Source organism: Pseudophryne corroboree, chromosome 4 (genome assembly GCF_028390025.1).
Source record: "Pseudophryne corroboree isolate aPseCor3 chromosome 4, aPseCor3.hap2, whole genome shotgun sequence".
NCBI lineage: Eukaryota > Metazoa > Chordata > Amphibia > Anura > Myobatrachidae > Pseudophryne > Pseudophryne corroboree.
In genome coordinates this window covers 362836649-362908737 of record NC_086447.1, presented here as the reverse complement: position 1 = coordinate 362908737, position 72089 = coordinate 362836649, and the positions used below count along the sequence as shown (strand labels likewise).

Sequence of the window (72089 nt, the reverse complement as noted above, 5' to 3'; positions counted from 1 at the left end):
TCTGTGTACTAAGCCTTGGAGAGTGATAAATTGCACGGTGATAAAGTACCAACCATTCACCTCCTAACTGCCATGTTACAGGCTTTATTTGAACAATGACAGTTTCATGAGCTGGTTGATTGGTACTTTATCTCCATTAATTTATCTCTGCCCACTTTATTTCTCTCCAAATCTTAGTACATAGGAACAAATAGGGTTCAAGTTACCAAAAGGATAAAAGAAAAGAGGACAGACTAGATGGGCCAAGAGGTTCTTATCTGTTGTCAAATTCTGTTTCTATCACTAAAGGCCAGTACTCACTGGCCGATGGCAGAGAGATGTGTGCTGAGCGAACCGCTCAGCACACATCTCTCCCGGCGCTCAGCACAGCGCGATCTGTGCTGAGCGTGCGGGGGGGGAGACGGGGGGGCCGCTCACTTCACCCAGCGGGTGAAGTGAGCGACCCGCTAGATTGGCCTGCATGCAGGCCAATCTAGCAGCAGCGATAGCGATGCGCGGGGCTGCGCATCGCTATCGCTGAGGGGGCTACACACGGAGCGATCGTGCTTAAAATCTAAGCAATCTAGTCAGATTGCTTAGATTTTAAGCAGCGATCGCTCCGTGAGTACCCCCCTTAAGGGATGAGTGTGAGAGGACAGGAGGGAGTGTTAAAGAGGAAGGTGGAGCATAGGGAACATTGTAATGCAGAGGAGGAGTGCAAAGGCAGATAATGCCATAATAAATTAGAATAAGAAACAGGGTTGGTATAATTTAGACTTTATTGAAAGTATTTATTGGACACATGAATTACATATGCACATGTAATACTCATTTCAAATCATTATTGATGTGTGCTGAAGTGCATCCAGACTAGCTACACTTCACTGCAGACATGAAGTATGCGCCTGTAAGGGGTGGGCAATAAGTGGCCCACCAGCTGCTGTGGGACTGCACATCTTTGCATGCCCTGCCACAATTTTACAATCAGAGCATGTTAAAACTGTGCCAGGGTTGTGTAGTTCAACAGCAGCTGGAGAGCCCCTTATTGCGCACTCCTGCCCTAAATGCATCTGTGTACACAGAAATACCTAAATAACTTGTAATGTGGCAAATTATAATCATGAAACATACATGTCTTACATAATTTAGTAAGCAAATAAGACATATAGGTTATCTAATCTCATAGTCTCAATAAAACAAATAGTGAGATTATCAGTTTAATATATTGTCTTGAATGAGAAAGACCTAAATATACGCAAACTTGCATTGGTCAAGGAATAACAACATCTGATTACACACCAAGTTTATACATCAGTATAGATTAGCAGTCACATATAAACGAAGCTTGCGCCAAATTAAGCAGTGCTGTGTAGATTATTTCATGCTACAAAGATATTCACTGCTGCCACTGCATACAAAGATAAACCCCACTTAACTCTATTTGTATCCTTCCATGATCTACTAATTATTTAGAGTGGAAAAGATTACCTGTACATGGAATTAGTCCTCACATGCAGTCTGTCACATATCTAGGTCTGTGCATATGATACTGTACAGACACTGTCCTCCACATAGCCAGTCTTTATATAACGATTGCAGATACTTCACTCCTGTACTGTGGTCTCTTCTCCAGCAGACCCCCACCCTTCCTCCCTGTATTCCTTCCTCTGGATCTTTCATTTCATATTTTTATTTTCAGAAAACACCTATTGCTTCCTTCCCTTACTTCTCTGCCTTCCTCCTCTTCTTCTTGCTGGTGGCTCCTTTTCTATCTCTCCTGCCTCTACCCTTCCTGACCATAACCATTGCAGCACCTTCCCTTTCTCTGCTGTGATTTCTCTCTTCTGTTGGTAATGTAGGCACTGCTCCCCCCCACCCCTCTATTTTTGGAGGGAGGGTGCAGAACTGCAAAGGTCTGAGATATAAAAGAGAAAAATTGGGAGAAAATGTATACATTTGCCATCAGTGGCGTAAGTTCGTCCCAGTTGCCCAGAGGCAAGATAAATATTGGTGCCCCCCTATTTCCTATATTAAGATAAATATATGTATGTGTGTGTGCGTGTGTTCTAAAAAAAAATGTATATACTGTATTTATATTGTCTTTTATTTTAAATCACATTTAATTGTCTTTTATTTTAAATCACACATTTCTTAGCAGTCATACCCAGGATTAGAACCCATGACCTGTTACACTAACAGCAGACACTTTACTGATGGAGTTATGAGAATTCTAACTATATGAAGTTACATGTAAATGTCAGAGAAGTAGCTTCATATAGTTAGAATTCTCATATTTCCCATACAGGAGCAAACAGCTTCATCAGTAAAGTGACTGATTCCAGTGTAATAGGTTGTGGTTTCTAATCCTGGGTGTGACACTTGTAAAATGTGTATATTCAGTATAATAAAGTGGGTGTGATGTGTAAGGTGCAGGGACCAGTGAGGAAGTCGGACACTGAAAAGACAGCGGCAGATATCAATTAACTTAATTCAATGGTGTCACAGAATGGGAGGAGTGGGGCCCCCTTCAGAGCCGGAGCCCGGCGGCAGATGACTCCGTTGCCTCCCAGAGTTCTGCCTCTGTTTGCCATTAGAGAGGCAAGATACGTGTAATATGCACTGTTATGTCAAATCTGTGTTTCTATAGATTTAACAATCATTTAGAACTCAACTAGTTTGCTATGTATTCAACAACTATTCAGCCACCATATGTGAGAAAGTACACCCATGATTCCGTAGCTTTTAGAACCATCTTAAGCAGTAATAAGTGTTCAGTCTCTTACATCATATTTGAGGACTTGTGGCCCACTACCCCATACAATACTGATGGCCACCAGAACTTTGCTCAACCCATCTCTCCGTTTTTTTGCATGTGGACGCCCACCTGGTGCTGAGAGCACCCCATCTACATGCCCTTGTGAACTTCTGACTCCAGTGATGCTGCAGCCTACTAAACAGTGACCTGTTACCAGCTCTAGACTCATCCTGCTCCTTACCAGCAGGTGCTGGGTGACATCCACTGATGGCTGGGGAAGGTCAGCTGGTCGCCTCTGTAGAGCTTAAAATCACCTGTGACTGCCTGAGACTTACTTTGCTCCCAGCTCCAGACCCATGTTTCTGGCCTTCATAAGCTTGAGGCCCCAGGTCCTGTGGCCTGCTCCTGCTGTTTACATTCCAGAGTCTCAGACCCAGGTGTTTGATTTTGTATGCTGAATTGTGACTCGTGAGCAACTGAAAATGCTGAAATGCTTCAAGCTGTCCCATTGTCATCTGGTTACTCTGTAAATGTGTTTGTTCAAGAGGTACGGCACGTCCATATGCAATTTTCATCTTTACATCTTATTGGGAATTGCCCAGGCCATGCTCCGGAAACTGCCTACTCTACATCTCCATCACTACTTCAGTGTGACTCCATTTAGGCCTCAGCATCTTGTGGACCCTTGTAACTATCAGACTTATTGCTCCTACTGTCTCTCGTTACCACCTCCCTTTAGAATGTAAGCTCTCATGGGCAGGGTCCTTTGCTCTATGTCTAATGTATGTCCACTTTCAGTCCTCACATGTACCTGTCATGTCCTATGCTTAATTGTTTTTGGATGTAATCTCATCAAACTGCATCCAGTCATTCATAAATGTAATATTCATGATTTTATGTCTTATAATGAATTCTTCTTGTTTGCCATGCAATTTGGACAAAATTGTATCCAATCATCTTTATTCAGCTGAGCTGTAGTTTCCATGTATGATTTGCAGATCTTGTATGTATGGCCTACAATTCAATTATTAATAGAATCCGTGCTGTGATGCACTCTATATTCTGCTCAAACTGTTTCCCAGTATGTAATTTCTGTATTACTCCGTACAGTCTGTGAAATCTGTTGCGCATTACAAATATCTTTGATGATGCAACTTTGCAAAACTGAGCCGTGGTGCAATGTCGGTTTTGCAATCTATTTACTTTTAGAGTTGCGCTTTGATTAGCTTTACATGAATGCCATCATTGTTCAAACTAATTCTTAACACAATTGTTTTCTTTATTGATATTTTCAACTACAGAGAAATATAAAACCATAAAATCAGCAAAAAATGGTACAGCGGAAGGGGTACAATGGTACCACATGAACTTTGAACATTTCCTGTGTTGATTGAGTGCTGTAGATGTGTCTGGATGTACAGTAGCTGCCAGATACCGCTCCTGTGAATTTTGCAAACTGCCTTCCTGCTCCATATTTGTAATAAGCGATTCAGACCTGATCGCTGTTGTGCAAAATCGGACAGCGTGCAATTATCGAATGACTGCGTACACATATGCACCGCAATGCGCAGGCGCATCACCAAACAGCGACAGGATGGTGCGAAGATTTCTATCGCACGGGTATTCGCAAGGTGATTGACAGGAAGAGGAAGTTTGTGGGTGGTAATTGGCCGTTTTCAGGGAGTTTCAGGAAAAACCTAGGCGTTCCCAAGCGTTTTCAGGGCGGGTGTGTAAGGTCAGCTCCGGCCCCGATCAGCCTGTTTGTATCGCACTGTAGGAGTAAGTCCTGGGCTCACACAGACTGCACAGACTGGAAAACTCATTAGATGGTGAGTGAGTTGCGAACGGATTTGCAGCTGTCTGTTGTCTGGCGGAATTTTTGCACGGCATGCACATGCATTCGCATACCTCCCAACTTTGGTGGGTGTCAAGGAGGGACATCGGCGTGGCGTAGCCGCGCCCGCTGGAAAAAGGAGGCATGGCCTCCGGAAAGGGGCGTGGTTTGAGGGAGTGCCTGCGATCGCGAGCCACTCCCCCAGTTTTCACTGGGCAGGTTTTTACTCTCTATGGGCGGCTATCTGATCGCAGAATGCAAAAATGCACAGCAGCAATCAGGTCTGAATCGGCCCCTCAATACTTTTAGGAAACAGACATATAATTGTTTCCAGACTGATGAGCAAAAACAATTGCTTCCCTGACTGCAGATGTCTTTACTCCATTATGGCGTAAAATGCTCCAGGCCGAACAGCTAAAGCTTCCGCTTCTATATGGTGGCAACACTTCCTGATGAGCCAATAATGAAGTACATTTGATTAGTAGCACCTGGATCATATTAAGTTTATTGAAATGGAATCATGGAGTTCTTACTTTTTTCATGCATGGCTTCTGCACGTTAGATTATGTTTTGTTAAATAATGATACAGTCTATTGTGGGTTATTTGTCATGAGATAAAATGTATTGCATTTCAGGATTTAATGTGGATTAGATCGTTATTAATGTCTTTGGGGCAGATGTATTAACCTGGAGAAGGCATAAGGAAGTGATAAACCAGTGATAAATGCCAGGTGAAAAACGCACAAGCCAATCAGCTCCAATATGTAAATTAATAGATAACAGCTGATTGGCTGTTCCATTTATCGCCTTGTACTTATCACTGTTTTATCACTTCCTTATGCCTTCTCCAGGTTAATAGATCTGCCCCTTTGTTTATAAAGACACAGATTTGAAACAAGGTTGGTGTTCTTTTTACATTGTATATGTGCAGCCAGCAGACTTGCAGTGAATGAGATACACAGTGGTAGTACAGTATATCTGGAAAAGGTACTGGCAGGCCGAAAGAGGAGGAAACACAAAGGCAGGGAAAAGGCTGTGAGGTAAAGAGCAATACAGTAGGGGGTCAGTTTGAAAGCCCATTACTTCTTGAACACTGTAACCTTTTACAGTAATTGACCCACACTGGCTAGGAATAGTTTTCTAATGCCTCAGCCTACTGAGAAATCCTCTCGTGCTCTAAAACCTGCTTCTACAGAACCATCTCCAACAGGATGATGGGGCGGGACCTAGGAATACTCCCCCTCCCTGCAGCCATCTGCAGTAAATCTGCTGACATGCACTGCAAACACAGGGGGAGGGGAGATGCACACAGCATTATCATGGTGCTGTACATTACATCACTGTGTACAATATACTACAGCATATGCCCTGTTCTATCCCCTAAACATGCAAAAGTGTTCTCATACAGCATAACTACGTTATTCATTTTATATCACATGTAGGATTCCAATGCTGAAATCATTTTGTATTTGGGATTACTGGGATCCCATCTCAAAATCCCGGGATTAATCCCAGGATCGTGATTAAAGGGTAAAAAAAGCATTATATTTTTAAATGACAATACAAAATAGTTGTGTTTCAGGTTAGTTTGTTGTTATTTTTTTTTGTTAGATGCTCGTCCTAATGTTTTCCCAGTGCTACCTACAACTTCCCCTCTGATTCACGTACAAATCCGATGGCTGAGGATCTGCGCATGAGCAGGACCCATTCTACGTATGTGCAGAACGGGTCCTGCATGAACGCCACGGACGGGCGGTGAGGTAAATGGCTCAGGAGGCACTGACTAATACCAGAGCCAGAATTACACACAATATATGAGCCCAAGGGTTAATGTGGGCATTATACACAGGTGCAGCAGTATTTACATGGGGGCATTTTACACAGGTGAAGCAGTATATACATGTGGGCATTATACACAGGTGCAGCAGTATTTACATGGGGGCATTATACACTGGTGCAGCAGTATATACTAGAGATGAGCGGGTTCGGTTCTCCGAGATCCGAAACCCCCCGAACTTCACCTATTTTACACGGGTCCGAGGCAGCCTCGGATCTTCCCGCCTTGCTCGGTTAACCCGAACGCGCCTGAACGTCATCATCCTGCTGTCGGATTCTCGCGAGATTCGTATCCTATATAAAGAGCCGCGCATCGCCGCCATTTTCACTCGTGCATTGAAGATTGAACGGAGAGGACGTGGCTGCGTTCTCTCTCTGAAAAGCTCCGTATATCTGTGCTCAGTGTGCTGCAAATATCTGTGCTCAATGTGCTGAAAATATCTACGTTCTCTGCCTGAAAACGCTCCATATCTGTGCTCAGTGTGCTGCAAATATCTGTGCTCAGTGTGCTGCATTGTGGGGACCACCAGTATATAATTATATTAGTACAATACAGTAGGCCATTGCTGTATCTTGCAGCTCTGTGTCAAGTATACTATCTCTATACTGCATTATTGTGAGCAGTACATAGTAGGACAGTGCAGCATTTTGGTGACCAGCAGTATACATATAGGGGGTCATTCCGAGTTGTTCGCTCGTTGCCGATTTTCGCAACGGAGCGATTAAGGCGAAAATGCGCATGCGCATGGTACGCAGTGTGCATGCGCTAAGTATTTTAGCACAAAACTTAGTAGATTTACTCACGTCCGAATGAAGAATTTCCATCGTTGAAGTGATCGGAGTGTGATTGACAGAAAGTGGGTGTTTCTGGGTGGAAACTGACCGTTTTCTGGGAGTGTGCGGAAAAACGCAGGCGTGCCAGGATAAAACGCGGGAGTGTCTGGAGAAACGGAGGAGTGGCTGGCCGAATGCAGGGCGTGTTTGTGACGTCAAACCAGGAACGAAACGGGCTGAGCTGATCGCAGTGTAGGAGTAAGTCTCGAACTACTCAGAAACTGCTAAGAATTTTCTATTCGCAATTCTGCTAATCTTTCATTTGCAATTCTGCTAAGCTAAGATACACTCCCAGGGGGCGGCGGCCTAGCGTGTGCAAAACTGCTAAAATCTGCTAGCGAGCGAACAACTCGGAATGACCCCCATAGTACAGTACAGTAGGCCATTGCTGTATCTTGCAGCTCTGTGTCAAGTATACTATCTCTGTGTTGCATTATTGTGAGCAGTATATAGTAGGACAGTGCAGCATTTTGGTGACCAGCAGTATACATATAGTACAGTACAGTAGGCCATTGCTGTATCTTGCAGCTCTGTGTCAAGTATACTATCTCTGTGCTGCATTATTGTGAGCAGTATATAGTAGGACAGTGCAGCATTTTGGTGACCAGCAGTATACATATAGTACAGCACAGTAGGCCATTGCTATTGATATATTACTGGCATATAATTCCACACATTAAAAAATGGAGAACAAAAATGTGGAGGGTAAAATAGGGAAAGATCAAGATCCACTTCCACCTCGTGCTGAAGCTGCTGCCACTAGTCATGGCCGAGACGATGAAATGCCATCAACGTCGTCTGCCAAGGCCGATGCCCAATGTCATAGTAGAGAGCATGTAAAATCCAAAAAACAAAAGTTCAGTAAAATTATCCAAAAATCTAAATTAAAAGCATCTGAGGAGAAGCATAAACTTGCCAATATGCCATTTACGACACGGAGTGGCAAGGAACGGCTGAGGCCCTGGCTTATGTTCATGGCTAGTGGTTCAGCTTCACATGAGGATGGAAGCACTCATCCTCCCGCTAGAAAAATGAAAAGACTTAAGCTGGGAAAAGCACAGCAAAGAACTGTGCGTTCTTCTAAATCACAAATCCCCAAGGAGAGTCCAATTGTGTCGGTTGCGATGCCTGACCTTCCCAACACTGGACGGGAAGAGGTGGCGCCTTCCACCATTTGCACGCCCCCTGCAAGTGCTGGAAGGAGCACCCACAGTCCAGTTCCTGATAGTCAAATTGAAGATGTCACTGTTGAAGTACACCAGGATGAGGATATAGGTGTTGCTGGCGCTGAGGAGGAAATTGACAAGGAGGGTTCTGATGGTGAGGTGGTTTGATTACGTCAGGCACCCGGGGAGACACCTGTTGTCCGTGGGATGAATATGGCCATTGACATGCCTGGTCAAATTACAAAAAAAATCACCTCTTCAGTGTGGACTTATTTTAACAGAAATGCGGACAACAGGTGTCAAGCCGTGTATTGTCAGGGGCGTGCAAGAGATGCTGTTGGTGGCCCGAAGAATTGCGGGCCACTTTCGGCATTCAGCCACCGCGTGCCGAAGACTGGAGCACCAGCAAACACTCCTGAACCTGCCCCGCCATCATCTGAAGCAAGAGGTGGTAACGAGGTGGAATTCAACCCTCTATATGCTTCAGAGGATGGAGGAGTAGCAAAAGGGCATTCAAGCCTATACATCTGCCTACGATATAGGCAAAGGAGGGGGAATGCACCTGACTCAAGCGCAGTGGAGAATGATTTCAACGTTCTGCAAGGTTCTGCAACCCTTTGAACTTGCCACACGTGAAGTCAGTTCAGACACTGCCAGCCTGAGTCAGGTTATTCCCCTCATCAGGCTTTTGCAGAAGCAGCTGGAGAGATTGAAGGAGGAGCTAAAACGGAGCGATTCCGCTAGGCATGTGGGACTTGTGGATGGAGCCCTTAATTCGCTTAACCAGGATTCACGGGTGGTCAATCTGTTGAAATCAGAGCACTACATTTTGGCCACCGTGCTCGATCCTAGGTTTAAAGCCTACGTTGTATCTCTCTTTCCGGCAGACACAAGTCTGCACATGTTAGAAGACCTGCTGGTGAGACACTTGTCAAGTTAAGCGGAACGTGACCCATCAACAGCTCCTCCTTCACATTCTCCGACAACTGGGGCTGCGAGGTATTGCTTTATGGAATCTTATTTAAGAATATTAATATTTAATATATCATATATGGTATTTAATATATGGATATATTTCAATTAATATGCATTATCATATATATCTGCAAATATATTATGTCAGGCTTACAAATTAATGGGCTGATAAATATATGCAGTCCTTATATATACATATGACATGAAATTATGAAGTTAAGATTCCTTAAAGAGAGTTCAAGCTTGAATATTACCGCTCTTTTTATATGATTCTTTATTTACAGGCAGATCAAATCGTACAGAATAAGATATACACAGTAGTGATATATATACTAATTATAATTATATATGCTTCCTTCGTTACATAACATAAAACAACATGACATAAGTTTCACAAACAGTTTCAATTGCTAACATAAAATGTATACTTGCAAGTTAAAGATTGCCATCCCAAGAATCATTCCTTCTGCATGTTCTCCATGACTTCTCCTCCTGACTGACTTCCTTCCTTCTCCTTCTTCTTCTCCCTCTCCCTCTTCCTTCTAACTCCTAACTACAAGTCTGGTCCTTTTATCTCATATTTTACCAATTCAAACTATCATATTCTCATAGTTTCCAATGGAATAGGTAATTATAGGTTTGTCAGATTCCAAGGTGTAATAAAACAAACATTGAACTGGGCTGTCGTGTCCTGTTCACGGAGGCATGGTGTCATAAAAGTGTGGTGTCCACACTGCCTTAAGCAAGTATAGTATTGTAAAATCTGGAATGTCTTTTCATCCAAAGTTCTGTTGTATTGACAAGTTTTCCTGGGGTCGGTTACACAATGTTTTATCAATGGATGTGATCTCTTTTCATAGTAGTTAATTTATACTCCCTAGCTTTTAACCTTCACTGGACAATAGACAAACCAGTAGATTCTGATCTACTGTAAGCACACCTGTGAATTCCAATGACCAACAGAGCTCTGTCACATACCTATTATCATTTATGGCCTAATACCTTTTCTCTACAATGACTCTTGATCTTACTGTAACCTCTCTGGCCTTATTTATGACTAGAGCAGAATAAACCTGTTCCCTACACTATTTTTTACCATCTTGCTGTAAAACACAAATATACAGTATATCTATATAAACACATACACAAACCTAATCTCTTAAATCAGCTAAACATTACCTCATACATTCAAACTTATTTCATATCTATTCCTTACTATATATATCCAGTATACTGTCCACTATGGTAACATCGCCTATTTATAATGAATTATATTTTGATTCAGACAATATCCATTGCCCTAATATTATACTAAGTGCAGACAATTACCTATAAGGCAACAGTCGCCCCCTTGTGGCCATGAGAAATTCTTTTGATTGGCCACACATTAAACTAGCGTAATTGCTTCCAAATACATTTCAAAATATTCCTTCAAACATAACTTTCGTTGTAACCATAATATATACCATAAGTGTAATAATAATAACCATTATGATTTTAAAAATCTCTAAAAATTCTTAGCTTACCTAACCTTATTCTACTTTTAACTAAAGCAGACAAAACTGAGGTTTTTATTCAGTATTCATGAGGAAAACTAATTTCTACAGACATTTGGAATACCATAGCCCAATTGTAGACCTTTTTTTCTGTATCTGGATCAGTACGTTTGGACATTTTTGCTGTTCTTGTATGTAGCAATTTACTGGGATAAGACTGTCATCTGCGTGGTTTGCTTGCAATTGGAGATGCCTTGCGTTTGCATTATGGCCTTGCGTTTGCAACATTTGCACCATTACTAGACGTAGAATTCTTCGTAGCAGCTGCTCCTTTGCTTGCCATTTCGCTGTTTGAGGCAGAGGGCTGTGTACGTCGAGTGCTGTGTCTTGAACATTCAGTACTTGTGACGACCCTCAGTAATAGTAATAGTCTTTATACAGTCTTTAGCAGTTCTGTTTCCTTTGCGTTTATCCAATGCCGCAGTTGTGACCAGTGTCCATATTGCTTTTGCACAAACAGGTTGTGATTTTGAATAGAACAGGCATATATGAAACAGTCTTTTTTTTTTTTTTCTTTCTTTCTTTCTTTCCTTGCTTGTTAATAGTAGGTCTTAATTGTCTTCGGGCAATAGTACCACAAATGGCTGTGAGTAGTACACCTACTCTGTTCTGTATTTCCTCACTGAATAAATTACCATGCAGTCTTAAATCTCCTTATTCTACCTTGTACCTATTTATACATCTCAATCTTACATAAACTTATACCAGTTTAACCCATATAAAGGCGTTTTCTATCCTACCTATATTTTGACTAATAATTATTTAAAATGCTTTTGATGTGTATATAGTAACATCCTATCAATACAATAAATGAATATAATTTTGCTTCAAACAGATATTAAATATCATTTAGGAATGGCTTTAAATATATCTAATTCCATCCAATATTATTTTATATGCAGCCATGTGCATATACAGTGACCCTGTTATGCTACAAATAATTATCTTAGACTTGTGACAGTCTTTATTAAGAGAATTATTCATCCCACTTAATAATCTCGGCCCAATTTGTTATAACGTGGTATACCATCCTGTATTAGATATTTAATTACTTTTGAAGCTTTTACGAAGGAAGCATAGGTAGTATCTACTGTGTAATATTAAAAAAACATAAAATATTTACAAGGTATATAATACAATTACATAATATATATATATATATCAGACAAATGTTTACATATATGTGATTAAGGTATATGAAGGGATGAGACAGTTCTGTATAATCACAGTGATGAGATGTGCTGTACACTGTTTTGGGAGTGTACATGTAGTTTGAAAGACAAGTAATGATTACTTGTGATGAAAAGGTTAATGAAAACATTCCCCTTTCTTGTGAAACTAGAAAACTCCTTGAGGATTTGTCCATATATCAGTCTTTAGGGATGCTATGTAGATTTTGCTGGATAGCAGCGATGAAAGGGTTAATGAAGACCTTTTCCCTTGTAAATTGGAGTCTTTTTGGAGTCTTGCACCATTCTGTATACAGGTTGCCAGGATTACTATGAATCAAACAAAAATACATACAATGACTATCACAGATATTTATACAGTGATTTAACATAGCTTGCTATGCATTCTGTCCTATCTGCTGCATGTTATCAGGTACAGAATTTACAAATGTGTCTTTTAACGATTGAATAACAAACAAACAATTGTTTCTGGCCTGTGCCAATCTTTCCTGTCACATTGTGTGTCAATGACAGCACAATTGTCGCTGCAGATATGATGCAGGTTTAATTTGGAAACTGTGGCTGTTTGAACATCAAAGCAAACAATGGCTTCATTGGATCTAACAAGTAAAGGAATGATACTACCGTATTCACTTGTGACCATACTCCCTTGTGATGCAGCCTGGTCCCAGACTGTCTTTAACCATAGCGTTTGCTGCTTGGTGTGGCTCCTTAGTTTGGAAGAATCTTGGAGCTTCTGAAAAAACCTACTTTTGTGGGGAGAGAAACTTGTTAAACTTTGCCAAATATGTATTGCAGGTCCCAGGGCTTTCTGTCTTTCCACACCTGTAATAAAATGGTTATGGCACCAGGGCATAAAAACATTTTCATCCTGGTGATCCTTTTTGTCATTGTTAATTGGTGTGTGGTTTGCAGAATGACACTCTGCATGTGGTCTCTCTGAGAGCATGCAAACATTTGCACCATCACTAGAAGTCTCTGAGTGCTCTGTGGGGGTTACATAAGTTTGGGAACTTTGTTTGTAAACATGCATTCCTGAATTAATTTCATGGATTTTCCCTTTAAACATGTTTCCAGGTGAATACATTTCAAGGTTTGCAACTCTGGTTGCCATGGGAGTTTTCACCATGGGGAACTTCCCCACCCCTGTGTGCACTGTACTGCTGCTATCAGTGTTTAAATCTGCTGACAATTCACCTTTGCCTAAGGGCATAACAAATTCTTCATTTACATTGGGAACTCTGAGAGTGTATTCAGCAGAATACTCATAATCTGAGTTACAATGATCTTCCCCCTTACTAGACACAGTGTAGGGGACATCTCCTATTGCTGCTACCTCCTTTACATTAATGTGCTGTCTGATGATAGACACATCCGGCACATTGCTACTTTCTTCCTTTACCACAGAGGCTGTTCTGCTGGTGGTCTGTGTGACCATAGCAGACTCCATGCGCTGCACATTGATGCAGTCCTGCAACATGTAACCTTCCTTAATTTTAGGATCTTGACTGATTAAGTCATTTCTGACTCCTGTAGACTCTGTGTACAGAGTTTCACATACCTCAACACTATTCCTGTTTGGTGTTTCTATCTCAGCTTGCTTGCTGGATGTTATCTCTTCATCAGAGATCTTGACAATTTGATTACAAACTGTCAGGCTTTTCGCTTCTGCCCCAAACTTTTTCTGTTTATTTTTCTGTTTAAGGGACTTAAATAACGAATGCATTTTTGCATTAATGGTCAGGCACGCCTTACGAAGACGTGAACCTGATTCTTCTTTACATTTCTGTTTGGCTTCTAGAGCCGCAGTTCTGCGCATTTTTCTAAATGCTACAGAAAACTTTTGCATTTTTAACATTTTAATGCTAAATTTATATATTCTTTGTTTTTAGTACTGAAGGTATCCTCTCCTTAAGATTGACCGGTGTCTTAAGGTTAAACTCTAATACCTGGTACATTTATACATTTATTTGGAAATACTCTTTTCCACTGTGCACATTTTCTATTCTAGGCCTTTAAATTCTTTATTCTCATTTGTAACCTATTCCACTGTGATCTTGTATTTTGCCAGCAGGCTTATAGCCTTTGGTGCTGCTTCCTAATAGATATTATGTTAGTTAAAATAACGTATATTGCACTAACACATTTATCCTAGGTTATACAGAATACAAAATTGACATTACACAATGGTAATAAATTTTCATAGATACATCCCCACCGTGATTCTGCAGATTTGGTAGCCAGCTTATAGCATTTGCTACTCCTCATAAATATTATAAATCAGATAATCAGATTCAGTAATAACAAGTCCAATTCGTGGTCGCCAATATTGCTTTATGGAATCTTATTTAAGAATATTAATATTTAATATATCATATATGGTATTTAATATATGGATATATTTCAATTAATATGCATTATCATATATATCTGCAAATATATTATGTCAGGCTTACAAATTAATGGGCTGATAAATATATGCAGTCCTTATATATACATATGACATGAAATTATGAAGTTAAGATTCCTTAAAGAGAGTTCAAGCTTGAATATTACCGCTCTTTTTATATGATTCTTTATTTACAGGCAGATCAAATCGTACAGAATAAGATATACACAGTAGTGATATATATACTAATTATAATTATATATGCTTCCTTCGTTACATAACATAAAACAACATGACATAAGTTTCACAAACAGTTTCAATTGCTAACATAAAATGTATACTTGCAAGTTAAAGATTGCCATCCCAAGAATCATTCCTTCTGCATGTTCTCCATGACTTCTCCTCCTGACTGACTTCCTTCCTTCTCCTTCTTCTTCTCCCTCTCCCTCTTCCTTCTAACTCCTAACTACAAGTCTGGTCCTTTTATCTCATATTTTACCAATTCAAACTATCATATTCTCATAGTTTCCAATGGAATAGGTAATTATAGGTTTGTCAGATTCCAAGGTGTAATAAAACAAACATTGAACTGGGCTGTCGTGTCCTGTTCACGGAGGCATGGTGTCATAAAAGTGTGGTGTCCACACTGCCTTAAGCAAGTATAGTATTGTAAAATCTGGAATGTCTTTTCATCCAAAGTTCTGTTGTATTGACAAGTTTTCCTGGGGTCGGTTACACAATGTTTTATCAATGGATGTGATCTCTTTTCATAGTAGTTAATTTATACTCCCTAGCTTTTAACCTTCACTGGACAATAGACAAACCAGTAGATTCTGATCTACTGTAAGCACACCTGTGAATTCCAATGACCAACAGAGCTCTGTCACATACCTATTATCATTTATGGCCTAATACCTTTTCTCTACAATGACTCTTGATCTTACTGTAACCTCTCTGGCCTTATTTATGACTAGAGCAGAATAAACCTGTTCCCTACACTATTTTTTACCATCTTGCTGTAAAACACAAATATACAGTATATCTATATAAACACATACACAAACCTAATCTCTTAAATCAGCTAAACATTACCTCATACATTCAAACTTATTTCATATCTATTCCTTACTATATATATCCAGTATACTGTCCACTATGGTAACATCGCCTATTTATAATGAATTATATTTTGATTCAGACAATATCCATTGCCCTAATATTATACTAAGTGCAGACAATTACCTATAAGGCAACAGAGGAAAAGGCTAAGAATTCCGAGCCCACCCGCTGGCGGTGATGCAGGGCAGTCTGGAGCGAGTGCTGACATCTGGTCCAGACTGAACGACCTGCCAACGATTACTGACATGTCGTCTACTGTCACTGCATATGATTCTCTCACCATTGAAAGAATGGTGGCGGATTATATGAGTGACAGCATCCAAGTAGGCACGTCAGACAGTCTGTACGTATACTGGCAGGAAAAAGAGGCAATTTGGAGGCCCTTGCACAAACTGGCTTTATTAAACCTAAGTTGCCCCCCCTCCGGTGTGTACTCCGAAAGAGTGTTTAGTGCAGCCGGTCACCTTGTCAGCGATCGGCGTACGAGGTTACTTCCACAAAATGTGGAGAAGATGATGTTCATCAAAATAAATTATAATCAATTCCTCCGTGGAGACATTCACCAGCAATTGCCTCCAGAAAGTACACAGGGACCTGAGATGGTGGATTCCAGTGGGGACGAATTAATACTCTGTGAGGAGGGGGATATACACAGTGAAAGGGGTGATGAATCGGACGATGAGGAGGAGGTGGACATTCTGCCTCTGTAGAGCCAGTTTGTGCAAGGAGAGATTGATTGCTTCTTTTTTGGTGGGGGCCCAAACCAACCAGTCATTTCAGCCACAGTCGTGTGGCAGACCCTGTGGCTGAAATGATGGGTTTGTTAAAGTGTGCATGTCCTGTTTATACAACATAAGGGTGGGAGGGAGGGCCCAAGGACAATTCCATCTTACACCTCTTTTTTATTTTTTATTTATCTCTGCATCATGTGATGTTTGGGGCTAATTTTTTTAAGTGCTATCCTGTCTGACACTGCAGTGCCACTCCTAGATGGGCCAGGTGTTTGTGCCGCCCACTTGGGTCGCATAGCTTCGTCATCCAGCGACCTCGGTGCAAATTTTAGGACTAAAATAATATTGTGAGGTGTGCGGTGTTCAGAATAGACTGGAAATGAGTGGAAATTATGGTTATTGAGGTTAATAATGCTATGGGATCAAAATGACCCCCAAATTCTATGATTGAAGCTGTTTTTGAGGTTTTTTTTAAAAGAAACACCCGAATCCAAAACACACCCGAATCCGACAAAACATTTTCAGGGAGGTTTTGCCAAAACGCGTCCGAATCCAAAACACGGCCGCGGAACCAAAACCAAAACACAAAACCCGAAAAATTTCCAGTGCACATCTCTAGTATATACATGGGGGCATTATACACAGATGCAGCAGTATATACATGTGGGCATTATGGGCAGTACGGATGGTGTCATGGTTAGCATTACTGCCTCACAGCACTGAGGTCATGGGTTCGATTCCCACCATGGCCCTAACTCTGCGGAGTTTGTATATTCTCTGCGTACTTGCGTGGGTTTCCTCTGGGTAGTCCGGTTTCCTCCCACAATCTAAAAATATACTGGTAGGTTAATTGGCTCCCAACAAAATGAACCCTAGTGTGAATGTGTCTGTGTGTACATGTGATAGGGAATATAGATTGTAAGCTCCACTGGGGCAGGGACCATTGGCGTTTCTATAATGGGTGCAGTGTGTGCGGTGCACACGGGCCCCTGAGTCCTGGGAGGGGGGCCCACACCGCACACACTGCACCCATTTCTCTTATACTTACCTTTCCGGAGTCCATTGCTGACCGTGTGTGGGCCCCCTTCTGTGTGTGCGGTGACCATTTTTCGGAGTCCTGTTCATGCGTTGTAGACTCTGGCACTGTGCCAGAGTCTACAGCGCTCAGGAGTCTACAGCGCTCAGGAGTCTACAGCGCTCAGGAGTCTACAGCGCTCAGAGCGTTAGCAGTGGCGCAACGGCTACGGGAGAGGAGTTTGCATACGGGTCCCCTCCTCTCTAGAGACGCCCCTGGCAGGGACTGTACAGCGCTGCGGAATATGTGTGCGCTATATAAATAACTGGTAATAAATAATAAAATAAATGCACATTTGGTGAGTTTTGATCAGAGATGTGCGGAAAAGAATGGCAGGTGAGGCACTGCCACACCTGTCATAGACTTTTTACTTCAGAGTTTTCCTATAAAAATTATTAGAATCAGTGGCGGAACTAGCGAGCGGTGGGCCCAGGTGCGACAAAATGCTTTGCCCCCCCCCACACACACACACACACACATCCCCCCCACACACATCCCATCCAAGTCCACCCCCTCACCCCTGGAGAGGATCTGATGAGGGGGACCTGCTCAGGGCCAGAGAAATGGATACCTAGCAACAGTGTCGTAACTAGACATTTTAGCACTGTGTGCAAGAAACGGCATCGGAGCCCCACCCCTGCATGCTAAACAGGGGCAGTGCGCGCAAAAATACATAGTGGCGTGGCTTCGTGGGGAAGGGGTGTGGCCACAAAATAATACCAATTCATAAAACGGTACACAGTAGTCTCCATTATTCAAATTACGCCGCACAGTAGCACCACTACACCAGGTAGAGACCCTTTTACACCTTACAGCGGACAGATTCCTCTTTTTACACATTACAGCAGACAGCGTGCCCTTTTTACACATAACGGCAGACAGCGTGCCCTTTTTACACATAACGGCAGACAGCGTGCCATTTTTACACATAACGGCAGACAGCGTGCCCTTTTTACACATAACGGCAGACCGCGTGCCCTTGTTACACATAGCGGCAGACAGCGTACACTTTTTACACATAACGGCAGACAGCGTGCCCTTGTTACACATTACGGCAGACAGCATCCCCTTTTTACACATAACGGCAGACAGCGTCCCCTTTTTACACATTACGGCAGACAGCGTGCCCTTGTTACACATTACGGCAGACAGCGTCCCCATTTTTACACATTACGGCAGGCAGATTCCCCATTTTTACACATTGCGGCAGGCAGATTACCCCTTTTTACACATAGCGGCAGGCAGATTACCCCTTTTTACACATAGCGGCAGGCAGTCCCCCATTTTTACACATTGCGGCAGGCTGATTCCCCCTTTTTACACATTACGTCAGGCAGTCCCCCCTTTTTACACATTGCGGCAGGCTGATTCCCCCTTTTTTACACATTACGTCAGGCAGTCCCCCCTTTTTACATATTGCGGCAGGCTGATTCCCCCTTTTTACACATTACGTCAGGCAGTCCCCCCTTTTTACACATTGCGGCAGGCTGATTCCCCCTTTTTACACATTACGTCAGGCAGTCCCCCCTTTTTACACATTGCGGCAGGCTGATTCCCCTTTTTACACATAGCGGCAGGCAGTCCCCCATTTTTACACATAGCGGCAGGCAGGCCCAAGAAAGAAAGAAAGAGAAAGAAAGAAAAAGAGAAAAAGAAAGAAAGAAATAAGAATTATACTTACCCTCTCCGCCGGCTCAGGCTCCTCGGTGCAGCCGCGTCAGACGATTCCCGGGCAGTAGAGGAGATGGAGAACGGAGGTGAAGAAGGGAGCCGCAGCAGCGCTTTGTTACTGGTGGAGGTGCTGCTGCTGCTGCCCCTCTGCTTCCCTATAGGCTGTTCTCGGAAGACAGCCTATAGTGAAGCAGAGGGGCAGCAGCAGCAGCGCCTCCACCAGTAACAAAGCGCTGCTGCGGCTCCCTCCTTCACCTCCCTCCTCCTCCTTCCCCCGTCAGTGCCGCTGCTCCTCTCCTCTCCGGGCGGCTGTGCGCTGCGGGCAGCGGTTGCCCGCAGCGCACAGCGGCATGTAATGAGTCAGTTTGACTCATTACATGCTTGGGCCCCTGGACAGAGGCGGGCCCCAGTGCAACGTACTGCTTGCACTGCCGGTAGTTCCGCCTCTGATTAGAATAATACATATAGTAGATGATATTTCAAATATATTCTTTGTAGTTTTTATATACGTTATATAGTAAAAACTCTGGTGTATACGTTAGTATGACAGAAAAGGCTATGCCTCAACTCACCGCATGTCACTGGTGAACACTTGCAGTTTGTAGGGTGATGACCTGAACTGTTGTACAAAATGGAGGTGCGTTGGCCCTGTTTTGTAGGCGTGCATAGCCCAGAGACTATGTCATCAGACATAGTCGTCTAGGACTCAGCTGACCAGTTCTGGTAGCTAGTCTGAGCAAGCTTCGTCTTACGCAGACTGGCTAAGAGCTGCGACCATCGTGCAATGGTGTTCCAATGCTACGTCTTCAGACACAGCTCTCGGATCACAGATTCATGCAGGTGGTGTCTTTTTCCTACTGCAATTACATTTTGGTTGTATGGCATTGCACAGCAGCTTCCCTCCGGCTAGCAATACCGCGCAAATCAGAATCAGGTCCTAATGGGGAAATATATTAGGTTAGAGAGATTTCAGCAATTTCCACTCAAAGTTGCCAAAGGTAAAGGACAGAGGCATATCTAGGGCAGGGTGAGCGGGGTACGTGCCCTGGCCACCGCTACAGGCCAGGCAGAGGGAGGTGCCACATGCCAGGGCAATGTACCCAGTGGCATGTCCAAAGCTGGGCATTCCGCCAGTGTTTACTGTGCTCCCACTGCTACACCTCCACTCTGTACCATCCAGGGGTAGCGTGGAGGGTGAGACAAGGTAACCATGCCCGCAATGTCATTGCCGGTCGAATAGGAGAAGTATGGGGTGGGAATAAGGAAGTAGCTGCCGGTGCCAGACTCAAATGTCCGGAACCCAGAGGCTCTGCATCATCCTTTTATTCACTTTTTTAAAATCATTTTTCCTTTACTAACAGTTTGCGTCTCTGCCGCGTTCTCAGGGGGGGTTGTCTTGCGGGGGTGAAATCTTTATTGGTGTGAGTGGCAGTGGAAACACGGGGCCAGGATTTTTGTTGATTGGGCTACAGCAGCAGCAGGGGCGCAGTCTGTATGGCACAGTACACGGCTCTAAACTCACTATTGGCTCGTCCTCCTCAAACTGCAGCGGAAGCAGGCTGAGGGTCCCACAGCTCCTCCTCCTCCATGACGTCCGCCATGCTCGGCTGTGACTGGGATACTTCAGCAATCAGGAGCACAGCAATTTCTTTCCTCTGTAATCTTTCCCTGCAGCCTCTCTGTCCCTACTGTATGTCCTTGCTGCCTCTCTCTATCCCTACTGTATATCTCTGCTGCCTTTTTCTGTCCCTTCTGTATGTCCCTTCTGCCTCTCTCTGTCTCTACGTCCTTGCTGCCTCTCTCTTTCTCTATGTCCCTGCTGCCTCTTTCACAGTCCCCACTGCCTCTCTCTGTCCCTACGTCCCTATGTCACCGTCTCCCTGGCATCACCCATTACCTTTCTCCATCACCCTCTCCCTGTCATCCTCTTCCTGGCATCACCCACTATTTGTCTCCATCACCCTTTCCCTGGCATTACCCACTGCCTCTCTCAGTCACTCTCTCCCTGGAAACACCCACTACTTGTCTCCGTCATCCTATCCCTGGCGTCACCCACTACTTGTCTTTGTCACCCAGTGCCTTTTTCTGCCACCCACTCCCTGATGTGAAACCACACCCCCTCTCTGGAACATCCCTTTTCGGAAGTGTGGAATGTTTTTTATGTGTGGGGGGCACATTTGTCATCTTGCCCTGGGCGCCAAAAGCCCAAGTTACGCCCCTGGTAATAGAATGCGATTTTGAGGATGTAAATCGCGGATGAGTTTCAATGTTTTATGGCAGGTAAGAGAGCAGAGAGATTGCCCAATCTACATGAATTTTTATGCTATCCATCCAGGCAGAGCTCCATTAAACACCTTGAGCCTTATTGGAGAAAGAGCGCTATAGAAATAAAATTATTATTACTTTTATAAATTTATATATTACTTTGTCACTAATTAACACTCAATTATGGGCCCCCAAAACAATAAAATGTTGTATTACAGAGGCGATAAAAGTTAAAAATATTTAAATTCATGCAGACAATATTATATTGTCAATTGAGGCCAAGTTAATGATAGAAGTCATCCATGCTGGCATTTGTAGTGCCACAAGTTTGTAATATAATTGGTGCATCTATAATAAATATGGCTCCAATTAACAAATATATTATTACTGTCTTCGTAATTTCAAATATTCTTATTTTTTTAAATTATTGCTCCAATAATAAATGAATGATGGCCCATCAAGATATTTTTTATTTTTTGGGCTTCTTAATTGAGTATTCATATGTTCTGACCAGGCAGAAAGTATAAAATGGATGCAATATGAGCAATCTCAACATCCAGAGGGATCTCTTATTCTGCAGTTTTGGTACATTTCCAGCGAGTTTACATGTCACAGGCTATTACATCCAGTGCTTAAAGTGGTCGTAGAGAGGTGGTGGAACTCATACATAATGCCAACAGTAGTAGCACCCCGTAATACACAATGCCCACAGCAGTAGCGCCCCTTTTACAATGTCCACAGTAGTATTACTCCTTATGCAATGACCACTGTACTGGTAGTACCCCTTATATAGAGCCCATAGTAGTGGTGCACCTTATGCAATGTCCCCAGTAGTAGTGCCCCTTATGTCCCCAGGAGTGATGCCCCTTATGAAGTGCCCCCTTTACAATGCCCTCATTAGTAGTGCCCCCATTAGTAATGCCCTTAATGGTAATGCCCCTGTGTGGTATTGCCCCCAGTAGTAATGTCGCCTATAGTAATGCCCCCAGTCGTTTAGCCCATGTAGTTTAGCACCAAGTAGTAATGCCCCCAGTAGTAATGCGCCCCTGTAGTTAAGCCCCATGTAGTTTGCCCCTAGTAATGTCCCTGTAGTTATGCCTCCAGTAGTAATGCGCCCCTGTATTTATGCCCCCAGTAGTAATGCGTCCCTGTAGTTTAGCCCCATGTAGTTTGCCCCAGTAGTTTGTGCCAAGTAGTAATGCCCCCAGTAGTTTAGCCCCTGTAGTTATACCCCCAGTAGTAATGCGCCCCAGTAGTTATGCCCCCAGTAGTAATGTGCCCCTGTAGTTATGCCCCCAGTAGTAATGTGCCCCTGTAGTTATGCCCTCAGTAGTAATGCGCCCCTGTAGGTTTGCTTCATGTAGTTTGCCCCCAGTAGTGATGCCCCCAGTGGCTTGCCCCAAGTAGTAATGCCCCCAGTAGTTTAGCCCTTGTAGCTATACCCAGTAGTAATGCATCCCTGTAGTTATGCCCCCACTAGTAATGTGCCCCTGTAGTTATGCCCCCACTAGTAATGCGCCCCTGTAGATTTGCCCACAGTAGTTTGCCCCAAGTAGTAATGCCCCCAGTAGCATGCCCCTTGTAGTTAGCCCCTGTAGTTTAGCCCCCCTGTAGTTATGCCCCCTGTAGTAGTCACACGTTTTTAAAAAACACCATACTTACCAATCCCCGCTCCTGCTGTGATCCTCCTGGCGTCCGCTTCACTCCGGTTCCCAGCACTATGAGAGAGACGTCATGACGTCTCTCTTCATAGCGCGCACTGAGCCAGGAGCCGGAAGCAGGAGCTCAGTAGTGAGCTCCTGCCGCCGGCTGTGCAGGGAGAGCCGGGCGCCGCTGATAACACAATCTCAGCGGGCGCCCGACATCTCCCTGCGGCGCCGGCACACATCGGGTTAGTTCCGCTCCGGTACGGCTCACTTTAACCCCTGATTACATCTTACCAGGGGCGCTTTAAGCAAGGAGGCCCATGTGCAGCCTCCTCCGTCCAGGCCCTCTCCTCTCTAGCCAGCAGTGGCGTAGAGTCTGAGCACTAGGGGCTCAGACTCTAATGCACTCTGCGGCCATTTTCCAGTCAATTTTTCTACTGCACATGCTCAAAACATCAAGAAAATGGCAGCGGTGCCATTTTCTAGGTCATTTCTGCAATGCTGCTGCTGTCAGCTCAGGACTACGTAGGGGTAAGTATTAAAAAAATGCATCCTTTATAAATATGCCAGTGCATCTGACAACTTTTACGTTAATACACATGATAAAAATTGGGAGGGTGATTTACATACAGTTGATACCGGTTCTAGCAGATTTCTGGTCACTTTGCTCCTAGTTGTATTCTGTTATATACGGCGAATTAAAACTCATCAAAAGCTATCTTTTTTTTTTGCAAAACAAAGGGCTATTACCCCCCCCCCCCCTCCCCCTTATATGCTGATCACTGCAGCTATAAGTATATCTACAATATGAGTATTGCTCATAAGTAGCTGCACAGTCCTTGTTTAATAGAGTCACTTGGCTGAAATGGTTGAGGAAAATATTTGGTTTCGGCATAAAATGTTTATAGGGTTTTTTTTTTATTTATTTGAGTCCACACTTTTTTTCTTCTGTGAATGGTCTCTGTGTTCATTCATCCAAATTTCCACAGTAATCCCAGGGAAAAAGTACATATGTGGACACCCTGGTCATGATTCCAGTGAAAAATGTTTTGCTTGTAAATTATGTACAGTACTAATACCTGGAGGCAGGATCAAATTCATACACAGCATATGCTTCCGTTTAATTCAGTTTTGTAGGCCATTCTGTAATGGCCTACATAACGCCTGTAGCATGCACTAAAGGGATTATGTCTTCTGGTCAGAATACATACTAATTACCGATGGCCCGGGACGCCGGCTGTCAAGATACCGACAGCGGCATCCCGGCCGCCAGTATGCCAGAAGCGGAGCAAGAGCTCACACGTTTTATTCTCCCTCTATGGGTGTCTTAGACTACCATAGAGGCTGAATAGCCTGACTCGTGGGTATTCCAGTGGCGGCATTTCACCGCCTGTCGGGATTCCTGCGTCGGCAACAGGCGGTCTCCTGATTGCCTCCCCTCTGGTCAGTATATAACAGAAGTAAGGCAAAGAAACTGTTACATTTTTAGACAAGGGAATAACAGAAAACATCCCAAAGAGTGTTAGCTCTTGTACCAAAACGTAGTGGTGGCAGAACTAAATGTTTGGTAGTAAATGAGAGATGTCATTTGAAGGCTTTTAGACAGACCAGAAAATATAGTTTTGTTTATCTCTTTCACATGCAAGCCATTCTTGCCCAGGTGGGTCAGGTCATGACAAGCACTATAAAGCCTATTTTATTTCTGTACTATTAATAAGCACTTACCAATTTTTCCACTTTTGGACTAGAGTTTCTAGTGGAACTTTAAAGAAAATAAGAATTTACTCACCGGTAATTCTATTTCCCGTAGTCCGTAGTGGATGCTGGGTACTCCGTAAGGACCATGGGGAATAGACGGGCTCCGCAGGAGACTGGGCACTCTTAAAAGAAAGATTAGGTACTATATCTGGTGTGCACTGGCTCCTCCCTCTATGCCCCTCCTCCAGACCTAAGTTAGGGAAACTGTGCCCGGAAGAGCTGACATTACTAGGAAAGGATTTGGAATCCAGGGTAAGACTCATACCAGCCACACCAATCACACCGTACAACTTGTGATAACTATACCCAGTTAACAGTATGAACAACAACTGAGCCTCATTCAACAGATGGCTCATAACAATAACCCTATAGTTACGCAATAACTATATATATGTATTGCAGAAAGTCCGCACTTGGGACGGGCTCCCAGCATCCACTACGGACTACGAGAAATAGAATTACCGGTGAGTAAATTCTTATTTTCTCTGACGTCCTAGTGGATGCTGGGTACTCCGTAAGGACCATGGGGATTATACAAAGCTCCCAAACGGGCGGGAGAGTGCGGATGACTCTGCAGCACCGAATGAGCAAACTCAAGGTCCTCCTCACCCAGGGTATCAAACTTGTAGAATTTTGCAAAAGTGTTTGATCCCGACCACGTAGCAGCTCGGCAAAGTTGTAAAGCCGAGACCCCTCGGGCAGCCGCCCAAGAAGAGCCCACCTTCCTCGTGGAATGGGCTTTTACAGATTTAGGATGCGGCAGTCCAGCCGCAGAATGTGCAAGTTGAATCGTGCTACAGTTCCAGCGAGCAATAGTCTGCTTTGAAGCAGGAGCACCCAGCTTGTTGGGTGCATGCAGGATAAACAGCGAGTCAGTTTTCCTGACTCTAGCCGTCCTGGAAACATAGATTTTCAGGGCCCGGACTACGTCCAGCAACTTGGAATCCTCCAAGTCCTGAGTAGCCGCAGGCACCACAATAGGTTGGTTCAAATGAAACGCTGATACCACCTTAGGGAGAAATTGAGGACGAGTCCTCAATTCTGCCCTGTCCATATGGAAAATCAGATATGGGCTTTTACAGCACAAAGACGCCAATTCTGACACACGCCTAGCTGAGGCCAAGGCCAACAGCATGACCACCTTCCACGTGAGATACTTCAACTCCACGGTCTGAAGTGGCTCAAACCAATGTGATTTTAGGAAATCCAACACAACGTTGAGATCCCAAGGTGCCACTGGAGGCACAAAAGGGGGCTGAATACGCAGCACTCCCTTAACAAACGTCTGAACTTCAGGCAGTGACGCCAGTTCTTTTTGAAAGAAAATAGACAGGGCCGAAATCTGGACTTTAATGGATCCCAATTTTAGGCCCATAGTTACTCCTGACTGTAGGAAGTGCAGAAATCGACCCAGCTGAAATTCCTCTGTTGGGGCCTTCCTGGCCTCACACCAAGCAACATATTTTCGCCATATGCGGTGATAATGTTTTGCTGTCACATCTTTCCTAGCTTTAATCAGCGTAGGAATAACTTCATCCGGAATGCCCTTTTCCATTAGGATCCGGCGTTCAACCGCCATGCCGTCAAACGCAGCCGCGGTAAGTCTTGGAACAGACAGGGCCCCTGCTGTAGCAGGTCCTGTCGGAGCGGCAGAGGCCAAGGGTCCTCTGAGATCATTTCTTGTAGTTCCGGGTACCAAGTTCTTCTTGGCCAATCCGGAACGATGAGTATAGTTCTTACTCCTCTCTTTCTTATTATCCTCAGTACCTTTGGTATGAGAGGAAGAGGAGGGAACACATAAACCGACTGGTACACCCACGGTGTCACTAGAGCGTCCACAGCTATCGCCTGAGGGTCCCTTGACCTGGCGCAATATCTTTTTAGCTTTTTGTTGAGGCGGGACGCCATCATGTCCACCTGTGGCCTTTCCCAACGATTTACAATCAGCTTGAAGACTTCTGGATGAAGTCCCCACTCTCCCGGGTGGAGGTCGTGCCTGCTGAGGAAGTCTGCTTCCCAGTTGTCCACTCCCGGAATGAACACTGCTGACAGTGCTAGCACGTGATTCTCCGCCCATCGAAGAATCCTTGTGGCTTCTGCCACCGCCATCCTGCTTCTTGGTGCCGCCCTGTTGGTTTACATGGGCGACCGCCGTGATGTTGTCTGACTGAATCAGCACCGGCTGGTTTTGAAGCAGGGTTACTGCTTGACTCAGGGCATTGTAAATGGCCCTTGGTTCCAGAATATTTATGTGTAGGGAAGTCTCCTGACTCGACCACTGTCCTTGGAAGTTTCTTCCCTGAGTGACTGCCCCCCAACCTCGGAGGCTTGCATCCGTGGTCACCAGGACCCAGTCCTGAATGCCGAATCTGCGGCCCTCGAGAAGATGAGCACTCTGCAGCCACCACAGCAGAGACACCCTGGTCCTCGGGGACAGGGTGATCAACCGATGCATCTGAAGATGCGATCCGGACCACTTGTCTAACAGATCCCACTGAAAGATCCTTGCATGGAACCTGCCGAAGGGAATTGCTTCGTAAGAAGCTACCATCTTTCCCAGGACTCGCGTGCAGTGATGCACCGACACCTGTTTTGGTTTCAGGAGGTCCCTGACCAGAGATGACAATTCCTGGGCCTTCTCCTCCGGGAGAAACACCTTCTTCTGTTCTGTGCCCAGAATCATGCCCAAGAACAGCAGACGCGTCGTAGGAATCAGCTGCGACTTTGGGATATTCAGAATCCAGCCGTGCTGTTGTAGCACTTCCCGAGATAGTGCTACTCCGACTAACAACTGCTCCTTGGACCTCGCCTTTATAAGGAGATCGTCCAAGTATGGGATAATTATAACTCCCTTCTTTCGAAGGAGTATCATCATTTCGGCCATTACCTTGGTAAATACCCTTGGTGCCGTGGACAGACCAAACGGCAACGTCTGGAATTGGTAATGACAGTCCTGTACCACAAACCTGAGGTACTCCTGGTGAGGGGGGTAAATGGGGACATGTAGGTAAGCATCCTTGATGTCCAGTGACACCATAAAATCCCCCTCTTCCAGGCTTGCAATACCGCCCTGAGCGATTCCATTTTGAACTTGAACTTCCTTATATAAGTGTTCAAGGATTTCAAATTTAGAATGGGTCTCACCGAACCGTCTGGTTTCGGTACCACAAACATTGTGGAATAGTAACCCCGTACCTGTTGAAGGAGGGGAACTTTGATTATCACCTGCTGAAGGTACAGCTTGTGAATTGCCGGCAGTACTACCTCCCTTTCCTTGGGAGCAGCTGGCAAGGCTGATTTGAGGTAACGGTGAGGGGGAGACGCCTCGAACTCCAGCTTGTATCCCTGAGATACCACTTGTAGAACCCAGAGATCCACCTGTGAGCGAACCAACTGGTCGCTGAAGTTCCGGAGACGCGCCCCCACCGCACCTGGCTCCACCTGTGGAGCCCCAGCGTCATGCGGTGGACTTAGTGGAAGCAGGGGAGGATTTTTGTTCCTGGGAACTGGCTGTCTGGTGCAGCTTTTTCCCTCTACCCCTGCCTCTGGGCAGAAAGGACGCGCCTCTGACCCGCTTGCCTTTCTGAGGCCGAAAGGACTGTACTTGATAATACGGTGCTTTCTTAGGCTGTGAGGGATCCTGAGGTAAAAAAGTCGACTTCCCAGCTGTTGCTGTGGATACGAGGTCCGAGAGACTGTCCCCAAACAATTCCTCACCCTTATAAGGCAAAACCTCCATGTGCCTTTTAGAATCAGCATCACCTGTCCATTGCCGAGTCCATAATACTCTCCTGGCAGAAATGGACATTGCATTAATTCTAGATGCCAGCCGGCAAATGTCCCTTTGTGCATCCCTCATATATAAGACGACGTCTTTAATATGCTCTATGGTTAGCAAAATAGTATCCCTGTAAAGGGAATCAGTGTTATCTGACAGGGAATCAGACCAAGCAGCTGCAGCACTACACATCCATGCCGAAGCAATTGCAGGTCTCAGTATAGTACCTGAGTGTGTATATACAGACTTCAGGATAGCCTCCTGCTTTCTATCTGCAGGCTCCTTTAAGGCGGCCGTATCCTTAGACGGCAGTGCCACCTTTTTTGATAAGCGTGTGAGCGCCTTGTCCACCCTAGGGGATGTTTCCCAACGTAGCCTGTCCGTTGGCGGGAAAGGGTACGCCATCAGTAACCTCTTAGAAATCACTAATTTCTTATCAGGGGAACACTACGCTTCTTCACACAATTCATTTAACTCATCAGATGGGGGAAAAGTCACTGGCTGCTTTTTCTCCCCAAACATAATACCCTTTTTAGTGGTAACCGGGTTAATGTCAGAAATGTGCAACACATTTTTCATTGCCGTAATCATGCATCGGATGGCCCTTGTGGACTGTACATTTGTCTCATCCTCGTCTACACTGGAGTCAGACTCCGTGTCGACATCTGTGTCTGCCATCTGAGGTAGCGGGCGTTTTTGAGCCCCTGATGGCCTCTGAGATGCCTGGGCAGGCGCGGGCTGAGATGCCGGCTGTCCCAAAGCTGAGTCATCGAACCTTTTATGCAAGGAGTTGACACTGTCGGTTAATACCTTCCACATATCCATCCACTCTGGTGTCGGCACCTGCTCCGCCTCCACGTAAGCGTCCTCCTCAAACATGTCGACACAGCCGTACCGACACACCGCACACACACACAGGGAATGCTCTGACTGAGGACAGGACCCCACAAAGTCCTTTGGGGAGACAGAGAGGGAGTATGCCAGCACACACCAGAGCGCTATATAACAGAGGGATTTACACTAGAGATGAGCGGGTTCGGTTTCTCTGAATCCGAACCCGCCCGAACTTCATGTTTTTTTACACGGGTCCGAGCGACTCGGATCTTCCCGCCTTGCTCGGTTAACCCGAGCGCGCCCGAACGTCATCATGACGCTGTCGGATTCTCGCGAGGCTCGGATTCTATCGCGAGACTCGGATTCTATATAAGGAGCCGCGCGTCGCGGCCATTTTCACATGTGCATTGAGATTGATAGGGAGAGGACGTGGCTGGCGTCCTCTCCGTTTAGAAATTAAAATAGATAGGAGAGTGAGAGTGAGACACTTCATTTACTTACTGGAGCTTAGGAGGAGTTATACTAGTGACTGATGACCAGTGACCTGACCACCAGTGCAGTTTTATAATTTATTATTATTTAATAATCCGTTCTGTTCTTGTTCTCTGCCTGAAAAAAACGATACACAGTGACTCAGTCACACTCACATACCATATCTGTGCTCAGCCCAGTGTGCTGCATCATCTATGTATAATATCTGACTGTGCTCACACAGCTTAATTGTGGGGGAGACTGGGGAGCAGTTATAGGTTATAGCAGGAGCCAGGAGTACATATTAAACAGTGCACACTTTTGCTGCCAGAGTGCCACTGCCAGTGTGACTGACCACTGACCACTGTGACCAGTGACCTGACCACACTGACCACCAGTATAGTATATTGTGATTGTCTGCCTGAAAAAGTACACTCGTCGTGTGACTTGTGTGGTGTTTTTTTATTCTATAAAAATTAAAAAACTCATTCTGCTGACAGACAGTGTCCAGCAGGTCCGTCATTATATAATATATACCTGTCCGGCTGCAGTAGTGATATATATATATTTTTTACATCATTATTTATCATCCAGTCTATACTAGCAGCAGACACAGTACGGTAGTTCACGGCTGTAGCTACCTCTGTGTCGGCACTCGGCAGTCCATCCATAATTGTATACCACCTACCCGTGGTTTTTTTTTCTTTCTTCTTTATACATACTACATCTCATTATCATCCAGTCTATATTAGCAGCAGACACAGTACAGTACGGTAGTCCACGGCTGTAGCTACCTCTGTGTCGGCACTCGGCAGTCCATCCATAATTGTATACCACCTACCCGTGGTTTTTTTTTTCTTTCTTCTTTATACATACTACATCTCATTATCATCCAGTCTATATTAGCAGCAGACACAGTACGGTAGTCCACGGCTGTAGCTACCTCTGTGTCGGCACTCGGCAGTCCATCCATAATTGTATACCACCTACCCGTGGTTTTTTTTTTCTTTCTTCTTTATACATTACATACTACATCTCATTATCATCCAGTCTATATTAGCAGCAGACACAGTACGGTAGTCCACGGCTGTAGCTACCTCTGTGTCGGCACTCGGCAGTCCATCCATAATTGTATACCACCTACCCGTGGTTTTTTTTTTCTTTCTTCTTTATACATACTACATCTCATTATCATCCAGTCTATATTAGCAGCAGACACAGTACAGTACGGTAGTCCACGGCTGTAGCTACCTCTGTGTCGGCACTCGGCAGTCCATCCATAATTGTATACCACCTACCCGTGGTTTTTTTTTTTTTCTTCTTTATACATACTACATCTCATTATCATCCAGTCTATATTAGCAGCAGACACAGTACAGTACGGTAGTCCACGGCTGTAGCTACCTCTGTGTCGGCACTCGGCAGTCCATCCATAATTGTATACCACCTACCCGTGTTTTTTTTTTACTTTCTTCTTTATACATACTACATCTCATTATCATCCAGTCTATATTAGCAGCAGACACAGTACGGTAGTCCACGGCTGTAGCTACCTCTGTGTCGGCACTCGGCAGTCCATCCATAATTGTATACCACCTACCCGTGGTTTTTTTTTTCTTTCTTCTTTATACATTACATACTACATCTCATTATCATCCAGTCTATATTAGCAGCAGACACAGTACGGTAGTCCACGGCTGTAGCTACCTCTGTGTCGGCATTCGGCAGTCCATCCATAATTGTATACCACCTACCCGTGTTTTTTTTTTCTTTCTTCTTTATACATACTACATCTCATTATCATCCAGTCTATATTAGCAGCAGACACAGTACAGTACGGTAGTCCATGGCTGTAGATACCTCTGTGTCGGCACTCGGCAGTCCATCCATAATTGTATACCACCTACCCGTGTTTTTTTTTTTTTTCTTCTTTATACATACTACATCTCATTATCATCCAGTCTATATTAGCAGCAGACACAGTACAGTACGGTAGTCCACGGCTGTAGCTACCTCTGTGTCGGCACTCGGCAGTCCATCCATAATTGTATACCACCTACCCGTGGTTTTTTTTTTCTTTCTTCTTTATACATACTACATCTCATTATCATCCAGTCTATATTAGCAGCAGACACAGTACGGTAGTCCACGGCTGTAGCTACCTCTGTGTCGGCACTCGGCAGTCCATCCATAATTGTATACCACCTACCCGTGGTTTTTTTTTTCTTTCTTCTTTACATACTACATCTCATTATCATCCAGTCTATATTAGCAGCAGACACAGTACAGTACGGTAGTCCACGGCTGTAGCTACCTCTGTGTCGGCACTCGGCAGTCCATCCATAATTGTATACCACCTACCCGTGGTTTTTTTTTCTTTCTTCTTTATACATACTACATCTCATTATCATCCAGTCTATATTAGCAGCAGACACAGTACAGTACGGTAGTCCACGGCTGTAGCTACCTCTGTGTCGGCACTCGGCAGTCCATCCATAATTGTATACCACCTACCCGTGGTTTTTTTTTTCTTTCTTCTTTATACATACTACATCTCATTATCATCCAGTCTATATTAGCAGCAGACACAGTACAGTACGGTAGTCCACGGCTGTAGCTACCTCTGTGTCGGCACTCGGCAGTCCATCCATAATTGTATACTAGTATCCATCCATCTCCATTGTTTACCTGAGGTGCCTTTTAGTTGTGCCTATTAAAATATGGAGAACAAAAATGTTGAGGTTCCAAAATTAGGGAAAGATCAAGATCCACTTCCACCTCGTGCTGAAGCTGCTGCCACTAGTCATGGCCGAGACGATGAAATGCCAGCAACGTCGTCTGCCAAGGCCGATGCCCAATGGCATAGTACAGAGCATGTCAAATCCAAAACACCAAATATCAGTAAAAAAAGGACTCCAAAACCTAAAATAAAATTGTCGGAGGAGAAGCGTAAACTTGCCAATATACCATTTACCACACGGAGTGGCAAGGAACGGCTGAGGCCCTGGCCTATGTTCATGGCTAGTGGTTCAGCTTCACATGAGGATGGAAGCACTCAGCCTCTCGCTAGAAAAATAAAAAGACTCAAGCTGGCAAAAGCAGTAGCACCGCAAAGAACTGTGCGTTCTTCGAAATCCCAAATCCACAAGGAGAGTCCAATTGTGTCGGTTGCGATGCCTGACCTTCCCAAAACTGGACGTGAAGAGCATGCGCCTTCCACCATTTGCACGCCCCCTGCAAGTGCTGGAAGGAGCACCCGCAGTCCAGTTCCTGATAGTCAGATTGAAGATGTCAGTGTTGAAGTACACCAGGATGAGGAGGATATGGGTGTTGCTGGCGCTGGGGAGGAAATTGACCAGGAGGATTCTGATGGTGAGGTGGTTTGTTTAAGTCAGGCACCCGGGGAGACACCTGTTGTCCGTGGGAGGAATATGGCCAATGACATGCCTGGTGAAAATACCAAAAAAATCAGCTCTTCGGTGTGGAAGTATTTCAACAGAAATGCGGACAACAGGTGTCAAGCCGTGTGTTGCCTTTGTCAAGCTGTAATAAGTAGGGGTAAGGACGTTAACCACCTCGGAACATCCTCCCTTATACGTCACCTGCAGCGCATTCATAATAAGTCAGTGACAAGTTCAAAAACTTTGGGCGACAGCGGAAGCAGTCCACTGACCAGTAAATCCCTTCCTCTTGTAACCAAGCTCACGCAAACCACCCCACCAACTCCCTCAGTGTCAATTTCCTCCTTCCCCAGGAATGCCAATAGTCCTGCAGGCCATGTCACTGGCAATTCTGATGATTCCTCTCCTGCCTGGGATTCCTCCGATGCATCCTTGCGTGTAACGCCTACTGCTGCTGGCGCTGCTGTTGTTGCTGCTGGGAGTCGATGGTCATCCCAGAGGGGAAGTCGTAAGCCCACTTGTACTACTTCCAGTAAGCAATTGACTGTTCAACAGTCCTTTGCGAGGAAGATGAAATATCACAGCAGTCATCCTGCTGCAAAGCGGATAACTGAGGCCTTGACAACTATGTTGGTGTTAGACGTGCGTCCGGTATCCGCCGTTAGTTCACAGGGAACTAGACAATTTATTGAGGCAGTGTGCCCCCGTTACCAAATACCATCTAGGTTCCACTTCTCTAGGCAGGCGATACCGAGAATGTACACGGACGTCAGAAAAAGACTCACCAGTGTCCTAAAAAATGCAGTTGTACCCAATGTCCACTTAACCACGGACATGTGGACAAGTGGAGCAGGGCAGGGTCAGGACTATATGACTGTGACAGCCCACTGGGTAGATGTATGGACTCCCGCCGCAAGAACAGCAGCGGCGGCACCAGTAGCAGCATCTCGCAAACGCCAACTCTTTCCTAGGCAGGCTACGCTTTGTATCACCGCTTTCCAGAATACGCACACAGCTGAAAACCTCTTACGGCAACTGAGGAAGATCATCGCGGAATGGCTTACCCCAATTGGACTCTCCTGTGGATTTGTGGCATCGGACAACGCCAGCAATATTGTGTGTGCATTAAATATGGGCAAATTCCAGCACGTCCCATGTTTTGCACATACCTTGAATTTGGTGGTGCAGAATTTTTTAAAAAACGACAGGGGCGTGCAAGAGATGCTGTCGGTGGCCAGAAGAATTGCGGGACACTTTCGGCGTACAGGCACCACGTACAGAAGACTGGAGCACCACCAAAAACTATTGAACCTGCCCTGCCATCATCTGAAGCAAGAAGTGGTAACGAGGTGGAATTCAACCCTCTATATGCTTCAGAGGTTGGAGGAGCAGCAAAAGGCCATTCAAGCCTATACAATTGAGCACGATATAGGAGGTGGAATGCACCTGTCTCAAGCGCAGTGGAGAATGATTTCAACGTTGTGCAAGGTTCTGATGCCCTTTGAACTTGCCACACGTGAAGTCAGTTCAGACACTGCCAGCCTGAGTCAGGTCATTCCCCTCATCAGGCTTTTGCAGAAGAAGCTGGAGACATTGAAGGAGGAGCTAACACGGAGCGATTCCGCTAGGCATGTGGGACTTGTGGATGGAGCCCTTAATTCGCTTAACAAGGATTCACGGGTGGTCAATCTGTTGAAATCAGAGCACTACATTTTGGCCACCGTGCTCGATCCTAGATTTAAAGCCTACCTTGGATCTCTCTTTCCGGCAGACACAAGTCTGCTGGGGTTGAAAGACCTGCTGGTGAGAAAATTGTCAAGTCAAGCGGAACGCGACCTGTCAACATCTCCTCCTTCACATTCTCCCGCAACTGGGGGTGCGAGGAAAAGGCTCAGAATTCCGAGCCCACCCGCTGGCAGTGATGCAGGGCAGTCTGGAGCGACTGCTGATGCTGACATCTGGTCCGGACTGAAGGACCTGACAACGATTACGGACATGTCGTCTACTGTCACTGCATATGATTCTCTCAACATTGAAAGAATGGTGGAGGATTATATGAGTGACCGCATCCAAGTAGGCACGTCACACAGTCCGTACTTATACTGGCAGGAAAAAGAGGCAATTTGGAGGCCCTTGCACAAACTGGCTTTATTCTACCTAAGTTGCCCTCCCACAAGTGTGTACTCCGAAAGAGTGTTTAGTGCCGCCGCTCACCTTGTCAGCAATCGGCGTACGAGGTTACATCCAGAAAATGTGGAGAAGATGATGTTCATTAAAATGAATTATAATCAATTCCTCCGCTGAGACATTGACCAGCAGCAATTGCCTCCACAAAGTACACAGGGAGCTGAGATGGTGGATTCCAGTGGGGACGAATTGATAATCTGTGAGGAGGGGGATGTACACGGTGATATATCGGAGGATGATGATGAGGTGGACATCTTGCCTCTGTAGAGCCAGTTTGTGCAAGGAGAGATTAATTGCTTCTTTTTTGGTGGGGGTCCAAACCAACCCGTCATATCAGTCACAGTCGTGTGGCAGACCCTGTCACTGAAATGATGGGTTGGTTAAAGTGTGCATGTCCTGTTTATACAACATAAGGGTGGGTGGGAGGGCCCAAGGACAATTCCATCTTGCACCTCTTTTTTCTTTAATTTTTCTTTGCGTCATGTGCTGTTTGGGGAGGGTTTTTTGGAAGGGCCATCCTGCGTGACACTGCAGTGCCACTCCTAGATGGGCCCGGTGTTTGTGTCGGCCACTAGGGTCGCTTATCTTACTCACACAGCTACCTCATTGCGCCTCTTTTTTTCTTTGCGTCATGTGCTGTTTGGGGAGGGTTTTTTGGAAGGGCCATCCTGCGTGACACTGCAGTGCCACTCCTAGATGGGCCCGGTGTTTGTGTCGGCCACTAGGGTCGCTTATCTTACTCACACAGCTACCTCATTGCGCCTCTTTTTTTCTTTGCGTCATGTGCTGTTTGGGGAGGGTTTTTTGGAAGGGACATCCTGCGTGACACTGCAGTGCCACTCCTAGATGGGCCCGGTGTTTGTGTCGGCCACTAGGGTCGCTTATCTTACTCACACAGCTACCTCATTGCGCCTCTTTTTTTCTTTGCGTCATGTGCTGTTTGGGGAGGGTTTTTTGGAAGGGACATCCTGCGTGACACTGCAGTGCCACTCCTAGATGGGCCCGGTGTTTGTGTCGGCCACTAGGGTCGCTTATCTTACTCACACAGCTACCTCATTGCGCCTCTTTTTTTCTTTGCGTCATGTGCTGTTTGGGGAGGGTTTTTTGGAAGGGACATCCTGCGTGACACTGCAGTGCCACTCCTAGATGGGCCCGGTGTTTGTGTCGGCCACTAGGGTCGCTTATCTTACTCACACAGCTACCTCATTGCGCCTCTTTTTTTCTTTGCGTCATGTGCTGTTTGGGGAGGGTTTTTTGGAAGGGACATCCTGCGTGACACTGCAGTGCCACTCTTAGATGGGCCCGGTGTTTGTGTCGGCCACTAGGGTCGCTTATCTTACTCACACAGCTACCTCATTGCGCCTCTTTTTTTCTTTGCGTCATGTGCTGTTTGGGGAGGGTTTTTTGGAAGGGACATCCTGCGTGACACTGCAGTGCCACTCCTAGATGGGCCAGGTGTTTGTGTCGGCCACTAGGGTCGCTTAGCTTAGTCATCCAGCGACCTCGGTGCAAATTTTAGGACTAAAAATAATATTGTGAGGTGTGAGGTATTCAGAATAGACTGAAAATGAGGGGAAATGATGGTTTTTGAGGTTAATAATACTTTGGGATCAAAATGACCCCCAAATTCTATGATTTAAGCTGTTTTTTAGTTTTTTTGGAAAAAAACACCCGAATCCAAAACACACCCGAATCCGACAAAAAAAATTCGGTTAGGTTTTGCCAAAACGCGGTCGAACCCAAATCACGGCCGCGGAACCGAACCCAAAACCAAAACACAAAACCCGAAAAATTTCCGGCGCTCATCTCTAATTTACACTAACAGAAAGTGAATTTTCCCCCAATAGCTGCTTATATCACCTTTTGCGCCTAAATTTATGTGCCCCCCCTCTCTTTTTTACCCTTCTCGTAGTGTATACTGCAGGGGAGAGCCTGGGGAGCGTCCTTCCAGCGGAGCTGTGAAGAGAAAATGGCGCTGGCTGTGCTGAGGAAGATAGCCCCGCCCCTTCAGCGGCGGGCTTCTCCCGCTTTTTTAATAATATTTATGGCGGGGGATTAGGCACATATACAGTTTATAACTGTATTATGTGCATTTTGCCAAAAAGGTATACATATTGCAGCCCAGGGCGCCCCCCCCCCCCCCCAGCGCCCTGCACCCACCAGTGACCGGAGCGTGTGGTGTGCTGTGGGAGCAATGACGCACAGCTGCAGTGCTGTGCGCTACCTTATTGAAGACCGGAGTCTTCAGCCGCCGATTTTCTCCTGGTTCTTCCGTCTTCTGGCTCTGCAAGGGGGACGGCGGCGCGGCTCCGGGAACGGACGATCGAGGTCAGGCCCTGTGTTCGAACCCTCTGGAGCTAATGGTGTCCAGTAGCCTTAGAAGCACAAGCTAGCTGCAAGCAGGTAGGTTTGCTTCTCTCCCCTCAGTCCCTCGTAGCAGTGAGTCTGTTGCCAGCAGATCTCACTGGAAATAAAAAACCTAACAAATACTTTCTTTCTAGTGAGCTCAGGAGAGCCCCAAGGGTGCATCCAGCTCTGGGCGGGCACAGATTCTAACTAAGGTCTGGAGGAGGGGCATAGAGGGAGGAGCCAGTTCACACCAGATATAGTACCTAATCTTTCTTTTAAGAGTGCCCAGTCTCCTGCGGAGCCCGTCTATTCCCCATGGTCCTTACGGAGTACCCAGCATCCACTAGGACGTCAGAGAAACACAAGAACTCAGACTGCTGAGGGCTGAAGTTGTTTGAGCGGAGGAATGGGATAACTCATCATAATATTTATTCACCATCTGATTCAGAGCCCGACGCTTCTGCGGCACATGCCACAAAGTACCGTGTTTGGTACTTTGCACATAAGCTGGACCCATACTGCACATGTACGAGTCTGCAACGTGGGTCGCACTGTGGCATCAGACTGTCAGTGATTGACCATATGATGCCGTTTGGGGGTGGGGGTGAGGACAGGGCAGCCATTGTTGGGAAGGGATGGGGACAGGATCTCTGTACGAGGACAGAGATTTCCTGACCTCTTTGTAGTAGATGCAATGGCTGGCTTGTGTGACCCCATGGTTCACACAGCCAGCCAATAGTGTTGCAGATGATTCTTGGACACAGCTCAGATCAGTAATGCTTGCAGCTGCATTAATATACTAGGACATAGCAACTCCATCCACATCTGAATCATGCTTCTTATGCTTAAGATTATTACTGATTACACATGTATACATAAAAATAAACAAAAACACAGAAGGAAAGATTAACCTTAGTTCTATATCAACAGAAAAAGACCCATCCAGTATTAGATTTGTCTTATTCCAAGTACTGAAAGACTAAACTAATGAGGCTACACCTAGGAAGGAAGAAAACAATCATTATTTCTCAACTGACACAGATTCGTCTCTGCAAAGTTTCAGACCAAACTAATTTATTTTAAAGGTGAGCCAATGTCATCTTACGTTGCCAACACAAGAACAGCTTGGTTGTTATTAGGTTAGATAGAAATTCCAGTCTGGAATATGTATGTATAATTAGGTAGTGTGCTCATAATACATATATCATATGACAACTTGAATTCAGATTGTATGGATTCTTGATATCTACTACTCACAAGAAGGTTTGGGTTTCGTCTCTCTCTGCTTCGGCCATTGGTGTTTCTATAATGGGTGCAATGTGTGCACATGGGCCCCTGAGTCCAGGGGGGCCCACACTACATCCATATTTTAATACTCACCTTCCGGAGTCCAACGTCTGCAAAAATCACAGCAAAAATGTCTGCAGCGCATGGCAGTAGTCAAATTGGTCTCCAGTACATGGTGGTTGCCATGTTCCTGGAGTCCTGCGCATGCGAAGTAGACTCCGGCACAATGACGGAGACTACTGCGCTGTGCAGAGGAGGGGGCCCACCCGAAAGTGCACATGGGATCCCTCCTCTGTTAAAACGACTCTGGCTCCAACACGCAGGTTTTGGCCTCAAGTTGGTTTCTACTGCCATAGGCTGGATGGTAGTCAACAGACAGATACTGGTACACGGAGTGGTCTAAGAAAAATGGCATATACCCCCGAAAAAATATGCTGGTCCGGGTAACAAGCAAATGATAAAGCAGGCAAAGGACTGGTACATAGAGTTACACTACAGAAAGTAACAGTTACAAATACAGAGTTGCATTATCTGTTTCCATCATTCCAGACATCTGACTTACCATAGCCTCAAAGCAAAGTATCAGAATTATATATCCCTGTACTCAGAAAATAATGCCAGAAAGTAGAAACACTACATGTAATCATAGCCAATTTTCCCTGTAAACAGGGGAAAAACCTGTAAGTGGAAAAACTGGCATTACTGCCACACTAAGCAGTTTATAGTCTGTGATCAATCCATAGCTCCGCCCTCATGTCTCCTTTCCGTCTGGCTCACAATCTAGAATGTTCATATTTTCCTGTTTTCAATGCTGCTGTACAGATGGCCTCAATACAGTTTTTCTTCTGTTATCTTACACAAAGCTGAAACAAACGGCAGGCAGGAGGTCCCTGAAGATAGAACACAGGGTAACACTTCGATAATGGTCTGCTAAAATAAAATAAAATACATGTCTTAGGCAATAGGCAAGCGAGTAGCAGCATTTCATTTGTCATTCCATAGATGTATAAATTATGTTTTTTTCTATAGCTAGTTCTTATTAATATTTAAACACACTGAAACTTTTGATTGCATCTTGCTGTCTAAAAATGTAAGTGAAAATGCATTAAAGATATTCCTGGCTTTACATTACACTATCTGTACAAGGTTCGTGTTTTGACCATGGGGGTAATTCCAAGTTGATCGCAGCAGGAATTCTGTTAGTAATTGGGCAAAACCATGTGCACTGCAGGGGAGGCAGATATAACATGTGCAGAGAGAGTTAGATTTGGGTGTGGTGTGTTCAATCTGCAATCTAATTTGCAGTGTAAAAATAAAGCAGCCAGTATTTACCCTGCACAGAAATAAAATAACCTACCCAAATCTAACTCTCTCTGCAAATGTTATATCTGCCTCCCCTGCAGTGCACATGGTTTTGTCCAACTGCTAAAAAATTTCCTGCTGCGATCAACTTGGAATTACCCCCCATATTTCAAAGCAGAATATGTTATAACGTGCGACGTTCTGAAAAGTTTCTTAGATACTGATATCACAAACAGGTATGGATCATGAGATCTACATGACAAAGGTCTACAGTCATCAGGCCGATCACTATTGGATGACATGCATCAGGTCGACAGTAAGAAAGGTTGACAGGGTGAAATGGTCGACACATGATATGGTCAACATGACAAAGGGTCAACACAACTTTTTAATTTTTTTGTGTCGTTTTCGCCTTCAAAGAACGTGGAACCCTAATTAGTGTACTGCGACCCCTCGCATCGCTCGCACTACGGGCAAGGTTACTATTCCCAATCGTAGTCCGCATGGATGGTAAAGTATGAAAAAGTTGGTTAAAATGCTAACCCCCAAAAAAGCTGCATCAACCATCTGTACCTGTCAACCATAAGCACTGTCAACCATTTACATGACAACCTTTAGACCATGTCGACCTTACTGCCTTAGTTGTCGACCTAATGGTGGTCAACCTTTACATGTCCGACCTAGAGCCTGGATACTAATACAAACATAGGACCAGATTCAGAGATGGACGCATGCCCCCACTTTCTCTAATGGTGCCTGTTGCGTCCCCGCTTTGCCCACAAATGGCATGACTGACATGCTGCAGCTTGGAGGCACTGCATGAAATCTCACAGAACGAGATCTGTACGTATGCATGTGCCATCTGGTCATGTGATGATCTCTTGCCATAAGAGTTATATGCAAAAGGTCTACACCTCCATGTTCCCAAAACAATAATCATGCAATGTATGGGCCTCTTGAGACAAACCTTACTGTGGTCTTATCTATTGCCAATATAATTTTCCCCTAGCAGGATAAAAAATAAAAATAAACCTCATTGCCTCTGCCTTATTATACCCAATGGGGCAGATGTATTATCAGTCCCTTAAAGTTCGTTATTCCCACTTCTGCACTTCACTATTTTTTTGCAGTGATGTGCCGTCACTTATCACCCTAACGCAGAGGTACCCAAACTGTGTGCCGTGGCTCCCTGGGGTGCCTCGGGACACTTTCAGGGGTGCTCTGGGTTGGTGGTCCAGGGCCAATTCAAATTATTCATGGTCAATATAATAGGCAAAACCAGTGCTGGTGGCTGCCAGTCATAAAATATGTGGTCAAACAGAAGCAAATCTTGTCCCTCACCAAACAACTGACCCTAAGGATGATTTATAAACACGATCTACTTATTGAGAAATTTGAAAAGAAATATTACATTAAGAAATTTTTGGCCTAGGGGTGCCGTGAAAAAAATTCTGATATTCTAGGGCGCCGTGATACAAAAAAGTTTGGAATCCACTGCCCTAATGTATGTCTGCCTGGCCTGACCTCATAGCGATGCGCTATGTCTGGCCCCAGGTGAAGCGATCTCCTGCCCCTTTGCGTCGTTCGCTGAGCATGCGCACCAGTAGCTGTTCCCACTACGGTCGTTTCCGGCGCTCGATCATGACCAGCGCATGTGCAGTAAACCTCCTTCGGCACTGGATCGTCAGATGAGAGAACTGTCTCTCACCTCGTTCCTGTAATTTGAATATAAATGTAATTTGAATATAAAACTCATGCCAGCGCCAGCCGAAGTGACAGGAGGTGAAGATCGCGCGGCTAAGAGCCACCTTATGGATAATACATTAGGTAGGCTGCTCCGTCCTGTTCACACAGCACAGCGGGGCAGATGTATTAACCTGGAGAAGGCATAAGGAAGTGATAAACCAGTGATGTGTGCAAGCTGATAAAGGCACCAGCCAATCAGCTCCAATATGTAAATTAACAGTGAGGTTCTGATTGGCTGGTGCCTTTATCACCTTGCACATATCACTGGTTTATCACTTCCTTATGCCTTCTCCAAGTTAATACATCTGCCCCACTATACGTTATAGTACGGTGCGCTGTGTGCATCCGTTAATACTCCGCTGAGAGCTGCTTCTTAGATTGTGGTGAAGCGGAAAATGCAGAACTTAGTGTGCACTAAGTGCACAAAGGCACTATACTATATACTGTAGAGTATATGCATACTATAGGGTGTGCATCTGCATTTTTTTATTTCAATGTTTTCTTGGCACAAGTTAGGGCCCTAAATATCAAATTAATATCATTTAAATGCCATATCCTGTGGTCAGTCTACCCATCTTCTTCTTCTACTTCCCACGAACATAAAAATTAGTTCAGTCTACTCCAATGGCCTCTACAGTCACCAGATCGCAAACCAACAGAGCACCTTTGGAATGTGGTGGAACGAGAGATTCTCAGAATGTTACGAGGTGCAGTGGCTCATATTCCCCGCTCGTTAGTGTACTTCCTCCCAGCGGCTTCCCTTTTTGGTTATTAGGCAAGACGCCAGGCGGCCGCTGGGGTTCCTGGGCTGTCAGCCAACTGGTAGGAGAAGTGCAGCGCTCCAGCTTCACAGCATTAATCATTCAAGGGGCTTGGCTGGAGTGGCTCTCTGATTGGCTGCTGTTCCCTTTGTCCTGCAGCCAGCCTAGCCATGCATCGCCAGTTATAGCTCATGTCTGCAGCGTGTCCTCCATTCCTGGTTCCGGAAGTTTAATGTCTATTGTGCCCTTGTTGGTTCCTGTGAATACCATGGATATCTGACACTGCTCTAACATCTGCCAGTATCCTGCACGGCTGGAGCCGTTACTCCTCAGCTGTATCCTGTACTCCTGGCCTGCTCTAACATCTGCCAATATCCTGCACAGCTGGAGCCATTATTCCTCAATTGTAGTCTGTACTCCTGGCCTGCTCTAACATCTGCCAGTATCCTGCATGACTGGAGCCGTTCTTCTGAAGCCGTATTGTGCAGCATTGGTATTGCTACCACTTCTTAACAGCTGGAACAGCACCAGCTTCAGCTCTGAATCCAGGACCGCTGGCCCTGCTTCCACTCCAGCCAGCATCCAGAACAGTAGGAACTATACTAATTCTAGCTTTATATCCAGTATCCTGTGGTCATCAGACTGATCACATAAGTCCTTACTGTTCCGAGCTTAAGTCCAGGCGATCACCTAAGTACTGGTGAGCATACTCGCTCTAAGGGAACAGTGGGTGACTGTTATTGGCATGGAGACCTCACCAGAGTGACTCTAAGGGTCTTCTGTAGATTACTTCTGGTGTATCATAACATTATAACCACCCAAAAAGACAGAGAAGTCATCAAGAGTTTCAGTTTCAAGATGGATCCATCAGCGCAGAGTCCAACTCAAATTCTGGCCGGTCAGATTCAGGGATTGACCCAGAAGGTTCAAGAACTCTCCATTCAAGTGGCCTCTAAGGGTGATCAAATTAGGGCAGTCTCCCCTCCCAAGAGATTAAAGAACCCAATATAAACTTTCCCAACCAGTTCTCTGGAGATCGGAGGAAAATTTGTAAACTTCGTGAAAGCGGCAAATTGTTTTTTTAAGCTTAGACCTCAATCCTCAAGTTCGGAAACCCTGCAAGTAGGGATCATTATATCCCTTCCTCAAGGAGAACCGCAGACTTGGGCTTTCAGTTACAGTCAGACTGTGAAGCACTTCAGTCGGTAGATGCCTTCTTTATTGGGACTTCATTATGATGATCCAGATAGAGCAGCATCCGCAACAGCACATCTCCAAGCACTCAGGCAAGGGCGAAACCCAGTGGAGACTTATTGTTTTGAGGTCAGAAGTTAGGTAGTGGATTCCTGATGGAATGATCCAGCCCTTAAGAGCCAATTCAGATTAGGTCTCTAGGAAAATATTAAAGATTGTCTGGTCAAATACCCGGCTCTGGAAACCTTGGATAGCATTAAGCAACTCACTATCCATGTGGATAGGTAGTTTTGGGAATGCAAGTGGGAGAAGGAGTTTGACCTGTCAGCTCATCATCCTTCCTCCTCGAACTTCATTGAGGATCTGGGGTAGCCCATGCAGCTTGGGGCTTTCTTGCTATCTCCTGAGGAGAAGAACAGAAAGCATAATAAGCATAATAAAGGTCTTTGTTTGTATTGTGGAGGACACCAGGTTAATGCTTGTCCCCGCAAACCAGTAAAAGGCAAACTCTAAGTGAAGTCGGAGGGATTCACTTAGGGTTATCAACCATTTTGCCCTCTAATTCCATTTTGGTTCCCGTTGAAGTTTCATTTGGTGGAAGAAGAGTTTCGGTATCAGCTTTCTCAGATAGCAGTGCTGCCGAGAACTTTATGAATCCAACTTAGGCTTCTTTGCTTAACATTCCCATTAAACCATTGGAATCTGTTATCTCCATTTGTGGGATTGATGGTAATTCCTTGCCTAATGGACAGGTATTTTTTTTTCAGCAGCTTCAGTTAACCATTTGGGCCCTTCATTCTGAAAGTCTGCGTTTTTTCTTGATCCACTGGGATTGGTTCCTGTTGTCCTTGGTCTACCATGGTTTAGAAGACATAACCCGGTGGTTGACTGGAAGTCTGGAGAGATTGTCCGCTGGGGCTCAGACTGTGGTTCCAATTGTCTCAGTCTGCCAGTACGTATGTTACAGCAGGGTTGGAAAACCCTACCGGCATCTTACTGAGCCTTCCAAGATGTCTTCTCCAAAAAAGAGGCAGATGTTCTACCTCCTCATCGGCCATACGACTGCTCAATCGATCTAGTACCCGCTGCAAAGCTACCTAAAGGTAGATTTTATGCTCTCTCCATTTCAGAGACCTCAAGCCATGGATCAGTATATTCAAGAAAACCTAGACAAGGGGTTTATACATCCTTCGTGCACTGCCTCACAGCACTGAGGTGATGGGTTTGATTCCCACCATGGCTCTAAGTTTTTATAGTGTCCCGTATTTGCACAGGTTTTCTCCAGGTACTCTGGTTTCCTCCCACAATCCAAAAATATACCAGTTGGTTAATTGTATCCCAAAAAATGAACCCTAGCATGAATGTGTATACATGTAATGTACATGTGGTAGGGAATATAGATTGTAAGCTCCATTGGGGAAGGGACTGATGTGAATGGCCAAATATTCTTTGTAAAGTGCTGCGGAATATGCAGTGCTGCAAGTAAGGCAGTACTGGGCAGTACTGCGTACCGGTAACAAATTGCCAGCAGGTACACAGTACCGCCAGCCCGACTGCCATGCTTACAGCCACTGCTCTGCTGTGTGTGAGGGGAGGAGAGCTCAGTCCGGTCTCCGCCAGTGGCATGTATCTCTAATGAGGCGCCGGTTCATTAGAGCGGCTCCTGATTGGCTGCCAGATTGCAAGCTTTGATTGGATCACGACCCAGTGCCTGATTGGAGATACACGCCGCCGCCAGAGACCGGACTTAGCACTGAGGAGCAGGAGAGGCGCTGTGCTCTTTTCCCCTCACACACATCAGCCAGCAGCAGCGCAGTGAGCAACACTGTGTGTGTGTGTGTGGGGGGGGGGGGGCACCTGGCACTTTGGGGGCATATGTGTAACTGACTCTGTAGGGAAATATCTGGCACAGTGGAGGCATATGTGTATCTGGCACTGTGGGGGCATATGTGTATCTGGCACTGTGGGGCATATATGTATCTGGCACTGCACTACTGGGGGCATATGTGTATCTGACACTATTGGTGGCATAGGTATATCTGGCCCCCCCTATGTGTATCACGCCCTCATTTCCATAGGCATCGTCCAGTGTGACATGTCACCACACCCATTTTTGGCGCGCGCGTTGAACGCGCGTGCACACAGTACCACTAAGACATTTTTTCTACTTGCACCATTGGGAATATGTGTGCGCTACATAAATAGCCGGTAATGAAATAAATAATCCTTCATAGTCCCCAGTAGGTGAAGTTTTCCTTTTTGAATCTTAAAAATATGGCTCATTATATCCCTGCATTGATGACAGGGCCCTAAACAAAGTTACCATTAAGAACTCATACCCTCTTCCTCTCATTTCCATACTTTTTGATCAGCTTCGTGAAGCGGTCTATTTTTCTAAAATCGACCTACGAGGCGCATATAATTTTGTTCAGGTCAGAACAGGAGATTAGTGAAAGACTGTTTTTAATACTCACACGGGGCACTATGAGTATATGGTGATGCCTTTTGGTCTCTCCAATGCCATGGAGAGACTGAATGCCTTCTGGTCTTTCCAATGCCATGGGCAGGTCAAGCTTTTGGTCAACTGGAAGGGTTAAGGCCTTGAAGAGGCGTCTTTGGTGTCCGAGAGGAGTTTACATGCTCCAAGGTTGAAGAAAGCATTCCTTAAGGAATTCCATGGAAACCAGGATCTACGGGTTTGTTGACCCCTCCTCAATGAGGGGTACTGTTACGAGCTGTGGTGGCTCGTATTCCCCTCAGGTTACGGTCATTGCTAAGCGACCGGGACATCAGTGTACTTCCACCCAGCAGCTTCCCTTTGGTTGCTAGGCAACCAAGATGCTGGGGTTCCTGGGCTGTCAGCCGGCTGGTAGGAGACATGCAGCGCTCCAGCAGCACGGCATTAATCATTCAAGGGGGCTTGGCTGGAGGGGCTGTCTGAGTGGCTGCTGTTCCCTTTATCCTGCAGCCGGCCCAGCCATGCACCGCCAATTATAGCTCATGTCTGACACTGCTCTAACATCTGCCACTATCCTGCACGGCTGGAGCTGTTACTCCTCAACTGTATCCTGTACTCCTGGCCTTCTCTAATATCTGCCAGTATCCTGCACGGCTGGAGCCGTTACTCCTTAACTGTATCCTGTACACCTGGCCTGCCCTAACACCTGCCAGTGTCCTGCACAGCTGGAGCTGTTACTCAGCTGTATCCTGTACTCCTGGCCTGCTCTGACATCTGCCAGTATCCTTCACAGCTGGAGCAGTAACTCCTCAGCCATATCATGTACTCCTGGCCTGCTCTAATACCTCCCAGTATCCTGCACAGCTGGAGCCATTCCTCTCTTTAGCTGCATTGTGCACCATTGGTCTTGCTACCACTTCTGAAAAGCTGGAGCAGCAACAACTCCAGCTCTGAATCAGGTACTGCTGGTTCTGCTACCACTCCAGCCAGCATCCGGACAGTTGGAACTATACTAATTCTAGATTTGTACCCTGTGGTCATCAGACTGATCACATAAGCCTTTACTGCTCCGAGCATAAGTCTAGGCGGTAACCTAAGTACTAGTGAGCATACTAGCTCTAAGGGAACAGTGGGTTGTCTCTCACCAGAGTGACTCTAAGGGTCTTATGTAGAACAGTTCTGGTGTATCGTAACACAGACTGTGCAGCTGGAAGGGAAAGCCTTTGGGCAACTCCGAGGGTGCTAGGCACACCACCACAGTAATGAAACGTGGTTTGCCATGAGGGTGCGCCCCTTATTCCTGCGGGTGCACTTTTCCGTGTACCCAGGGTCCCATTTTCTTCTAAAGCAATGTTGGGAGGTGTGTGTATCTACTAAAGTGGCCACTGAGTGTATACTACTTTACAATTGAAGTACAAGATACTTCTGGTCTTTAAGGGATTAAGGGGTCTATTTACTAAGACTTAGACGGAGATAAAGTGGATGGAGATAAAGTACCAATCAGCTCCTAACTGACATTTTTCAAACCCAGCCTGTGACATGACAGTTAGAATCTGATTGGCTGGGACTTTATCTCCGTCAACTTTATCTCCATACAAGGCTTAGTAAATAGACCCCTAAGGGATCTATTTACTATGCCTTGGATGGAGATAAAATGGACGGAGATAAGGTACCAGCCAATCAGATCCTAACTGTCATGTCACAGGCTGGGTTTGAAAAATGTCAGTTAGGAGCTGGCTGTCTGGTACTTTCGGGTCTATTTACTAAGCCTTGGATGGAGATAAAGTGGACGGAGATAAAGTATCAGCTAATCGGCTCCTGTCATTTTTCAAATCCAGCCTGAGACATGGCAGTTAGGAGCTGATTGGCTGGTCATTTATCTCTGTCCACTGTATCTCCATCCAAGGCTTAGTAAATAGACCCCTAAGCGTGATGTAATGGCCTAATTTAGGTTCTTTGCAATTTCCACTCATGCTTTTTTATATGTGTAAATATAAAAACAGTTATCCACAAACAATTCCTCATTCAGCTGTTTTTTTTGTGATGCAGTTTCTGATATGTAGATAACATACTGTATTTTCTATATTACTTTGTTCACTCGTCCTACAAAAGAACTATTACGCAGATTGCAAACATAAATTCATTAGAAACTAGGGACAGTCTTGGTCAGAAAATGCCTCATGCCTCATTGATGTCACTAATTCCTAGTGACCATACAGACCACCTCCTTAAGTATTGATTCAGCTCAACTGAATTACTGCCTCCAATCCATGAAAAGAAATATCCTAGTGTTGTATTACAGCTACAATATCACTGCTGACACTGCATAAAGTTGTAAATGAAAGCACAAATATTATTTGGAGTGATTGTCACACACGTTCTAGATTTCCATACAGATGCAATTTATTTACTAGCCTTGCAATGTGGATCAGGCAGAAAAACACAGAGAAAAAGCTAAATGTAATAGTAGGGGTTAATGGGAAGCACAGAGTAGGAGGAACATGTTGGGCGCATTGCCACAGGAACTGGTGCCAGGGGAGTGGTGAGATGTCACCGCAGACAGTTGTTATGGCAACTGTCCTGGTCCCATTTCACAGCCTCCTCCTGCCTTCCCAAGGGCTGCAGGGTCAGTGTTACCAAGGAGACGGACTGGTTAATCAGGAATGGTGGGCTGTGTGGGGGTTGGAAGGCACAGATGAAAGTTATACAAGGGAGGAGGGAACATTAATAGGAAAAAGGAGATGTATGGGAGAACCAGATGAAAGGGATTAGATTAAAAACAGGACAACAGGAGGATGGTGAGGGAGGGAAGGATAAGAGGAAGGAGGGAATCACAGTCATTCGGGGAGGAGGAGGAATGAGAAGGCAAGCAATATACTAAGAAATTAGAATAAGAAACAGGGTGGAGCTGTACATAGTTTGGAAGCTAAATAGAGGGGAAAAAATAAATAAAATGCTCAAGATAGAACATTGCCTGCATATGAGAGAGGATATGTAATCCTTTTCGCCAGACACATCCATGGATGACTATACCCAAAGAGGATTGTAGAATCAGTGAAGAAGGAGGGACCTGCCAAGTTCCTTTGTGGTTTATAAAGCTTCCTAAAATAACCTCCATGTAACGAAGACGAAACCTGTGGCGGAGTGGAGGAGGAGGAAAGCCAGTCTCACACCATAAGGGAGGGGGTAGTTCATTAGTCACCACCATCTCAACAAGCTATATTTACCATTTTCACTTCTCTGGTAAAATACACTAGGTGGGAAACATTTGCATTGCAGTAAGGATTCATTATTTAAGTCTCCACTCACTAGATGTGTAATGTTGGTTTACTACTGGATGTTGGAAAGTAACAAGTATTGCTTTGATGTTAAATTGAATAAGCCACTGTTTGTTTTTTCACTTATAATTCCATAACACTGCGTACAGACATCACTTCTCCAATATAGAATCAGATCATCTCCTTACATAGCTAACATTGTTGCTGTATTGGGTTATTGTTTGCATAAAGTGGATTTTAGAAAACAAAACTAACTCATACACTTCCCCCCAGCACTCGTAGTTTCTTTTTATGCAACTTCAAATGCTTGAAATGTTGGGACTGTATGGGAGGAGCTATCTCTTGTGAGTGACCTTGGCTATCTTGTAAGTGACCTTGTGGTTTAAGGAAATGTGTGTAAAAATTGCTATGATCTTTTGCTAAAGGAGAAACTATACTAAAATGAGTACTATGCTTTAAGAAGGTGCCAACTGGTTTTAGTTGTCTGGAAAATCTGAAACATGAAAAAAATATACTAACTTGAATTCCCTACCGTGGACCTTTTTCAGTGTCTGATTCTGCTCGTTTCTAGTTAAGAAAGAGATCCACCCTCTTGGGTCTTGATTTATTGGGAATATGCACAACTGTCTTTGTAAAAATCACGTGTTAAAACGCAATTCATATAAACAACTGGTTTACATAGTCTCATGAAAAGCACTCACTCACTGCAGGCAAATGAGCTTGTCGCCATTTCAGTAAGTTAGCATTCACAGCCCCAGAGATGCATAGAAAGGGTGTTCTTGCTAGCTTCCTGGCTCTGGCTGGACAGTCTGTACTTTTGAGCTTTCTTCTATTTAGAGAGTAAGGGAAGGAGTCAGGAGATGGAACACCAAGGTACAGACACAAACAACAATGCAAATTGATGTCAAGAGACAGATACCTAAACCTGCAGAGACATGCCAGGGAGGGAGAGAAGGAGGGAGGGGGTTTATCAGCAGATTCCTGTAATAGCTATTATATATTTACATGTTTAAATGTGATTAAGAAAAAAGGAGAAGTTTATAAGCCAGATCCGTACTATGGTGGTCATTCCGAGTTGTTCGCTCGTTGCCGTTTTTCGCAACGGAGCGATTAGGTGGAAAATGCGCATGCGCATGGTACGCAGCGCGCATGCGTTCAGTAATTTAACACAAAACTTTGGAGATTTGCACAAGCTCGAGCGACGTTTTTTCATCGCTCGAGTGATCGTAGTGTGATTGACAGGAAGTGGGTGTTTCTGGGCGGCTACTGGCCGTTTTCAGGGAGTGTGCTAAAAAACGCAGGCGTGCCAGGTAAAAACGCAGGAGTGGCTGGAGAAACGGGGGAGTGGCTGGCCAAACGCAGGGCGTGTGTGTGACGTCAAACCAGGAACTAAATGGACTGAGGTGATCGCAAACTAGGAGTAGGTCTGGAGCTACTCAGAAACTGCAAGGAATTAAAAGCGCCTTGAGTCCTATTGGAGAAAGAGCACTATACTGTATAAATAAAATTATTATTATTATTATTTAGTAGCAATTCTGCTAACCTTTCGTTCGCTATTCTATTAAGCTAAGATACACTCCCAGAGGGTGGCGGCCTAGCATTTGCAATGCTGCTAAAAGCAGTTAGCGAGCGAACAACTCGGAATGAGGGCCTATATGCACAGATTGGTCAGATCCATACTAAAAATATGGTTAAAGCCAGAACGATACTAAATACACACACACAAGCTGGATCCACACTAAATTCACACAGACACACAACAGATACACACAAAATCATCCTGATTAACATTAAGTACAGACAAACCCCACCATACCACTCAACTCTAAGGGCCTTATTCTGATTTTGGAATAAAGCATAGTTGCTACCCTCCCGCATCTTGTAGGAGACTCCCAGCTCACTACAGTCTCCCGCTGCCCCACAAAGTTCCACAAAAACCCCAGATTCCCCACTGCCCGAGTCCAGATGCCATGGGGGCGGGGCTTACATTTGAGGAGCGATCCAAGGACAGAGGTAGCCCCACATAATCTCCATGCCCTACTCAGGAAGTGAGTTTACTTTAATGTCCTGTCTTAAGGGCCCCATACACTAGGACGATTTTACACGATTTCATACAATTCCGATATATCCGTCTGATTGTATGAAATTGTGTACAATCGTGTGTGTTTTAGATCGTATCCAATCTGATGCGCGTTCCCGTATAACTGTTGGATAGGACCCCCTAGGTCGTTGATGCTGCACTAATGATATATCGGAATTGGATGGAATCGGATCAAAAAAGTGTGGTTTTTGTTCATGTGATATATCGCATGCGATGTATCACAGGGAAGTTTGACTGTAAATCTCAGGACACTCCCAGCCCTTGTAGCCCTCTACCCAGCCCATAAGATATATCTTATGGTACAATTGTATGCCGTACGATATATTGCATGCGATGTATAGCGGCTTCATCAATCGCATGCGATATATCTCATGCAAAAATAGCACAATAGTACCAAATCGTATGGAATCACTCCAGGGAAGGTCCCGGGGGAGTTCAAGGGAAACTGCATCCGACTTTAGCCTCAGACATATCGTTGCAGGGACATGCAGTCAGGGGAGGCAGGGGAGGCAGTGCCTCCCCTGTCCTTAATGATTAAAATAATACAAAGAAGATACTTATGACACATATTCTGTGTCATAAGTATCTGCTTTAGCCTTTATATTATTTAAATCATTATTGTCATGTAAAAGAAAGTTTTAAATTTAGTTTTAAATGTGGTCGGAGGCACCGCTCTCGGTGCCTCCCGCTGTCAATGGAGAAGGGCCGGACGCGGGGGGCGGGGCCAAGCATCGGGCAGTAAAAGCCCATTAAAAAAAGCCTTGTTAAGCAGCACCTATAGAAGTGCCTCTTAACGCCCCTGTCACAAAGGCTGATCTGATTGGGCAGTGGGCAGGTTCGAACTGGCTCTCCGTCACCAAACCACCCCCATCCCAGAGCTGGTTGACGCGGCGAGCATCAGACGCTCCCTCCCTCCCTCCCACTACCAGCCGATAATGCCCCCTCTCCTCACCCCTGGAGATTACAGCTGCACTGGCGCTGCGATGGCCCACATCATACGCAGGGAGCGAGCAGGGCTGCCGCAGAGGCGCCAGCAGCGCTCACTGCTCAGGGCAGCATTTCTCAAAAGTGTGCGCCGCAGCCACGAACATCGATCTGTGATGTGGCCCGATCACCCAGTTTGCATGCATAACTTGGTGATCGGTGCCTGCATGTGGGGAAGCAGTGCGGGCAGAGCAGCATCTACAAGTGAAAACGGATGCCGGCGCCGACGATGATGGATTGCCCTGTCCGCCCGCACCCCAAATACGCAAATGCAGCTGCAGAATGAGCGGGGGAGGGGGAATGGAAGCGCACCTACTCAGGACCATCGTGCTCATTTCCATAGGGGGCGCAGCTCCTCCTCTACACATGCTGCGCTCCCTGTTATGAACTACTTCTGCAATCAGTGTTTAAAGGTCAGTGTGTCACCATGTCCTCCCCCAAAAAATGTGTGTCACTGTCCCCCCCCCCAGCTCCTGTATGTTTGTTAACTCCCCCTCCAGTGTGTCAGCAACTCCCCCTCCCTCCAGTGTGTCAGCATGTCTCCCTCTCAGTCTCAGACCCAGTGTGTGTCTGTCTGTACTACCATGTCCCCCCCTCATGCCCATGTATGTGTGTCACCATGCATTCCTATGTCACCACCCCAGACCCCAGTGTGTTTTTCACCATGTCATCCCCAGGCCTCACAATGTGTTACCACGTCGCTCCCCAGGCCCGTGTGTGTGTCTCATCCTTTTTTCTTCTTTGCCTATTACTCTTTTTATATCTATCCCCCCACCTTTTAACATTTACTCTCATCACGCAGCTTTCCCTTGTGCCCTCCCAAAACCACTATTTCTCTTGCCTTGTACTTTCTCCTCACACCCATTTTCTTCCACTCTCTATACTACTTACCTTCCTTCCAGAGGCGTCTCGAGAGAGGAGGGGACACGTGTGCAGACTCCATGTGTGCGCCCCCTTCTCTCCCGTAGCCGGCAGCGCCGATGCTAGCGCTCTGAGCACTAGAGACTCTGGCACAGTGCCAGAGTCTACAGCGCATGCGCAGGACGCCGGAAAAATGGCCGCCGTACCATTTTTTCGGAGTCCAGCGCATGCACTGTAGACTCTGGCACTGTGCCAGAGTCTCTAGTGCTCAGCGCACTAGCAGCGGCGCTGATGGCTACGGGAGAGGAGGGGGCCCACGCGGTCGCCAATGGGCGCCAGAAAGGTAAGTAAGGAAAAAATGGGTGCAGGGTGTGCAGTGTGGGCCCCCCTGGACACTGCAACCATTATAGATACACCAGTGCTTCCTCCCCATCTTCTGCTGACGGTGATGGAGTCCTGCTGGCAAGGAGTCAGAAGCGACATGGAGAAACCGGAGGATGGCAGGTAAGTACAAGTAAGTATAATTTCTCCCCCATTCCTCCTCTCTCTCTGCCATCTCCCTCTATTCCTCTCTCTCACTCCCATCTCCCCCCTATTTCTCCTCTCTCCTTTGTCCCCGCTACATCTCCTCTTTCCCGTATAAGTCTTTTCCTCCTCTCTCTCTGCCATCTCCTCTATTCCTTCTATCTTCCTTCTCCCCCTTTTCCTTCTCTCTCTTTCTTCCTTCTCCCCCATTCCTCATCTCTTCCTTCTCCCCCTATTCCTCTCTCTCTGTCTGCCCTTCCCCCATTCCTTCTCTCTCCCTTTCCGTTGTTTCCCCCTATTCCTCACTCTCTGTCTGCCGTTTCCCCCTATTCCTCACTCTCTGCCGTTTCCCCCTAGTCCTCCTCTTTCTTCCTTCTCCCCCTATTCCTTCTCTCTCTGACTGCCCTCTCCCTCATTTCTCCTCTCTCCCTTTGAGTTGTTTCCCCCTATTCCTCACTCTCTGTCTGCCGTTTCCCCCTAGTCCTCCTCTTTCTTCCTTCTCCCCCTATTCCTTCTCTCTCTCTGACTGCCCTCTCCCTCATTTCTCCTCTCTCCCTTTGAGTTGTTTCCCCCTATTCCTCACTCTCTGTCTGCCGTTTCCCCCTAGTCCTCCTCTTTCTTCCTTCTCCCCCTATTCCTTCTCTCTCTGACTGCCCTCTCCCTCATTCCTCCTCTATCCCTTTGCGTTGTCTCCCCCTATTCCTCTCTCTGGAATAGAAAATTTACCATACAGGTCAAGGCGCTTTGATATTAGATAGACCAAGATCTTATGCAGATTTCATTGATCCAGGATTTGCTTAAAACAATAAAAAAACACCATCATAGTGTAAAATGTTACATATATAACATAAAACTAAAACTGAAGGTTTGGACTCGTACCCCAACTTATGGTCTACTTGGTAGTAGACATATATCGCTTTTACTCAGAGGATAGGTCAACGGGATGGTGATTCCCAATCTCTTTTCCAACCTTCCTTGAAGACAATCTTCCCCAAGCAGAGTGTTCACAATATATAAAATTGGAAAGAAACTCCAAATAGTGTAACACCATTTATTAAAACATCCAATAAAAACACTGTGGGTAGATAGTGGACTCTCACCAGATGTACAGAGTAAACAAGCATGTAATGATCCAGGCGTCCCCAAGAACCAGCATGCGAGCAGATGAGTGATCCACGTATCCTCCCGTCTCCTCCACCTACTTTAATAAATGGTGTTACACTATTTGGAGTTTCTTTCCAATTTTATATATTGTGAACACTCTGCTTGGGGAAGATTGTCTTCAAGGAAGGTTGGAAAAGAGATTGGGAATCACCATCCCGTTGACCTATCCTCTGAGTAAAAGCGATATATGTCTACTACCAAGTAGACCATAAGTTGGGGTACGAGTCCAAACCTTCAGTTTTAGTTTTATGTTATATATGTAACATTTTACACTATGATGGTGTTTTTTTATTGTTTTAAGCAAATCATGGATCAATGAAATCTGCACAAGATCTTGGTCTATCTAATATCAAAGCGCCTTGACCTGTATGGTAAATTTTCTATTCCATTGTATTGTTTTCTGTAAGTGTTGGTGACACTGCTTTACCATTTGGGACACGGGCTGCTATTAGCGCAAAGTTTGTGACCACAAATATCTGTTTGTAGCTTCACTTGTTCACCTGGTGGTTGCGAATATTGCTGCTATTATGTTTCGATATAGAGAAGAAAGGATGAGAAAGCTAGACTCTGTGTTCTCTTCACCTGATACAAATGTATCTGATAAGGACTTTAGTAGTATTATGAATAAAATAGAGTCCATGCTCCTAAAAGAGAATAAAGTATGGTGGGAGGTGGTAACCTGGAAAAGTACCTTACATCTAAAATTATTCCAAAGGGCCTGAAAATTTCTAAAAAGGCCAGTTTTACCACGTCTACAGAACATTTTAGAAATAAATGGGAGTCAATAATCTCCAATTGTTCCTTTCAATTAATGGAACTAATTATAAGCGAGAGAAAGAAGGACTTATCAGTCCTGGATGATGAAATTAAAAAGCTTAAGGAGATGACTATCCCATTCATGAATTCACTTGATTTTAAAGAGAGAGAAAAAGTGATAGAAGAGAGGATAGAAAAATCAGAGAGGCAGCTTATCTCAAGGAAAACGAATAAATTCCGTAGGGATAAAAATGAATTAGAGCCATCAACACAGTCTATTGTAAAGACACAGTTGATAGAAAACTCTATTCAAGATAGAGAAAGATTTAGGGGACCAAATAGAGGCTATAAGAAAAATTTGGGAAACTAGAGAGGTCAACCGGTAAGAAATAAATATGATTATAGAAATCGGTGGCCCCAAGGGAAACGTGAGAATGGTTATTCCATGGATAACCATCAAGAGGGAACTACTCCCAATTGGAGGATTCCTAGAAAGAGATTTTTACAACCTAGGGACCATTGGGAGGAAGAGGGACAATTTGATAGATTCAGCCCTGTTTCTACACGAAATAGGTTTGCCCCTTTGAGGGAAGCCGAATATCAGACACCTTTTTTAGAGAGAGGGAGGAGATATGTAGATCAAAGATAAAAAGACATCGAGGAAAGAGGGGAGGGTTTAAGAAGAAAAGAAAAACCAAAAGGAGAAAAAAGAAAAATATTATATTAGATCAGTTGGGGGAAGGAGTCCAACAGGAAGGTCAAAAAGGAGGTGTTAAAATCTTTAATTTAAGTACTCATGTCCTCCTGGCAGAAGAAATGACCTTATTGGAGAAAGGACTAAAATATGCCCCCTCCACTAAGGTAAACCAGTTCGATGTCTTTGTGGATATCGAGAAATTTACTAGGAAATTGACCTTAAAAAATGTTTTCCAATTAAAAGAGGGTGATTCTATAACACAGGAAAAGGATGAGGTTTCCTCATTCAAACCAAGGTCGACTTTTTATCCATCCTATTTGAAAGGATGTTTCGTTGACTCTTTTGCCCATCTAGTAAAAGAGGATCTTGAAAAATTAGACACACAGAAAATAAAGTATAATCTAACTATGAAAGAAAGAAAGGCTATAAAAACCCTCACCTCTGACAAGGAACTCATTATCAAACCTGCAGATAAGGGGGGAGGGATTGTCCTCTTTAATAAAAAAGAATATGAAGCAAAAATATACCGTCAACTGGAAGATAAGGCCACCTACAGAAAAATGCGGGGAGATCCCACAAAAAAGATCCAACTACAACTTAAAGAATTTATTGAAAAGTACAATAAAAAAGGGGTCTTAACAGAGGAAGAAAGTAAATTTTTGTTTGTGGAATATCCAGTGATCCCCACAATATATGTATTACCCAAAATACATAAGAATCCAACATGTCCCCCGGGGCGGCCTATAGTCTCTGGGATAGACTCCTTGACGGCCAACCTGTCCCAAATGATAGATTATAGCCTCCAACCATTTGTATTACACAACCGGTCACATTTGAGGGACACATGTGATGTCTTGAATTTATTACGGGACTTTCAGTGGGAAGACGACTACCTATTAGTGACGGCAGACGTCAATTCCTTATATACAATTATAAATCACCAACAGGGTATCAAAGCAGTGAGACAAGCAATATCAGGATCTGAGTTGTCTAGCAGATATCAGGATTTCATTGTAGAGGGGATTAATTTCATTTTACAAAACAATTATTTCATTTTTCAGGAAGAGTTCTACATCCAAAGATGTGGCACTGCTATGGGCACCAGGTTCGCCCCTAGTTATGCGAACATTTTTTTGGGCGCATGGGAGGATCAGTTCGTGTGGACTGATTGTCCCTATGGGGCGAACCTGGTGACCTGGCATAGGTTTATCGACGACATATTGTTCATCTGGAAGGGGGAGAGAGAACTATTGGAAGCATTCTGTGCTTACCTGAATGAAAACGAATATAATGTCAAATTAACATTTGATATCAGCGGTAGGGAAGTAAACTTTCTAGACCTAACTATATATATTGAAAATAGTACAGTCAAGACTAAGACTTTTGTAAAGCCAACGGACTCTCGATCATATATTGACAGACTTAGTTGCCATCACGATAATTGGCTTAAAACTATTCCTACTAGTCAATTTAAAAGACTTAGAAGAAATTGTACAGACTCCCAAGTGTTTAATACTCCAGCAGTGGCTATGGAAGAATGTTTCCTCAAATGTGGATATGATGAGGGGGAGATAAGGAAATCTCTAGATAAGGTCACTAAAATTGAGAGATCAGACCTCATGATAAAAAAAAGATAAAACTGCTAGAGAAGGAAACGATAAGTTTAAATGGGCCTTCGTAACAAACTATTCGACTCAACATAATAAAGTAAAGAGTATTCTAAAAAAACATTGGCCATTATTAAAAAGGGATCCGGTCATCGGAATGGAATTGCCAGATGAGCCTATTTGTATATACAGGAGAGCTCAGAATCTTCAGTCTAAATTAGTTCATAGTTTCCTGAATAAGCCCACACCAGGACAAGTATTATCACAAGGTTTTTTTCGTTGTGGATCTTGCTTACCATGTAGGAATATTCTCAATTCCTTTGGTAACAAGAAATTGGAGGTACTGATAAATGGGAAAAAGTGTTCTATAAGGGATTTTATCACCTGCCACTCGGTTAACATTATCTACTGTATTGAGTGCAGTTGTGACAAATTCTATATAGGCAGAACTGGTCGGGCTCTGAAAACTAGAGTTGCCGAGCATCTACGCAATATTAAAAAAGGCCTGGATACACATGCATTATCATTGCATTTCAAAAAAGTACATAATTGCGACCCAAAACACATTAAAAAAAAATTTGGTTTAAGAAAAATGATTACAGATGTGAGGGGTGGTAATATATAGAAGAAACTGGCAAAGAACGAAATGCAGCTGATACATATGTGTAAAACTCTAGAACCTACCGGCCTAAATAAAGACTTTGAAATGAAATGTTTTTTATAAGAGGTAGATGCACGTGTTATCAGCACTAATTACAACTTTTCCTGTATTTATTGTTTTACTTATTGCTTTATTTTTGTCTCCATTCACATGAAACAAAACTTATTACATCCTGATTGATGGACAATATGACACGCAAATGCCGACTTTGAAACGCAAGGCATTTCCGCCATAAAATAGGAGACTTCCGCTGATATGGGGGATGCCTTGGAGACGGTTGCTATCCGCCAAAGGCAGGAAATCCAGTGACGACCTCCTTCCGCCGGAAGTGGGCACACATAGGACGGAACTCTATGACGAACTGGTCGATGACCTTCTTCCGCCGGAAATGAACGACACGGTAGACGCGGACATTACTTTACCCGGGAAAACGGGACATTTGAATGGCAAGACATAAAAAAGCACTAGGAGATGGATTACTACTGGACTGGAGTTTAGTATTAAATATAGGGAATGTTAGAAGTTAGTCGATCTGTGTCTGGTATTAGGCAATACTCTTAAACTGTGATTTGAGTGCATTAAGAGGGGTATAAATACCTCCCCTACATCAATGTCTCCCATACCTTGAAAAAGATAACCTAGTGTTATCGAAACGCGTTATGGTGGAGGAGACGGGAGGATACGTGGATCACTCATCTGCTCGCATGCTGGTTCTTGGGGACGCCTGGATCATTACATGCTTGTTTACTCTGTACATCTGGTGAGAGTCCACTATCTACCCACAGTGTTTTTATTGGATGTTTTAATAAATGGTGTTACACTATTTGGAGTTTCTTTCCAATTTTATATATTGTGAACACTCTGCTTGGGGAAGATTGTCTTCAAGGAAGGTTGGAAAAGAGATTGCGAATCACCATCCCGTTGACCTATCCTCTGAGTAAAAGCGATATATGTCTACTACCAAGTAGACCATAAGTTGGGGTACGAGTCCAAACCTTCAGTTTTAGTTTTATGTTATATATGTAACATTTTACACTATGATGGTGTTTTTTTATTGTTTTAAGCAAATCCTGGATCAATGAAATCTGCATAAGATCTTGGTCTATCTAATATCAAAGCGCCTTGACCTGTATGGTAAATTTTCTATTCCATTGTATTGTTTTCTGTAAGTGTTGGTGACACTGCTTTACCATTTGGGACACGGGCTGCTATTAGCGCAAAGTTTGTGACCACAAATATCTGTTTGTAGCTTCACCTATTCCTCTCTCTGTCTGCTGTCTCTCCCTATTCATCCTCTTTCTACTGTCTCCCCCTGTTCCTCACATCTCCATACTTCTCCTCTCTCTTCCATCTCCCCATATTCCTCCTCTTTCTTATCCATAAATGTATAAAAATTGATAATATATTAGCCTCTTGCTCATCACAAGTTTGATGAGCAGACAGGCTACGGTCATTGGCGGGGACGGCGGCAGTAGCGGGCATTGGCTCGGGGGCTGTAGGAGTCATCTGCGGTACTCGAAGGACATTATGGCTGCAGTGCCTCACCAGCCACTGACCTCACCGCACGCCACTGTATCGTTGTAGTGTATGGGGCCCTTTAGGCTGAGCTGCCAGACACAGCCCACGGAGCACGAGCTGTGCTGCCTACACCAATCACACACGGACAGCAGCAAGGCAATAAATGGGGGTCAGAGAGGTATAAAGAATGGGGACTTAGAGGGCCGATATCAATGCTATGGGGGGGGAGGCAGAGACATGGAGAGTGGGGACTCTGGGGGCTAATAACACTGCTATCGGAGAGGGGGGACATATGGAGAATGATGGCTCAGGAGGAAATTACACTATTGTGGGGGAAAGGGGAGATGACACTGCAATGGGGGGAGAATGACGCAACACTACTATAGAGAGAGGGGGACATGATACTTCTATAGTGGGGAAGCAGAGACATGCAGAGTGGGGGCTCAGAAGAAGATGATCATAACCATAATCTCCCTGAAACTAGTTTTACAAAGTAGGCAAATATGGAATAAGTAAGAAAGAGCTAGTAACTGTGGACCTTGGTAAAACCATGTTGCACTGCAGGTGGGGCAGATTTAGAAACATAGAATTTGATGGCAGGAAAGAACCACTTGGCCCATCTAGTCTCCCCCTTTTTCAACCTTATTGTTACCACAAACCCCATTATTCTTTGTAAGGATATCCTTATGTCTATACCATGCATGTTAAAATTGCTCTATTGTATTAGCCTCCACCACCTCTGATGGGAGGCTATTCCACTTGCTACTACCCTTTTCTGAAATTATTTTCCCTCAAATTTCCCCTGAACCTACCTCCCTCTAGTATCAGTGCATGTCCTTGTGTACTTATACTTCTCTTCCTTTGAAGAATGTCTCCCTCCTGTACCTTTTTAAAACCCTTGATATATTTGAAAGCTTCTATCGTGTCCAGGGGCGGATTGGGATACAAAACCAGCCCAGGAACTTTCTGGAAGCAGCCCAAAATAGGGGGCGGGGTCAGGGCAGGGGGGCGAGCAGATATGGATCGAAGTACAGGTGGGGTGTGGCAAAATATGGAGAGGCATGGCCACAGCCTTAAAAAAAATTAAATTACTATTCATCTGACCCCCCGGAGGGGGAGAGCAGTGTAAGAGGGAGAGAGGTGTGTTGGGGGGGATATGAGTGGAAAGATGCAGAGCTGTGGGAGGGGGAAAAGCTGTGAGTGGGGATCGGAGGGGGGGGGGTCTGTGTGTGGAGGCTAGGGCTGTGTGTGTGGATCTGAGTGGGGGGGAGAGCTGTGGGGGGGTTCTGTGTGAGGAGGGTAGGGCTGTGTGTGGGGGGGCTGTGTGAGGAGGGTAGGGCTTTGTGGGGGGGCTGTGTGAGGAGGGTAGGGCTGTGTGTGGGGGGCTGTGTGAGGAGGGTAGGGCTGTGTGTGGGGATCTGAGTGGGGGGCTCTGTTTGTGGAGGGTAGGGCTGTGTGTGGGGAACTGAGTGGGGGGAGAGCTGTGTATTTACCTTTAGGCTGTGGCTGGGGGCGGTTCCTCCATGCTGGCCGGTTCCTTTTGAAAGTGGCTGCAGGAGACAGAGATGGCAATTCAGCGGTACTTGGTCAGCGTGATGGGTGGGCTGAGGCAGGCACCAGCCACGCTTCTCTCCCTGGGGCCCTCTTCTATTTCTCTTACGTCCTAGAGGATGCTGGGGACTCCGTAAGGACCATGGGGAAAGACGGGCTCCGCAGGAGACATGGGCACTTTAAGAAAGACTTTAGATCTGGGTGTGCACTGGCCCCTCCCTCTATGCCTCTCCTCCAGACCTCAGTTTACTACTGTGCCCAGAGGAGACTGGGTGCATTTCAGGGAGCTCTCCTGAGTTTCCTGACAGAAAGTATATTTGTTAAGTTTTTTTATGTTCAGGGAGCACTGCTGGCAACAGGCTCCCTGCATCGAGGGACTGAGGGGAGAGAAGCAGACCTACTTCTGTGAGTGTTAAAGGCTCTGCTTCTTAGGCTACTGGACACCATTAGCTCCAGAGGGAGTCAGAACACAGGTCTCACCCTGGAGTTCGTCCCGGAGCCGCGCCGCCGTCCCCCTCGCAGAGCCGGAAGATAGAAGCCGGGTGAGTATGAGAAGAAAAGAAGACTTCAGAGGCGGCAGAAGACTTCATGATCTTCACTGAGGTAACGCACAGCACTGCAGCTGTGCGTCATTGCTCCCATACACCTCACATACGGCAGTCACTGTAAGGGTGCAGGGTGCAAGGGGGGGGGCGCCCTGGGCAGCGTGTAAACCTCTTTTCTGGCAAAATAGGATATATACAGCTAACCACTGTATATATAAAGAGCCCCCGCCAGTGTACAGTATATTTGAGCGGGACAGAAGCCCGCCGTCGAGGGGGTGGGGCTTCTCCCTCAGAACTCACCAGCGCCATTTTTTCTCCACAGCACCGCTGAGAGGAAGCTCCCCGGACTCTCCCCTGCTTATACCACGGTAGAAAAGAGGGTTTTAAAGAAGAGGGGGCACATAATTTGGCGCAGATAATATATAACAGCGCTACTGGGTAAAACATTAAATTACTGTGTTTTTTTCCTGGGTCATATAGCGCTGGGGTGTGTGCTGGCATACTCTCTCTCTGTCTCTCCAAAGGGCCTTGCGGGGGAACTGTCTTCAGATAAGAGGGTTCCCTGAGTGTGTGGTGTGTCGGTACGCGTGTGTCGACATGTCTGAGGTAAAAGGCTCTCCTATAAAGGAGATGGAGCAAATGTGTGTGTGTGGTGTCTCCGTCGACAACGCCGACACCTGACTGGATATGTGGAATTAAGTGCTGAGGTAAATTTATTGCATAAAAGATTAGAGAACAGACAGGGAATCTACCCATGTCTGTCCCTATGTCGCAGGGACCTTCAGAGTCTCAAAACGCCCACTATCCAAAATAATAGACACTGATACCGACACGGAGTCTGACTCCAGTGTCGACTACGATAATGCAAAGTTACAGCCAATACTGGCAGAAAAGTATTCAATATATGATTATTGTAATAAAATATGTTTTGCATATCACTGATGACTCATCTGTTCCTGACACGAGGATACACATGTTTAAGGGGAAGAAAGCTGAGGTAAATTTGCCTCCTCTCATGAAGAAAAAGAGCGGGAATCTCCAGACAAGAAACTGCAGATTCCCAAAAAGAATTCTCATGGCGTATCCTTTCCCTGCTAGGGCCAGGATACGATGGGAATCTTCCCCTAGGGTGGACAAGGCATTGACACGTTTACCCAAAAGGTAGCGCTGACTTAACAGCTATCCTCAGGGATCCTGCAGATAGCATGCAGTAAAAGTACTTTGAAGTCCATTTACACACATTCTGGTACACTACTCAGACCGGCGATTGTGTCTGCATGGGTTTATAGAGCTGTAGCAGCGTGGACAGATACCTTATCAGCGGAGATTGACACCCTAGATAAGGATACCATGTTACTGGCCCTAGGATATATATATATATGTATATATATATAAAAGATGCTGTCTTATATATAAGACATGCCCAAAGAGACATTGGTCTACTGGGTTCTAGAGTCAACGCTATGTCAATTTCTGCTAGACGTGTCCTGTGGAACATGCAATGGACAGGTGATGCCGACTAAAAGAGGCATATGGAGGTTTTACCTTACAAGGCTGAGGAATTGTGTGGAGAAGGGCTCTCGGACCTGGTCTCCACAGCTATAGCTGGTAATTCTGATCTTTTGCCTTATATTCCCTCACAGCCTAAGAAAGCACGACATTATCAAATGCAGTCCTTTCGTCGCAGAAAAACAAGAAAGTACGAGGAGCGTCCTTTCTTACCAGAGGTAAGGGCACAGGGCACAGCTAGTTCCCAGGAACAGAAGTCCTCCCCGGCCTCTACTAAATCCACCGCATGACGCTGGGGCTCCGCTAAGGGAGTCCGCCCCAGTGGGAGCACGTCTTCGACTCTTCAGCCACATCTGAATTCACTCACAGGTGGATCCCTGGGCGATAAATCTCAGGGTTACGAGCTGGAATTCGAAGAGGTGCCACCTCGCCGGTTTTCCTTATCGGACCTACCGGCTTCTCGTCCAGAAAGGGAGATAATATTAAATACAATTCACACATTGTATCTCCAACAGGTGGTGCTCAAGGTTCCCCTCCTGCAACAAGGAAGGGGATATTACTCAACCTTGGCTGTAGTCCCGAAACCGGACGGTTCGGTCAGACCTATTTTAAAATTAAAATCTCTGAACCTATACTTGAAAAGGTTCAAATTAAAAATGGAACTGCTCAGAGCGATCATCGCCAGCCTGGAAGGGGGAGATTTATGGTGTATCTAGACATAAAGGCTGCATACCTTCATGTTCCCATTTAACCACCCCATCAGGCGTACCTGAGAATTGCGGTACAGTATTGTCATTACCAATTTCAGAGTAATTGGCGGAAATGATGGTGCTCCTACGCAAGCAAGGAGTCACAATTATCCCATACTTGGACGATCTCCTAATAAGGGCGAGATCAACAGAGCAGTTGTTGAACAGCGTGTCACTTTCGCTGAAGGTGTCACAGCAACACGGCTGGATTCTCAATATCCTGAAGTCACAGTTGGTTCCTATGATTCGTCTGCCCTTCTTGGGTATGATTCTGGATATTGACCAGAAATGGGTTTACCTTCAGATAGAGAAGGCCCAGGTACTCATGACTCTGGTCAGGAACCTGTTGAAACCAAGACAGGTGTCAGTGCATCACTGCACTCGAGTCCTGGGAAAGATGGTGGCATCATACGAGGCCATTCCCTTTGGCAGGTTCCATGCGAGGACTTTCCAATGGGACCTACTGGACAAGTGGTCCGGGTCACATCTACCAGATTCATCAGTTGATCCCCCTATCCCCCAGGGCCAGGGTATATCTCCTGTGGTGGCTGCAGAGTGCTCACCTTCTAGAAGGCCGCAGGTTCGGCATTCAGGACTGGATCCTGGTGACCACGGACGCGAGCCTCCGAGGTTGGGGAGCAGTCACACAGAGAAGAAATTGCCAAGCTCTTTGGTCAAGTCAAGAGACTTGTCTTCACATCAACATCTTGGAACTAAGGGCCATATACAACGCCCTACGTCAAGCGGAGACCTTACTTCGCGACCAACCGGTTCTGATCCAATCAGACAACGTCACCGTAGTAGCTCATGTAAACCGCCAAGGCGGCACAAGGAGCAGAGTGGCGATGGCGGAAGCCACCAGAATTCTTCGCTGGGCGGAGAATCATGTAAGCGCACTGTCAGCAGTGTTCATTCCGGGAGTGGACAACTGGGAAGCAGACTTCCTCAGCAGACACGACCTACATCCTGGAGAGTGGGGACTTCATCAGGAAGTTTTCGCACAGATTACAAGTCGGTGGGGATTGCCACAGATAGAGATGATGGCGTCCCGCCTCAACAAAAAGCTACAGAGGTATTGCGCCAGGTCAAGAGACCCTCAGGCAGTAGCGGTAGATGCCCTAGTGACACCGTGGGTGTTCCAGTCAGTCTATGTATTTCCTCCTCTTCCTCTCATACCCAAGGTGTTGAGAATAATAAGGAAAAGAGGAGTGAGAACAATCCTCATTGTTCCAGGTTGGCCACGAAGGACCTGGTATCCGGATCTGCAGGAAATGCTTACAGAATATACGTGGCCTCTTCCTCTAAGATAGGACCTGTTGCAACAGGGGCCATGTCTGTTCCAAGACTTACCGCGGCTGCGTTTGACGGCATGGCGGTTGAACGCCGGATCCTAGCGGAAAAAGGCATTCCGGATGAGGTCATTCCTACGCTGATAAAGGCTAGGAAGAACGTGACATCTAAACATTATCACCGTATATGGCGAAAATATGTTTCTCGGTGTGAGGCCAGGAGTGCTCCTACGGAAGAATTCCATCTGGGCCGTTTCCTTCACTTCCTACAAACTGGAGTGAATTTGGGCCTAAAATTAGGCTCCATTAAGGTTCAGATTTCGGCCCTATCCATTTTTTTCAAAAAGAATTGGCTTCTCTCCCAGAAGTCCAGACTTTTGTGAAGGGAGTGCTGCATTTTCAGCCTCCTTTTTGTACCTCCGGTGGAGCCTTGGGTCCTTAACGTGGTGTTAAGTTTCCTTAAGTCACACTGGTTTGAACCACTTAAAACGGTAGAGTTAAAATATCTCACTTGGAAGGTGGTCATGTTATTAGCCTTGGCTTCGGCTAGGCGAGTGTCGGAATTGGCGGCTTTGACACATAAAAGCCACTATCTGGTTTTCCATATGGATAGAGCGGAATTGCAGACCCGTCCTCAATTCCTGCCAAAAGTGGTTTCATCCTGTCATATGAACCAACCTATTGTGGTGCCTGTGGCTACGCGTGACTTGGAGGATTCCGAGTCCTTTGATGTGGTCAGGGCTTTGAAAATTTACGTGGCCAGAGCGGCTAGAGTCAGAGAAACAGAAGCACTGTTTATCCTGTATGCGACCAACAAGATTGGTGCCCCTGCTTCAAAGCAGATTATTGCTCGCTGGATCTGTAACACGATTCAGCAAGCGCATTCTACGGCTGGATTGCCGTTACCAAAATCGGTCAAGGCCCATTTCACTAGGAAAGTGGGCTCTTCTTGGGCGGCTGCCCGGGGGGTCTCGGCACTACAGCTGTGCCGAGCTGCTACTTGGTCAGGGTCAAACACCTTTGCAAAGTTCTATAAATTTGATACCCTGGCTGAGGAGGACCTCCTATTTGCTCAGTCGGTGCTGCAGAGTCATCCGCACTCTCCCGCCCGTTTGGGAGCTTTGGTATAATCCCCATGGTCCTTACGGAGTCCCCAGCATCCTCTAGGACGTAAGAGAAAATAAGATTTTAAACCTACCGGTAAATCTTTTTCTCGTAGTCCGTAGAGGATGCTGGGCGCCCGTCCCAAGTGCGGACTACTTCTGCAATACTTGTATATAGTTATTGCTTAAATAAGGGTTATGTTATAGTTGCATCGGTTTTGAACTGATGCTATGTTGTTTCATACTGTTAACTGGGTAGTTTATCACAAGTTATACGGTGTGATTGGTGTGGCTGGTATGAATCTTGCCCTTGGATTAACAAAGATCCTTTCCTCGTACTGTCCGTCTCCTCTGGGCACAGTTTCTCTAACTGAGGTATGGAGGAGGGGCATAGAGGGAGGGGCCAGTGCACACCCAGATCTAAAGTCTTTTTTAAAGTGCCCATGTCTCCTGCGGAGCCCGTCTATCCCCATGGTCCTTACGGAGTCCCCAGCATCCTCTACGGACTACGAGAAAAAGATTTACCGGTAGGTTTAAAATCTTATTTTTCCTACATGCAGCGCAGGCAGACACTAAGACTGTGCTGCAGTGAGATGCCGCAGCCCGGTCCCATGACACAGGGATAGCGGTAGTAGTGGGGACCTCCTCGCCTGTGAGTGCAGAGGGATGGGAGCCGGGAGGTGGCACGGCACATCAGAGATTTAAGCTCCTGCGCATGCGCGGTCTCCCAACGCTGCCGATCGCAGCAGCCGGCCCAACACGGGTGAGTGAAGGCCACTGAGGGGACGTCGGGACCGTCTTACCGGAAACTGATCCGGCGTCCCGGCATCCCAATCCGCCCTTGATAGTGTCCCCCTTTTCCCTTTTCTGCTCCAAACTATACATATTAAGATCTTTCAGTATTATCAGGTGTTTTGTGGTTTAGAGAGAATTAGATATAATAATAATAATAATAATAATAATGTTATTTATATAGCACTTCTCTCCTAATAGGACTCAAAGGGATATATTTACTAAGGAGCGGGTTTATAGAAGTGGAGAAGTTGCACATAGCAACCAATCGGATTCTACTTACTTTATCTAGCACCTCCTAGCAGGGGTGTATCTAGGGGTCTGAGAGCCCCTGGCAAAGTAAGGAACTGGTGCCCCCCACCCAGAGACACAGAGGGGGGAGTTACAGGTAGGCTGAGGTCAGGGACACTGAGGGAGAATTACAGGGAGGGTGCGAGTACAGTGGCAAACGCAGGATTTCTAGAGGAGGGTTTCCAAATGCATTCCACAATCTCCCACTCCTCGGAATGTTGGAGCAATTGTGGGAGTCTGGGGGAGCGGTAGAAGAACCTAGTAAAGACCCTGTACATTAATGTATACTGTATGGAATACAGTATTAATATTTAACACTATAGATGGTCTATAGCAGTGATGGCTAACCTTGATACTCCAGCTGTTGTTGAACTACACATCCCAGCATGCCCTGCATCAGTTTTAGCATGGACAAATAGCAAAACTGTAGCAGGGCATGCTGGGATGTGTAGTTCAACAACAGCTGGAGTGTCAAGGTTAGCCATCACTGGTCTATAGTATAGGCTGTATCACACATTTAAATAATATAAATAAGTGGTCAGGAAAAAGATTAAACATACCATAATAAATAAATACACAAACATAATAGAACCAGTACTGCACTTTTCTTTTCTTCCTGGTAGCTACTCTCTTGTCCAGTGCACTGATTGAGGATTCACACAACAAACTTGGTAGAAGAATCTGCTACCACTGGGCATGTGCAGCAGCTCTGCTTTGTTCCTTACACTGCATTATGTGGTGGTAGCTCTAGTTATTGTATTATATACCATTGCTATTGTTTTCATAATTTGAGCCACTTGCCAAGAGGAGGGGGGTTTCCGGGCAATGAGGTGGAGGGCTTACAGGGAGGCTGAGGTCAGGGACACTGAGGGGCAATTACAGGGAGGGTGTGGGCAGGGACACTGAGGGGGAATTACAGGAGTGTGCGGGCAGGGACACTGAGGGAGAATTAAGGGGAGGGTACGGGCAGGGACACTGAGGTTGAATTACAGGAGGGTGTGGGCAGGGACACTGAGAGGGGAGTCACAGGGAGGCTGAGGTCAAGGACACTGAGAGGGAATTACAGGGAGGGTTCGGGTAGTGAAAATGAGAGGGAGGGGCTACAGGGAGGCTGAGGTCAAGGACACTGAGGGAGAATTACATGGAGGGTGCAGGCAGGGACACTCAGGAGGAATTATGATGAGGGTGCTGGCAGGGACACTGAGATGGAATTACGGGGAGGGTGCAGGCAGAGAGACTGAGGGGGAATTACGAGGAGTGTGCAGGCAGGGACACTGAGGCGAAATTACGGTTAGGGTGCGGGTAGGGACACAGAGGGAATTACAGGGAGGGTCTGGGCAGGGACACTGAGGGGGAATTACGGTTAGGGTGCGGGTAGGGACACTGAGAGGGTATTACGGGGAGGGTGCGGGAAGGGATACTGAGGGGGAATTATGGGAAGAGTGTGGGCAGGGACACTGAGAGGGAATTACAGGAGTGCATGGGCAGGGTCACTGTGTCGGCAGTTACAGGGATGGTGCGGACAGGGACACCGAAGGGATATATGCACACATACATACAGTTAAAAACCCCTCTCTAGGTGTGGTGGCACTACATGTCCCAGCAAATCCAGTTGACAAGGTGTGCTGGGATTTGTAGTCTCAACACAGCTGGACAGGCAGTCACTGGTCTAGATACCTCTCCATACAGAGCTCTTTGTAACCTGTGATCCAGACTGCCAGTGCAGCTACGGTACTGCAGAAAATGTACAAGTATGCTCATGCTGCACTGCTGACTGGTGCTGATTGTAGTGGCTGCTGTTTGGTGACAGACCACATGGGACCAATGAGAAGGGTAGCGGATGAGGAAGAGGAGGTTCCTTGCCCCTCCCCATACCTGGAAGTGCCCCGCTCCCCGGCTATATTCACCATCATTGTGACCGTAGTCACAGAGAGTGTCAGAGTGCAATACGCTTCTGATAGTGCGGCAGTGGATGAGCACTGCTAAGGGATGTACTCAGTGAGAACTACTATGTCATTCTACACCCTGGCGTGAGTGGCACGGCCTGGTGGCGCCCCCCCCCCCCCCCCCCCCCCTGGCCGGCGCCCCTGGCAAGTGCCAACCTGGCCAATAGGAAACCCCTGCCTTCTAGATTCTAGAAGATAATAGCTAGAATCTGGTTGCTAAGGGCATTATCTCCACTTCTAAAAACCTGCACCTTAGTGAATATACCCCAAAGTGTTTTACATTTGCCTTTACAGACGAAATACAAAACAAGCGTAACAAGGGACATTAGTGAAATGCTTGGGTGAACAGGTAAGTTTTAAGTCTAGTTTTGAAGAATTTTAGAGTAGAGGCTTCTCGAACTGTGCGGGGAAACCAGTTCCACAGAGTCAGAGGCACAAAGCTGAAAGCTCGACCCCCAGGTGAATTCAGAAAGATTCTATGTACTGTTAATAGTAGAGGGGTATGTCCAAACTGTTATCTAAATTGCAGTGTAAACATAAAGCTTTCCAGTATTTGTGGGCTACATGGCATTTACCCCACATGCAAAAAGTGTGTGAATTTGCACACCTTGCATTGCAACATACTATGGGGCCCAGAGCTGAAAGAGGCCACCTTCCCTGTCACAGTTACATGTGTTATATATGGGGGTGTAGCTACCATAGGTACTGTGACTGCCTACCAGTGCAATGCCTCACCTACTGGTGTGTTCTCCACCTCCTGTGGCACGATCCTCCTGCTGGTGCTGTGACTGCCTACCAGTGCAATGCCCCACCTACTGGTGTGTTCTCCACCTCCTGTGACATGATCCTCCTGCTGGTGCTGTGACTGCCTACCAGTGTAATGCCTCACATACTGGTGTGATCTCCACCTCCTGTGACATGATCCTCCTGCTGGTGCTGTGACTGCCTACCAGTGCAATGCCTCACCTACTGGTGTGTTCTCCACCTCCTGTGACATGATCCTCCTGCTGTGACTGCCTACCAGTGTAATGCCTCACATACTGGTGTGATCTCCACCTCCTGTGACATGATCCTCCTGCTGGTGCTGTGACTGCCTACCAGTGCAATGCCCCACCTACTGGTGTGATCTCCACCTTCTGTGACACAATCCTCCTGCTGGTGCTGTGACTGCCTACCAGTGCAATGCCCCACCTACTGGTGTGATCTCCACCTCCTTTGACACGATTCCTCCTGTTGGTGCTGTGACTGCCTACCAGTGCAATGCCTCACCTACTGGTGTGATCTCCACCTCCTGTGGCACGATCCTCCTGCTGGTGCTGTGACTGCCTACCAGTGCAATGCCCCACCTACTGGTGTGATCTCCACCTCCTTTGACACGATTCCTCCTGTTGGTGCTGTGACTGCCTACCAGTGCAATGCCCCACCTACTGGTGTGATCTCCACCTCCTGTGGCACGATCCTCCTGCTGGTGCTGTGACTACCATGCTGCATTAGCCTTGCTTACTACCACTGTGGGTAATGCTAACAATTTGCTTAAGACCAATTTGTGCTGGGCCCCGCTTATAGCTGACGTACTCCAACCTACATGAGGCCACTTTTCATATATTTCCAGGGC

At 45.6% G+C, this 72089-nt stretch overlaps 1 long non-coding RNA gene across 1 annotated transcript; it reads right to left on the bottom strand.

Annotated features, from left to right (window-relative positions):
* Window positions 1-39427: 39427 nt before the first annotated feature.
* Window positions 39428-50438, bottom strand: LOC134909555 (uncharacterized). The gene is made up of 2 exons (XR_010175967.1): window positions 50345-50438; window positions 39428-40016 (listed from the first exon to the last, which is right to left on the bottom strand). It is a non-coding gene; the product is annotated as an uncharacterized LOC134909555 (long non-coding RNA).
* Between the last annotated feature and the right edge of the window lie 21651 nt (window positions 50439-72089).